We start from the raw sequence: 72089 nt of genomic DNA on the forward strand, positions 1-72089 counted from the left end.
CAGTTAATTTACTAATAACATAGTTGTAGTACAGGGATAGCATTTAAAAGAGAGAAGCATGTATAGTGAGAAAGAGATGAATGATGAACTGCTGTAAGAGAAAATGAAGGAAATGTAGGTAGTTCCCAGAGTAAACAACAGCAAGTTGCCAGAAAAATTAAAACTGTTCATTGGGAAGGAAACAAAAGGGAAAATGTCAAATGTGCTACATGTTGTAGAGAACAAAATGCAGTACCTGTGTGATGGTGAAGCTATTTTCCCTGTATAGTCAAAATAGACTTGAGATCATGGAAATCCTTCCTCTTTAGTCCAGTTAGAGCACATAAATATATGAGGCCAAATTCACCCTGGTGTAACTTCACCAAATTCAGTGGAGTTATATCAAGGATAAATTTGATTTGGTGAATGCACCATAAATATTACATTCAGTTCTGGGCACCAGATCACCTGAAACTTATTAACAAATTGGACAGTGTTCAGAGCAAAGCAACAAAAATTATCAGGAGACTGACTTGAAAGAATACTTAAATATATAAAGCTTGTCTGAGGGGAAGACATGGTAAAAGACTACAGATATTGAAAGTGTGTAAACACCAAGGCAGGAGACAAATTATTTTAGGTGGTGTTATTAGATAGTATAACTAGAAGTATGGGATGAAACTAAAAATGTGAACATATTTCCTGATAGTGGACTGTATTCTGTACTATCTCTGTACAAGTTCATATACAGAGCTCATCACTGTAGTATCTGAGTGCCTTCCAGTACTTCATTAACCAACATGACTTACATTTTGATTTTCCTCACATGTGTTTTTTTCTTTTTCAATCAGCCTTTCCCCCATTAGGCTGTGCAAATCACTGTCGGGGTAGAGTGGGAGGGTGGAGGGAAAGGGAGAAGAAGAGGGAGTGGTAAAAATCCCATCACATAGGACTTTTAAAAATAGACTGGCAAAAACCATTAGAAAATACATTATAGAAACACCCTCTTATTGACTCAGGGAAGGAGATCTAGTAGATAATTTTCATATCTAACTTCTGTGAACAAAAGGAAGTACTTTTTCATACAACACATGCTCAATCTGTGGAATTTGTTGCCAAAGGATATTGTGAAGGCCAAAAGTATAACTGAGTTAAAAAATAATTAGAGAAATTCATGGAGGATAAGTCCATCAGTGATTTTTAGCCAAGAAGATCAGGGATCATAGAATATCAGGGTTGGAAGGGATCTCAGGAGGTCATTGAGTCCAACCTCCTGCTCAAAGCAGGGCCAATCCCCAGACATGCTCTGGGTATCCCTAAGCCTCTAACTACTAGAAGCTGGGACTGGAAAATACGGGGTTGAAGCACTCACTAATTGTCTTGTTCTGTTCATTCCATCTGAAGCACCTGGCATTGGCCACTGCTGGAAAACAGAATACTGGGCTAGATGGACCATTGGTCAGATCCAATATGGCTGTTCTTATGAATATAATGTACATTACTTATATAAAATTGTTACTTATAAAAAATTATGTTAACTGACTGTATTATGCTCTGTTCATAATTCTGTTCATGCATGTCAAGTACCCTATAACACTTTGGAAAGCTGAAGTTAGCTTTATCATTAGAAAGCCTGTCAGAAGCCATGATATGTAAATGGTGTGTCCAGGCACAGGATGGGATGTATGTTGTGGCCAACTCTTTTGGACCATGATATCCTAAACAGAGATAAAAGAAGTACTGAACAAAACAAGTAGTTAAGGAACTGTTACAAATTGGTGGGTTTGATTTTAGTGACATTGAAAGAGTGTTGTCATTTGCAAACTCATACCATAAATACTACTAGCTGAAATGCATAGCGTTGAAGCACACCTTCTGTGTAAGATCAACATGCTGGGACTTAAGATTTGCTTCCTGGAAGGACAGTCTGCATTTATACTTTGTGTATTATACTGCTTTGTCTGTAGGCAATAAATTTGATTAAATTTGGTTATTTGGTCTTTTGAACATTTATAAAAATGAACCATAAGTGTCAAACAATTGGCTATACCTTTTAGTCAATAATGTAAATTCATAGATTCGAAGGCCGGAAGAGACCAATGTGATCATTTAGTCTGACCTACTGTATAACATAGGCCATTGAATTGACCCAAAATATTTTGTAGAAAGTATCTTTTAGAAAAAATAGCCAATCTTGATCTAAAAATTGTCAGTGATGAAGAATCCATAATGAACATTGGTAAATTGTTCCAGTAGTTAATAACCCTCATGGTTAAATATTCATGCTTTATTTCCAGTCTGAATTTGTCTATCTTCAATGTCCAGCCATTGGATCATATTATATCTTTCTCTGCTAGATTGAAGAGTCCACTATCAAATAGTTGTTCTCCAGGTAGGTACATAATGAGGACACCTCTTAACCTTTTTTTTGTTGAGCTAAATCAATAGACCTCCCTGAGTCTATGAATATAAGGCAGATTTTCTAATCCTTGAATCCTTCTTGTGGGTCTTATGTAAGCCCTCTCTAATTTATTAACATCCTTCTTGAATTGAGGACACCAGAACTGGACACAGTATTCTAACAGTGGTTAGACCAGTGCCAAATATAGAAGTAAAATAATCTCTCTACTCCTACTCAAGATTCCCCTGTTTATGCATTGTGACAAAGTTCCTCCTCTACCTTGGTGGGTCCTGCACTTATTGGCAGATTTGCTCACCTCAGTGATCTCCCCCACAGTCTGGATCAACTCCTCCTGTGTCTGATCAGGAGTTGGGAGGTTTGGGGGGAACCCAGGCCCACCCTCTACTCCAGGTTCCAGCCCAGGGCCCTATGGATTTGCAGCTGTCTATAGTGCCTCCTGTAACAGCTGCATGACAGCTACAACTCCCCGGGCTACTTCCCCAAGGCCTCCTCCAAACACCTTCTTTATCCTCACCACAGGGCCTTCCTCCTGGTGTCTGATAATGCTTGTACTCCTTAGTCTTCCAGCAGCACACCCTCTTACTCTCAGCTCCTTGTGTCTCTTGCTCCCAGCTCCTCACACACATTTCCTCTCCTCTGGCTCCTCCCTTATCTGACTGGAAAGAGCTCCTTTTAAAACCCAGGTGCCCTGATTAGCCTGCCTTGATTGGCTGCAGGTGATCTAATCAGCCTGTCTGCCTTAATTGGTTCTAGCAAGTTCCTGACTACTCTAGTGCAGACCTTACTCTGGTCACTCAGGGAACAGAAAACTACTCACCCAGTGACCAGTATATTTGCCCTCTACCAGACTCCTGCACCCCACTGGCCTGGGTCTGTCACAGCATCCAAAGATTGCACTAACCCTTTTAGGTACAGCTTCTGTTCATCTGATTATTCGCCAGGACCCAAATCATTTTCAGAGTCACTGCTTTCCAGGACAGAAACCACATCATGTAAGTATTGCCTACATTTTTGTCTGATTTACATTTAATCATATCAAAACACATATTATTATGCTTGTGTCTAGCTTACCAGATATTCTAGATTGCTCTGTATCAGTTACCTGTCCTCTTCATTATTTACCGTGCCCCAAATTTTTGTGTCATTTGCAGAGCTTATCAAGTGAGGATTTTATGTTTTTTTCCAGGTCATTGATAAAAATATTAAATAGCATAGGGCCAAAAACCTGTTCCTGTCAGACTCCACTAGAAACACACCAGTTCAATGATATTTACCTGTTTACATTTTGAGATCTATCAGTTAGCCATTTTTAATTCATTTAACATGTGCCGTGTTAATTTGATATTTTCTAATACGCGTATTGTAACTAACACTTCAACTGATTCAGCACCCTTTACATAACACTTGTAAATCTGACCCTATGAATTTAGAGACGGGCTTTGAAGCTCAGAAGCTAGTTGTATTTTGGAGTTAGATAAAAATTCAATAAAATGTGATGCAAAGTTGTTTCAGCATATGCACAACAGCCATTTAAAAATGTTAGCATCTCCTCTACAATCAAAAGAAACATTTTCTTGTTGTGGAAGTGCACTGTGAAGTTTTAATGTCTTAAGGAAGAAAAAAATGAATAATAAAACCCCACTTTTAGCCTCCAAAATCTTGGTTTTATTTGCCAACCTGGAAAAAAAGAGAAAGAGTCAGAAATAGTAAGTAAGTAAGTAAATAAATCCTTCTGGATTGTCAGCTTGAATAACAAATTCCAGGCCAGGGAGAATGTGTTTCATTTCATATATTATAGAATGGGGGATTGGATGTAAATGCTCGTATACAGCTTTAAGTACATGGAATTACAAATCTACAATTACATTTTTTACTCTCTCACTTTCATTTTTTTTAAATGAAAAGTGTCTGCAGAATATTCCATATATGTATTTTAAGATTAAAGCTTTATAGCATTCCATTAAGAAAAAAACACTCAGGCCACATTACCAGCATTCAGAGATGCAGCATTAAATAAATGATTCTGTACTCACTTAAGTGTTAATGCAAGACAGATTGTGATTATATTCCAACAAAGAAAGGCAAAGTAGGACAGTTTTACTATAGTTTTTAATGGGCTTTGAAACTGTTCGAATGAAAAATTCTAGTCACATGGTCATTTCTTTCAGCCACTTCTATTTCTTTGAAATATAGTCAAGACTGCACTTTTAAAAATTAGAGCACAAAATATATCTTACTATCCAAGAGTACTTATTTCTTGTTATTTTAAAACAAAGTATAATTTAGGATGAATAAACTCCAAATGTTATATATTATAATCACAATCCAACATAGAAAACCCAATGGATTATAGTTTATGACACTATTAAAATTAATATGACTCTACTCTATTTTGAAAATGTTCTTGGTAGTTGTTCCTAAACTCTAGTCATCAAAAGGGAACTACATTGAACTAATATTTTAAAATCACATTGAAAAATTCAGTGAATTTAGACCTATTTTGTGTTAAACTTTTTATTGCAGAAATAATTTTGGACCGTATAAACAAAATAAATTCTACAAATCCTAGCAAAGTAAAAGAGCTGGAGCTAAAGAGGTACATTGATGAGCAATTAATATATTATGACAGGAGATACAGTATTACAGTTAACATATGAGAAACACAGGAATAATGTACCAGCAAATGGGGGAACTAGACTTTAAATTTACATTTTATTAAAGTGATTCACAGTATGCAAAAGTATGCAATGGTGGAGACTACAGAAATATTGTTATCAACAGCCTGGTTAGACTTGTATATCACAGAGCTACTGTAATATCAGCAAATGAGTGTGGAATTCATGACACTTTATTCTCCTATACTTCATATTTATTAGGCTATAAGTTTTGAAACTGAGATCATAAATGTTTCCTTTTCCCACTGAAAGATATCCCTTTGTTTTTCATTCAATGGCTATACTGCCATAAAAACAATGAAACACCTAATATCTGCTATGTATGTCTAGGTCTGGGCCATAAAGATGTGCCATGCATTGTAATTTACTTAACTACTCAGCAAGCTACTTTAGGAATTCTTAGGAAAACATTTAATCAAAGTAGAGCAAAGGGAAGTGTGTGGCATATGGTAGAAATTCCTGTGCAAGACCAAATGCATGAACAAAGATGAGAGAGTAAGGGCATACTGTACATAGTTTTAATCCAAAAATCTATAAGTAGCCCTCATGATGTCAGTGGAATTCCACAGGGTACAAGTTTCAAGTGGAAGGGGTATTGTCAGTTACCATTTATTGATGATCAATGTGCAAACTGTTGTATTATCTCTTTCCTCCCTCTTTTCTGTTTTTCTCTCTTTTCTGTCCTAGGAGCATAGGGATCGCCATATTGGACTTACCAGAAGTCCATCTAGTCCAGCATCCTTGTTCTGACAGTAGCCAGTACCTAATGCTTGGTAGGAAGGTGTAAGTACTTTGCCAAAGACAGATACCTGCCTCCCATTAGGTCTCATCCAGATCTCCAATGGTTAGTAGCAGAGATTGGCTTAAGCACTGGAGCATGCAGTGTAATAATCCTTTCAAAATGTTTGCCATCATTAATGATAACTCTTATTCTTGGTATCTATATAAATATCCAATCCCTTTCTAAACTTGTTAATATCTTGGCCTCAGCAAGTTTCTGTGACAATGAGAAAAGCTAATTTCACAATGAGTGAAAAAGTATTTCCTTTTATTGATTTTTTTTTTTTAATTCCTCACTTTTTTTGTATTCAGAGATGGAGAAAGAAGTTCCCAATCTACCTTCTCAATTCCCTACATTATTGCATATACTTTTATCATGCCCTTCTTATTTCTCTCCTTCCAAAGGTAAACAATCCAATTCTTTCCCATCTCTTTGCACAAAAGTTTTCCCTCATCCTTAATCATTTTCATATCTCTTCTTTGACTCTCCCTCTGTAGTTCTACAATATCCTTTTTGAAATGTAGTCACAAGTGTTGTACATGATATTCCAGATGAAACTTCATCATTGGTTTATATCAAGTCATTGTAATATTTTTTTGTATTATTCGTTATCCTATTCCTTGTTCATCATTACAGACAACACAGAAAGGAATACTTTTATGCAGACAGTGGGATCTCAAAAACTAGAAATGAAGAGTAATTTAACAGTAAGTCTTTGTTCTTGGAATTTCTGGATGTTCAAGACAGTAAACAACCAGCACAAAGTGAAATAGACATTTGTCATATCAAAAAGACACCAGGACTGTTCATTAATAATATTCTGACATCATTTATATTGTTAGTTTAGATGTCTCAGCTGATATCTCAATATTTCAATAGATAAACTATTTAGAAAAAATATGAAAAACAAACACCTCCTCTCTCCACAAATTAGACTCTTCCAAAGGAAAGCAAAATATAAAAAAATAGGATGAGATCCACACCTGTGCAAACTTTTTACACCAGGTATAAGGGCTGGAGTCATGTAAAAGGACTGTAAAAGCCCTCCAGTTGGGTGGAGTATCCTTCAACTCAGACACTGGCCTCTGTGGGTATATCTACATTGCAGTTAAAAACCTGTGGCTGGTTTGTGCCAGCTTACTTGGACTCGTGAGGCTCAGACTAAGGGGCTGTTTAATCACAGTGTAGACATTTGGTCTTGGTCTGGAACCTGGGCTCTAGGGCCCTGAGAGGTGGGAGGCTCCCAGACCTCAGCTGCAGCCTTAGCCCAAACATCTACCTGAGTCCTTTAGCTTGAGTCAACTGGCATGGGCCAGCTGTGGGTTTTAATTGCAGTGTAGACATACTCTGTAAGGCTGCAAGACTATCCTCTAAGGACCCATCACAATCCCTTGTGTAGGGGACATGTTGGAGGCTGGGCTGGGGCAGGAAGGGCAAGCAGAGTGAGGCCGAAGCATTGTAAAGTTTCCAAGCAGTACTGTGGCCCACAGTACAGCCCAGGGAGACTGCCATAATGTAGTCAGGTTCCCATAGCTCCATCACAGAATCTCATCCTGAATAGGAAAAAATGTCAAAAGCACCCAAGTCCCATGTTTAAAAGACTTAGGCTCACTTAGGCCCTTCTGAAAATTTTACCCAGTGTCTCAAATATAAAGATTCTCCAAGATACCAGAATCTTCATCAGTTAACTTAACACAAAACAGAGATCCCCCCACCCCCCAAAAAGATAAAAAACAAATCCCTTCACCACACCCACTGAAAACAGTACAAAACCAGGTAATGCAATCACAGTCCAAAATACAATATTTAGTTCTACTTGATCATAGCATTAATGAGCGGGGAAAAAAAACGTCAAAGTTGAGCAGCTGTATTGAGAGCAGTTAGTTACTTAGAACTTTAAAGATCTTTCTTCTCTCCTCTCCAGCATTATAGGATGTAGGTGACTTTGGGAAATATTTCTTTTTGGATGTAACCATTCTATTTCAAAGAGCCTTTAAGAATTTTTATTTGCCATCTGTTTGTTTTTATACTTCTGGATGGAGAAGCTAAAGCGGATCATGATGAATGCTTATGCAAACCAGATAATAAACACAGTAAAAAGGGGAATTAATTTTTTTTCCACGAGGATTTACTTAGAACTAGGAGTTATATGTCATGAGGACAAGAGTCGGAGACAGTGCAGCAGATTTTTTAGCTGTTATGAATTGGCATAGCTGTACTGAGATCAAGGGAGTAATACCAAGTTACACCAGCTAAGTTGTGAATATAGAGGTTCCAGTTGTATGTCTTCTTACTTGAGGAGAAGACATGGCTAGGACAGATCTGAGCACTCAGAATGGGGGACTGTTCTGAGAACACAGTGTTGTTAGAGAATCCAGAAGACTGCCTGTCAAGTATATTTTGTTGCTGCTAGAATTTATTTCTTTTCAAACTTAGCAAAAAGTAATTGAACATTATGAATTTTCGTGGTACTAGAGACAACTGGAGATTTCTGCATAACATTAAGGTGAAGCTGGCCACTTTTTAGAAAACTGAGGCAGAGAGGAAGAAGATCAAAGCTCAGGTGAATGTTTTTCTCTTTCATTTCCCATGAGATGCAGAATCTATTCATAGTACAGTGTACCTAACAACAATATGACTAATGGCTAAAGCTGTCTGTAACCACTAAGTTCAATACAAGCATTTGAATTGCTCACATGCAATGTTTGTAATGTTACTGTAAGGTAGGCATGGGATGTGTAGCGAGTTGGTGCGGCTCCCCTCCTGCCCAGGGGAGGGAGCGCCCAGCCAGAAGCCTGAGTGAGCGGGGCTAACGAGCGGTGTGCCCGCCCCTCAAAGGGTCAGGCGGCGACCCGGAAGTACAAAAGTCTGCCGTCAGAGCTCAGTTGAAGCCCAGCTGCCACCGGGAGCAGACCTGCCACAGGGAGCTCGAGACTGGCAACCCTCTAGCGCCCAGGGCAGCCGCCCTGACTGGCCGGAGCTTCCCCGCGCCCGCTACTTGGAGGAGCTGCCGGAGCTTCCCCGCGCCCGCTACTTGGAGGGGCTGCCGGAGCTTCCCCGTGCCTACTACCCGGAGGAGCCGCTGGAGCCCCCCCGGCCCTGCTGTTACCCAGAGGAACCATCGGAGCAAGCCAGCCCGGACTTCCCTGAGGAACTACCAGACCTGCCACCCAGCCCTGGCCGCGAGGAGCCCATGCTGCTGGACTTCCTGGGGGGCGACCCCATGGACCAGGTAGGTCCTGAGGGGGAGGTCGGAAGTAGCCCGGGGGCAGCCGACTCCGGTCAGGCTGCAACCATATCCAAGCCTATGTCAGTGTGTTGCGGGCAGGATCCCCACTGATGCAGCAGTGGACCATCTGCCGCTGTTAGGGCTCCGGGCTGGGACGCAGTGGAGTGGGTGGGCCTGAGTCCCCCCTGCCACCCCACTTACGGGTGGCAGTCTCCCCCTCTCCCCGGTGCTCAGACCTATGGGCCTGGGCTTATAGACTATGCTTTGCTCAGCCCTGAGCCAAAAGGGTCTGAGCTCTGTGACTCTGCGTTTGGTGCCCCGCCCGAACTTAGGGCTGGGCTCCTTTAGACTGTATTGCTGCTCAGCCCCGAGACAGAGGGCTTGAGCTTCCTAAACCCTGTGCCTTGCTCAGCCCTGAGCCAAAAGGGCCTGAGCTTTGTGACTCTGCTTTTGGTGCCCTGCCTGAACTTAGGGCTGAGCCCCTTTTGACTCTGTATTGTTGCTCAGCCCTGAAGCAGAGGGCCTGAGCCCCTTTTGACTCTGGATTGTTGCTCCACCCTGAAGCAGTGGGCCTGAGCCCCTTTTGACTCTGGATTGTTGCTCCACCCTGAAGCAGAGGGCCTGAGCCCCTTTTGACTCTGTAGTGTTGCTCTGCCCTGAACCTGGGGACCCGAGCCTTGTGACTTTGTGTTTGTCGCCCCAGGACCGGAGCCAGGGGGCCTGCCCAGCCAGAGAACATGTAGCGAGCCGGAGTGGCTCCCCTCCGCCCCTCGGAGAGGGTCGAGCGCCGGTCACACACATTCACAGATGCCATATCCAAAAATGAAAGTGACAGCAACAACAGTCTTACTGCTGGTTAATGTCATTGTTGGCAAGACTCAAGCTCCCTGTTCAAGGGAGGAAGAATGGTCAGAGACAGAACAGAATGTACCTTTGGCTTTTCCCTCTTTGAGGTCTCCCAGGCTTCCAGCTCCTCCCAGAAGCTTTTTTATTTTTGTTTTTAAATCTTGAATGATAAGCAGAGAATTGGCTGGTTTGGGTGGAAACAGCTGCTAGGTCTGTGGGACTACTGGTTTGGCTTCTGTGTAGGTGAGTGTCCTTTCTCTCCTTACTCACCAGCCAGAATTACTGCAAGGTGGGAAGTAAGCACTTTAGCCTTGTATCATATTAGTTAAAAATCTGTCTATTATTAAATTGCTTACTTTATATTCCGTGTACTAGAATTCCTCCTGGAATAAAAGGGATTATGAACCATATTTTAAAGTGCTTTGGGATGAAGGATGCTAATAACCAGTTAGTATTATTATTTTTAATTGCATAATCACATACTGCTTTTTCCACAGACCCCCTGCCTCATTCAGTGAACAAGTTAGAGGTACAAGGAGGCTGAATTAAGGTTGGACAGGCAGCCACAAAGCTGACAATTCCTAACTCTTGAGTGCTTGACTCTGCAACATAAATAAATGTCTTTAAATATAGTTTTAATATGAAAGTATTAATAGACTTCATCATGACTGTGAGGGTACATTGAAGAAAGAGTTGATGATTTCATCATGGGAAACATCACAGGGAAGTGAAATAATACTTGTGACTTTATTTTTTTACTTTTCCAAGTTGTGCTTTGTTATGTGATACCTGTACCACTCATGTAAATGTTATGTTTTTGAAGTTTAGAATGATCAGGGAGAATATTAAAGCACAGCTGATAAAATTTTCAAAAAAGCCAAAGTGGAATGAAATCCCATTGACTTTCAGTGACATTTGGGCTCCTAAGTGTCTATATCACTTTTAAAAATGAAACTTAGAGTTCTAAGTCACTTGAGTTTTTTTGAAAATTTTACCATTATCTTTCTAAACATTCATTTACTTATAAATAGGACGACTAATGAAAAAGGTTATCTCAGACTTTTTTCCTTTGTGACTAGGTTGCTGTCCAATTCATCTTCCTTACAGACCTTTTGTTAAAATGTATAGCTGACTTGAAAAGACTGATTTATTATGGCCATTGTAGGCTTGGATGAGGACATAAGCCAATGAGGTTTTAAGTTTAGCAGTCACCAAATTAATAACTTTCCATAATGAGCAGTACTGATGTTTGGAATATGTAGTATATTATGTGAGCTTTGTTTTCCATTTGGTGATAATGCATGCAAAATGAACAAAACAAGCAAAATGTTTTCCTAACCTTCCCTGTTGAATTTTACATCAAGAATGAGAAAGGAGGAGAAAGTAGGCATGAGGGGAAACAGAATTATATTATCACTTCACTGGAAACAAGAGAAGTAGCCATTTGTGAATTCTGCTGACATAAGATGCACGAGAGAGCTTTATTTCATGGAAGAGCTGTTTTCTCTATTTACATTATCTGTGGCTTCACTAATCAGTACACAAGCAAGATCCTCATTTTGGAGTTTTTTAAATAAACCTATTAGTAAACAAGTGAACTTCTATGGTTCCCCGCCCCCCCAAAAAATTGACAAAAGAAATAATTTACTGGGCCATACTCTCCCCTCAGAGTATACATAAAACTTCCATTGGATTAAATTTCTTGTAGCCCCAATGACTTTAGTAAGGTTGTGTGGGGTCCAAATCATGGCAGATTTTGTGTCATTATTTCTAGCATTTCAAGTAGTCAAATTTGTCCTCAAGGAAGAGATCCTTTTTCTGAAGAAATTGCTAATCTAGAAAGGCTATCAAATTTATATCTTCCTCAGCTCAGACACCAGTTCCAACCATTCTTACTATAATTCTTTGCACAGTTCTAGTCATTGCTCCCTACTAAGAATATTAAAACCTAAAGAAAATTAAGAGAAATAGAAAGTAGACCACTACAAGGGCTGGGCCACATGACATATGCAAAGAGACTTGAAGGAGCTCAGTTTATGCAATCTGGAAAACAAGAGATTACGGAGAACATTACACTGTATAAATATCTTCAGGGAAATCATATCAAGGAAGGAATAGGAATATTCAAATTTTCTGAAGATGGTAAACCAAAAAATAATGGCATCCAGCTAAAAATTGAAGCATTCAGATTAGTCTTTAGGAAAATATCCTGAGGAGTGTGAATGATTAGGCATTGAAATAGGTTACCGCTGAGAACAATGTGCTATATTGGACATTAGGTATTTCTGAGTTCTAATCCTACTTCTTGTACGGATTTCCTAGTGTGAGCTTGGGCAAATCACTTAAACTCTCTCTCCATCAGTTTGCCTGTTAGTGAAATTGGATAAAACTACTTGCACCTTATGGGGCTGTTGTGAGAATTAATCAATGAATGTCTTCAGAGTACTTTCAAGATGGAAAGTGTATATAAATGTTCACTATTAATATTAAAGGCAATAGTTAAGGCAAAGATTTCTGAGATAAAACGCTATTGGGATTGACATAGGGAAAATGTCCTGTACTGTTCATATTGTTGGTCTGTACTTCTGTGGCAGAAGAGGCATGAACTTAAAGGCCACAAGGACTTCCTCAAGATAATTACAGGTCATTAGACCTAGTTAATGTTTGAATTTTCACTGAATCTTTTAAAACCCTACAATTCTGAGGCCCTTAGGGAAGTTTCTAAAAAGATGGTTACCCTGACATTGCATCTTAACTTGATCAGGAGATGGTTACCTGTAAGGGGTGTAAAGGTTAGTTCACCTTCCATGCAGACTCAGTCCTTAACCTCAATTCTGTGATTACCAGTAGCCATTTTATTGCCATCCATGGTGCTGGTTTTGTGATATAGACCCCATGCTAGTCATGATAAGACCACCATTTCATTACTAGAGCTAGACAGAGGAGGACAATTCTATTTTGGACAACTTTCAAGATTTTGAAATTTGTTCTTGTTCTACATTGGAAAGAACTCCAAACTTTTTGGATGTGTTAGGAGAATGAAATTGTGTATAAGCATATATCTACCTAGCAAAAGAAGACCCAAGGCAGAGTGTCTGAAAGGCTGGGTCAACTGACTCAGGTTCCTGGGGCTAAAAATAGCAGGGTAGACATTTGAGCTTGGGCTGCAGCCTGGTCTCTGAAACCTGGAAGGCTCTCAGAGCTATTTTTAGCCCCATAGCATGAGCCCTGTGAATCCAGGTTAGTTAACCAGGCTCTGCATTTTTTTTTTCTGCATAGGTGCACCCTAAGGGTATGTTTACACAGTAAAAAGAAACCTGAGGCAGTGAGTTTCGGAGCCTAGGTCTACAGACTTGAGCTTGTGGGACTTGGGCCAAAAGTAGAAATGTAGACACTCAGGCTCAGGCTTGTGTTCAGGCTCTGAAGCCCAGTGATGAGGGTTGGCTTCAGAGCCTAAGTTCCACCACGAGCCCTGACATTTGCATAGCTATTTTCATCTCCGTAGCTCAAGCCTGAGTCTGTAAACCTGGGCTCTGAGATTCACTGATGTGGGTTTCTGCTTTCCAAGTAGACATATCCTAGATGTCCACTTTCAGACCAATTCAGGTCTCTCATTCTCTCATCAGAAGTGACTACAGAGTTCATCTTGGACCTTAGAAATTTTCCTGTCCAAAACATCATCAACATTAATCTGTAAGGCCTCCTAGACTGGAACTAGCAATCAAGGGGTTGGAAAAATCCATAACATCTAAATCATCCAGTCTTCGGATGTGTAATAGGATATGATTCAAATTTATGAGGACATGATTCATTGTTACAGTAGTGTCAATTTACCAAATGTTTAGTTACACTATTCACTTATAAATGTTCCTTTTAAGAAGGCCTTTAGAGACGCAGCATCTTATTTTCATTTCAGTCCTAGGGGACAGCAAGAAATGTATGTATAATGACTATCAGTTACATCTACCTAATGAATTCACATTGCTTATAAATGAAAATTGTGTATCAAATGTGAAAACGTTCAGTAGATTAACAATTTGTAAAAGCATGGACAGGCCCTACACACAGTAATCTAATTCAGTTTTAAAAGCAGTAATTTCAGGATATGCTCTTTAATTCTACTCCTCTTGGACAAGGTAGGAAATAACAACCTGCCTGCCTGGGATAATTGGGTAATATAATATATTACTAGATTACAAAAAGATACTGGAGAAATAACCCATTTCTCTAGATTAATCTGAGTTGTTTAGTGTCCTCCATCTTCCTGCATGTAGATTAGGTGTTCATCACCAATCTAATTCTTTTTTATGTGCATTGGTTTTTTTTTTAAAAGCACAGTTTGCTCTAAACAGTTTAAATAATGGTAGTTTTGTAAAGTTTTGAATAGTTTTTCAAATGCCTTGAATTTTAACGTCGTGCCTCAGATTTTATTGCAGAATGTGCAGCTTGTATCAAGATGTAACCTCAGCTCCTTTTAACTTGATGAAATATTTTGGTATGGAAGTAAGGGATAAAAAAGGGTTTAATGCCACATTTCTGTTCCCCTGATCTTGATGCCATCCCCTAAATTATGCCAATTGGTAATAGTTACCAAAGGCCATTATGCTAGCCAGGAGTCATCTAGAGTGAATATTCCCCTTGCCTCATACCAGGCCCTTACTTTTCCTTTGTGCCAGTTTCTACAAAGGGAGATGATGTAGAGCAGTGTTTTTCAATTCATGGATGGTAACCCAGTACTGGGTTGCAGCATGTACGGTGTTGGGTCACCTTGTTCTGGTCAGCACCACCAACCGAGACATTAACAGCCTAGTGCCTACCTGCTCCAACACCGCTCTGTATCCTGTAAGTGACCAGCAGCAGTCCGGCTTCTAGGCCGTAGGACCATGGGGCTCCATGTGCTCCCCTGTGCCCTGAGCACCAGTTCCTGACTCCCGTTGGCCGGTTGCCAGCCAATGGGAACTGGAGGGGGCAGTGCCTACAGGTGAGAGTTGCGCAGAGCTGCTTGTGTGCCTCTGCCTAGGAGCCAGACTTGGTTCTGGCTACTTCTGCAGTGCAGCACAGTCCACAGTGCACCCCTGCTGTACCTCTGAGCTGCTGGGAGTAAGTCTGTGCCCATGCCCCAATCCCTTGGCCCAACCCTGATCCCCCCCAAACCTGGAGCTCTTCCTTCACCCCAAACCCCTCAGCCCAAGCCCTACCCCCTCCCACACCCCAACACCCTGCCCCAGCCCTGAGCTCCCCCAACCCAGAATCCCTTCCTGCCCCCAAACCCTTCATTCCTGCCCCCACTCCAGAGCCAGCACCCCCAGCCCAGAGCCTTGATCCCCTTCTGGACCCCAACCCTCTGCCCCAGTCCTGAGCCCCACCCACACCCCAGGCCCCTCATCCCTGGCTCCGTTGGGTTGCGTGCATCAACAATTTTCTTCAACTGGGTCCCCAGTTTGAAAATCACTATGTAGAGACAACTATACTGCATCTATACTGCCTGGGGATTCACTTTTGCCAGCTGCTCATTTAAGGCTGTTTTACATCCTCTTTGCACTATCAGAGTGGCACAATGGGCCATATCAGTCATCATGTTATTTCGAAATTCTGATAAAATAAACAATTAATATATCATCCAAATGTAGCACATTTTCTTCTGACACATATATAGTTACATTTCTGTTCTTAGAAATGCAATAGCTAGATCATTCTCTAAACCAATAAATATTTTACAGGAAAATCTTGCATATGTAACACTTTTGTCAGGTAGATAAAGGCATCAAAAATGGCCAGGTTCAATATATAGTGTCCTCCTTGACAGATCGCTAATCTGTCTTGACCCCCCACCAATCCTTCCAAAACCTGGGAAAACTAAACACATCTCCCTATGCACCCATTACAGGAAGAATTTCCCCATTCTTGAGCACTCTGAGACTGTGTACAAACAAGGAAATCTTTATTATGGGAAAAGGAACATAGTCATAACGTTTGAAAACCCAGCAACAAGACTGTATATGCAAATAGAGTAAGATACATTCTCTCTTCTGGTAACTTTGGCAATAGTCCATCTAACTACTTTCCCACTGACTGGTGAGATGTCCCACAGGTAACAGTCTCTTGACGACACGATCTTACCCATCCACCAAGTTCCACTGACCAATCTGGATCAGTGCAGTAGTCCAAGTATGTTTCTTTTTTGCAGGTCTGTCTTCAGTCCCAAGGTTGCTGTTTGTCTGATCCTGCTTGGTGGAGCCACCACCTAATCCAGTTTAGTAATTCAGCTTGATTAAGATGCTAGGTAGGAAAGGCATTACTAGACTCTACTCAGCTCTGCTGTTGTTGTCTGTAATGTTTTTCGCAGCAAGGTCCTTAGTTATCTCACCACGGAGTTATTGATCTATATTGTCTCTTACTGTGAAGTCCTCACAGGAAGGAAACCAAGAACACTTCAGATCTTTGAGCAGAGTCCTGGCTGTGTGGAAATGAGGTAAGAACTCTTTCCCCTCTCTGAGCTCACTATCTCCTGAAATCAAGCTCCTCTATAGTTATGGTGACTCATCAAGTGTCACTAGAGGAACTGTGGGTAGGTAACCTATGCAAATAAAACTCTCTCTAACAACAATTTTTCACCAACAGAGGGAAAACTTCTGGGAATAGGCTAGGCAGAATTCAATGTTTATTTTTCGATAATTTTGATGGATAGTACTGATGTTTCTTTCTAGTTTTTTAAATTTATATCTGTTTACTTTTCCAGAGTTGTGAGAATTATGGGGGTTGGGCGATGTAATTTATTTAATGACCATAAATGTTGAGATTAAAAAAAAATAAAGATTTTTAATTATTAAAATACAAGTTGTCAACTTCACATCAAAATATACAAAGCAAATATCCTTAAATGAAACTCTACAGTCTCAAGCAGTATTTTGCTTACTTGTTTATCTGAAAATTGTTTTCAATGGAAATATTTTTTGTCTATTTGTATGTGTAAGGTGAAATTAACATTTGTCAGCATTTACTGATAAAAATCTAATCCTTTCAAATGTATATATAAATGAAAAATATTGAATTCCTCTGCATATATCACATTTAGTAATGTTGACAAATTTTGTAAAAAGAGTAGAAGAATATAAAGAATTCAAGCTGAATTACTATTTTTGAAGGAAAGTCTTTACTAAAAAACATCCTGTGTGTAAAAAATTCTACCAGAACTGTTTTTACCTAGTATTGGTACACCCAAGATAACTAGAACTGAAGAAGTTATGGAGAAAATAGTAATCTATTATTTAGCTTGTTTACTTTGTCTCTTGACTGGATTTTCTTGTTGAGTCAGTTCCCCTTGTTGATTCTGTGGATCTTCATACAACAACAGGGAAAGGGTAATCATTTTTAAAAAATATATATTGTAAAACTAAGAAAATTGGAAGGTAGACTGATGGTCAAATCTAATACATGAAACTGCTTTCAAACTCCGCTTTTCAAATTGGCTGGATTTTAAATTGATGATGTCCCCTTAAAATAAATGTCTACAGGATGGATTATCCTCTACACTATAGTCCCAATAATTCAAAGGAACTACAATGTCAGTTCAGCTAATTGTGTGGAGATTTCCCTGAGTGTTGGGAGAATCCCTGATTGGTGTCAATCTAAGGTAATCTCTTTATAGCACTTTCTTTACAGCTTTTGGCATAAGATGTGTGGTGATATTACATCTCTCTCTCTCCCATTGTCTCCTTGGGGGAATAGCTATTCTTCAGTAGCTGTCTTTGTGGACACTCTTATTCTGCATTAAAAGTACTTTTGTGTGGTTTAGCTTAATCTACTTCAAAGTTAAAGCACAATAACTATTCTGCATTTCCAAAGTGTCCACATGGGTGGTTTAAATTCTCACCTTAGCGAAGATCGCATTACGTTTCCCATAGAGGTAAGCTCTTAGGTACTTATATGGCCACCTATGACAAACCCCACACGAGGCAAGAAGGGGCTAAAAAGGGGCTGGTTTCAGCCAGCCCTACCACATCTATGAAGCATGCTAATCTTGGAGGAAGACACTTAAAAAGGGAGAAACTCTGTTCAACAGGCTCCAGTCTGGGGAGATGGACAGACCTGTCATCCTCCTCTCCCAGAGAGGAGCACGACATAGACCCAGGCTTAGGTTGACTATGGACACAGAGCAGTAAGAGATAGATGGAAGATCTGGGTAGGAGAGAGAAGCTGGAGCCAGTCTTTATTTCTGTTAATTTAGTTTCTTTTCTTTTGTTACCTTGAGAAGTAAAATGAGGGGCTAGGCCCCAGAAAGGCTCCTATGGAGAATTAAGAGCCCCACCACCACCTCAAGGAGAAGGTGGATATAGGAAGTAGTCCTAGAAATAAGCAGGCAGTCTGACCAAACAGGCCTTAACCACTTGCCACAAGAGTTCTTGGGCTGGAACCCTGGGTAGAGGGCGGGACTTGGTTCCCCTATAGCCTCACTGGGAAGATTACTTGGAAGACCACAGACACAAGGGACCAGAAGGACTATTGGCCCTGAGACTCTTGGGTGAAAACCCTGATTTACCCTGAAAGGGGCAAGACCAAAACTGACCCAACCAGTGGGCCAAGTTACAAGGCAATGGGGAGCAGTTGTGGACCTTGTCGGTGGGACTACAGAGTACAAAACACTGCAATGCTGCTCCTACTCACAAGGCAGCGCCTGGCTGGTGAATCACTTTTCCACATTGTAGTAATTACTGAGTGGCTCACTATCTTTACAAGATTTATCCTCTCAGCTCCCCTGTGAAGTAGAGAAGTGGCTGCAGAATGACCCTTTGGGACCGTTGGTAGTTAGGCATAAGTTAGAACAGTCCTGAGGTTCCTCTAATTTATGCTAGGGGCTGAACCAGCCCCTAGCTGGCCCCAGAGTTGAGGAATTACAAAGATGTAAAGTCAACTTTCTCCCCACAAGTCCTATATTTAGTGCAGCTCAGCCAGGCTCAAGAATCAGGGCCTATGTTTTTGCTCAGCCTAACCCAGAAATATGAAAGTTCAAGTTCATTGAAATCACTGTGTATTTGAAAATGCAGGGTTTTAAAAACGAATTGGCACTTCTAAGCCAGCTTCTGTTGGCAACTTTTTTGCTAAAAGTGACACAGGCAGCAGGAGACTTCTGTTTAGGAGTGAGTAAATAAATTCCCCTACTTGCTACAGTGTTGGTTCAGCATTCAGAAAAATAGTTTTACATTTTAAAAATTAAACAATTCCTGTAGTACTGCATAATAATCCCTTTCTTCTGGCTGCTAAAGCAATAGCACAGCAGGCTGAAACTTTATTAGAGTCTATTAAAATGAGCTCCCATATTGCTGGTGCCACAAATGATACCATTTTTTAGCAAGATGGCTGCCACCAGCAGCTGTCTCAGAAATACCAATTACAATTTTTAAAACTTTCAGTTTATTCTTGGTGACAAGGGCCTCTGATCTTTTGAACTTTCAGGTGCTAGAACTGAGTCAAATCAGGAGAATGTGCTTTGACCCAATACTTATGCTGTGCATTCAACACACAGAAGTCAAAAAATATAATGTTCACGTATGTTCCATTCTTAAGCCACTGTTTGCGGAGTGGGGGGAGAATAGTCTGCAAGTTCTGTGTCAGCTTCTATTATGAATTTCCTGGCCTTTGTCAGTTTGTGTTATGCTAGTGATGATATTTACACCAAGCCCAGATTCAGCTTTCCTTGCACTCTGTGATGGAATGCAGAATTGAGCCTATAGACTGTACAGCTTCAGTAATAACTCCACTTTTAAATAGGATTTTAACCTGTTGCAGCCAAAGGAGGTAGCAAGAGTATTTCATGTTAATGATAGAGGAAGATCCTGTATTTTATTCCACAAATCAAATACATGGTATTCTATCAAAGTGACAAGTTATCAAGTGTTCTCTATTAAACAGAAACTTAGGATTTGATCAAATGACTGTTGAAATCAATTGGAGTTTTTCCATCAACTTCAAAAGGCTTTGGACAAAGTCCATAGGCAGTTTAAAAATATACGCAAAGAACTGGAATGAAATCTAAGTTTCAGTTTGGGAGAAGTGTTTGTGTGCCTCTTCCAGCTAGCTTGATCCCCATAAACTGAAAGTACTTCATCAGGAAGGGCCCAGCTTGGATTGGACTCTAGTTTCCCTCTTTCCTTGCAGCCCAATCCTGCAAGATGCTGAACATCACTTGTGATGTGCTGAAATCAATAGGGTGATGATGCTCCGCATCTTACAAGATTAGATCCCTGGCATCATTTAATTCTCTGTTATTTATTGTCATAAAAATACAAAAATCTTTAACTGAGATTAACAAGTACAAACATTCTGTATTTACTTAAATGCCAAATAATTGCAAGACTTTTGTTCTGTCGTCTGGTGTTGTCTTGCACATTTTGGGTCCTTATTCCAAAGAGTAAAGTCTGGTGTCACACATTTGCTGGAAAAAGCTACGAGGAAGGACACCCACATGATTAATCAGCAGGGTTTGAACCTTTAGATCCACCGCACAGACCTCTGTCTCTTGAACTATTGGAATAACTGATAGCAATAGTAGGATGTTATCCTCTCTGTGGAATGGCTCTAGCGGGCGGTGGCATACTTTGCCAGTGGGCTTCAACAAATATTTGCTGACTCAGCATTATTGGGTTCCATTCCAGGCTCTGGAGGGGAATGTGTTATAGGTGGCACAGATTCTTCTGCCCATTCCCCCCTAAGCATGACCTCTTCTGTCCCCATCCTGTCCCAGTGCTGTCTTTATCCCACCACTGACTCCTCATCCCAGTCCCATTCTGCTCACCTAGCTTGTGTCAGTCTCCCTCCCATGCTATGTCTCCTGGACCAGCCATTCCCAGTTCCCCCTCTTTATTCTCACTCTCCCTGCCCTGGCAGCCTCAGCTCTATCCCACCCAGCTCCTCAATCTATCATTCTCCCCACCTTGATCTCCACTCACCAACTTTCATCCAGACACTCCATCCCCAATGGCTCCCAGCCCCAGACTCCCCCCTGTGCTTCTCACCCTCTCTGTGTCTTTGCCCAGTCAGTCACAGTTTTTTTCCCTGTGCCCCAACTCCTTGTCAGAACTGTCACCCCTCCCCCAACATATATCTCCTACCTCACTGATTCCAAGATCCTTGCCCAGCCAAATTTCAGCTCCCCCCCTATTCCTCACTGTTTCCCCTACCTTGGCTTCTAATCCTAGCCTCCATGCTCAGTCCCAATCTCCACCCTCAGTGCCAAACTCTATCCTTGTTCCAATTTACTTTTCCCCAACCTTCCTTTCTTCACTCTAGTTCTTGTCCCCTCTGCATTTGAACAAGATGACTTTCTTCTGCACACTGTCTGGGTGCCAGCTGGGGGACATTGATAGCACAGGAGAGACAGGCTTCCTGCTTTCCATTCCAGTGCCCAGCCCTAAATCAACCACTGAACAGGGAGCAGCCATTACAGTTAAAGTCTGGCTTTGCTTCTATAGACCTAGGGTGAAGTGATCATAGTTGCTCTGTGGGGACAGTGCATGTGCACTCCTGTCACATGCAGGAACTATGAGCAGATGGACCAAGCTCAGTTGCTCTCTAGAGATGGGGCACATGCAGCACTAGGAGATATAAGAGTATTGAACTTGCTCAATCTTTGGACAGTTTAGCACTTAAAATCTAGCAAGTCTCTATTGAGCATGTGTAAAATATTATTTTTTTTTCAAAAGCTTATAATTTGTCCAAATGTGAATAGGTTTTCACAGGGATGCCAAAGACATATCCCTCACACCAAGGCCACTCCCATGCCAAATTTCAAGCCCCTGCTCCAAAGAATTGGGGCTCTACAGCTTTCCAGATCAAAGGTTGCCAGAATTTTTTAAACACTGAAATACAACTTATTTGCACAGCTTCATTCTGAGAAAAGGCTGAAATATTTTGTGTAAAATTTAAAAAAAAGGTCAATCTGAAGCAGACACCTGGCATGGGAAATTTCAGCCTGAACGATTAATGTTTGGTAAAGCTATCATAGAACCATAGCAATGTAGGATTGTAAGAGACCTGAGGCAGGGCCAACTTAACCTAGACCATTCCTGATAGGTGTTTTGTCTTGGTCTTAAAAACTTCCAAAGATGGATATTCCACAACCTCCCTTGGAAGCCTATTGCAGAGATGAACTACCCTTATAGTTAAAAAGATTTTCCTAATATCTAACCTAAACCTTCCTTTCTGCAGATTAAGCTCATTACCCCTTGTCCTACCTTCAGTGGACCTGGAGTACAAGTGAACATCCACTCTTTAGAAAAGCCCTTAACAGGTCCACCCTCAGTTGTCTTTTTTCAAGACTAAACCTGTCCAGTTTTTTTAAACCTTTCCACATAGGTCAGATATTCTAAACTTTCAATCATTATTTTTAGCTAACCTCTGGACTCTCTCCAGTTTAGCCACATCTTTTCTAAAGACTTGTGCCCAGAATTGGGCACAGTACTCAGGCTGAAGTCTCACCATTACATAATTGAGTAGGGGCAATAACCTCTCATTTCTTATCTAAAACTCTCCTGTTAATATAGCTCCAAAATATTAGCCTTTTTTGCAATTGCATCACATTGTTAACTCATATTCAATTAGTGTTCCACTATACCCCACAGATCTTTTTCAGAACTACTGCCACCCAACCTATTATTCCAATTTTGTATTTGTGCATTTGATGTTTTTCTTCTTAAGTGTAGAACTTGTACTTGTTTTTATTGAATTTAATCTTGCTGGTTTCAGACCAATTCACCAATTTGTCAAGGTAATTTTTAACTCTAATCCTATCATCCATACTACGTACGACCACTCCTGGCTTCGAGCCATTCACAAATTTTATAAGCATACTCTCCATTCCATTATGCAAGTAATTAGTGAAAATGTTGAATTGTCTAAGACACAGAAAAGACCCCTATGGGATCCCACTAGATATTTTCTCCTAGTTTGACAGCAAACCATCAATAACTATTCTTTGAGTAAAGTCTTTCAACCAGTTGTGCACTCACCTTATAGTATTTTCATCTAGACCACATTTCCCCAGTTTGCTTATAAGAGTGCCAGGTGGGACTGTGTCATGTGGGACTGTTCCACTGTCCACTAGGTCAGTAACCCTGTCAAAGATGGAAATTAGGTTGGTCTGGCATGATTTGTACTTGACAAATTCATAATTGTAACCTATGATCCTCTAGGAGGTCACAAATTAATTGTTTAATAATTGTTTAAAGTATCTTCCAGGTATTGAAGTTAGGCTGACTGGTCTATAATTCCCTGGGTCCTTCTCTGCCCCCCACTTTAAAAATAGGTACTATGTTTTCCCTTCTGCAAGCCTCTGGGACCTCACACATAATACCTGTGTTCTCAAAGATAATTGGTAATGGTTATGAGATTGCTTCTGCTGGTTCCTTAAATACCCTAGGATGAATTTTATCAGGCCCAATGTTGTACCAATTATATTAGACCAGTAAAAACCAGCAGGATCTTATTAAAGGGGACAAGGCAAAGATGCCACATTTATTATGATAACAATTTGTGACTAATAACTAATATCTTAATTCTTATACACACACATTATACCTAATACCTGTACACACACACACACACACACACACACACACATTCACATTATACCTAATACCTACACACACACACACACACACACACATTCATCAGGTGTCCTGCAGCTGCTGCATAGTTACCAGTCCTGAAGATAGCTGAAGTTCATGGCTTGATTTTGTAGCTTGGGTTCGTAGCTTGTGGCAGCTAACTGGCCAGGAAAGCTGGGCACAAGGACAAGCTGGATCTCTGTTGGGCAGGCACTGATGTCCTTCCATGTTGGCAGCAGAATGTTACCCAGAGTCTCTCATCTCACCCTTCTTTTTTATAGGCTTTTAGTTTGGATTCAAAGTCTATAGGTCTTGCTGTGTCACGCTGCCTCTGGGTTTCGATTGATCACCCATCAATTGCAGGCGTGACTTTCAGCCTTGGACCTGGCTTTGATCTTCCTTCTGTTGTTCTGTTGTCCGTTTCTTTTTAGGGTAGATGCTTCTTACTTTGTTTAGGGCTGTTGTCTAGGTCTTCAGCCGTTGGTATTTGAACTTTATCTCATCAGGACAGGCTGGGGCTGGAGGTTGATTCCATCATTCATACATACCTCATTCACACATCTAAACTAAATTAATAAGATTACAGCAGGGTTTGCAAAAATGAAGGTTGGAGGAAGCTTTTACAAAATGGAGTGAGTGTTTTAAAATGGGGTTTGAATTACAATATGGAACAGAAGTTACAGTGTAGGCAAGTGTAGTGAATGGTGAACAGAAGTTACATTAATAAAGTGAACAATTAAAAACAATTTCATTTATCAGTTCTACATTGTCCCCCTTTTGACCCTTCAATCCAGGGGCATTGAATGGGTCACATTTTATGTAATTGTTTTAAGGCAGAACCTACATAACAGTTAGGATTACTAATAGGACAATGAGGGGATGAAAAATTATATTTAGAACTGCTGACCAGGTGGGCTTCTTCTACAACACTTTGCCCCTTGAGTTATGACCATTACAGTAGTTGTTGACATTGTAGGGCAAGGTGATCTGTTGCAAACAAATCAAATAATTATAACTAGGTGAATATAACTAAACCTATTACAATTGACTAAACACCAGATATAACCTACACATAAATGAAAACAATTATAGTTATAATAATTGGGAATACAATAAAACCATTACAATCATTGGGTACATTGACAAATAAAATGAGGACCAAGTTTGATGCTGCAATAGCCATCAAACAATAAAAGTTACTGAAGTCAGGACCTTTTTAAGCACACACAGCAAATAAGATTTTGTAAGAGGACCACAGTTGTTATGCAAGGTTAAGCTGATTTGGACTTAAACTAACATTTTGTTGCTAAAATGTTGCAGAATCCCCTATTTTTAACAGTTGTTTTCAAGAGGTTTCTGGGGACCTGAAAGATGGGGCCTTACAAATTATGGGCCAAGGTCTTACAGGTTATGGGGGCCCAAGAACTACCCTTTAGGGCTTGGAGGAGTAGAACCAGAGTGCATAGAGGAAAGTGTGGAATTAACAATATAAGCAAATGTAACTAACAGTACAAATACCTAACAAAAAATAAACCTGATGCACTGGGGACCAAAGTTTTTTGGACACAAGTGGTGATTGCTAAGTTGGATGGACTGGGGGGAAGTAGAGAGAGGAAAATACATTTGTCCTGTCTAGTGTAGTATTTCTTTTCTTTTTTTTTTTTTTGGACCCAATGCTAGCACAGGACACCACCAGAGACAGACACAGAACATGCAACACAGAACACTGAACACAGACTTTGTCGCGACACTATAACCATGGTATTTTATAACTCTTCAGCTGGTACCAGCTCTCCTGATGTTCTGGTTCAGAGCCTGAAAAATAGAAGCTTAGAAACAAGTTAGCACAGTGCTCCCACATGGCAGGCCCTGCTCAGTCTTTGCCACAGTGTGTTTGGTACTTGGGGCTGCACAAATGCTAATTAGGTGGTTCATTTCTTTGTGACTTTAGATTTTTTTTTTCCATTTTAAAAAATTCCCAGCCACTTTGCCAAGGCCTGGAGGTCTGAGGCAGAAGCAGGCACTGTTGTTACTGTTGCAATGGCATTTTGGCCCTGGGAGGAGGAAACTACCCAAATATCCCCCTTCCCACTCTCCTGAGGGGTCCCAAAAGTCTACCCCTTCTGGGGTCTCAAATGTTCCTTTTTTTTTCTTTTTTCTTTTAGTTGGAATAGTTTCTCTTTTAGAGATTTTTTTTTCTTTTTACAGGCTGTTAGGTGGAGGTAGCTGTCATTACAAGCCTACCACAGCAGCCAGATCCCTGCAGCGTCTCTTTTTATTGCATTTGGGGGTTTACATATGAGGATATATTGGGCCAACCTATCCTCTAGGTCCGAAATGGTGCAGATATCTGCAAGGGCTTGTTCAGTCTAAGGACTGTGCCCATATCTCTGCAGGATTTGTTTAGAAGGCATTATCTCTTTAATAAAAGGTGAGGTAGAAGCTACTTTTGACTCCATTCCTTCCTCTGAGACTGTTTTCCCTTGCCTTTTCTTAAACATTTTTAATTTTGTTCAGCAAGCAGCACTGCTGGCCCCTGGGACCCTCTTGCTGCCCCTGATTTTTCTCTTTCTTTCTACTACCTCTTCGGAGGCCAGCAGGTTTTGTTAACAATTTTATGTTTTCTGCTACCCACACGGGGGCCAGCAGGTTTTGGTTAACCAAGAATAGAACCGTGCTCTGTAGAGCCGGTTGTGTGCACACAGATTGGTTTACAATAAGTGAGGCAAAAATACCAATAATCCCCCTTTCGCTATTCTACAGCAAAATGTTGTACCAATTATATTAGACCAGTAAAAACCAGCAGGATCTTATTAAAGGGGACAAGGCAAAGATGCCACATTTATTATGATAACAATTTATGACTAATAACTAATATCTTAATTCTTATACACACACATTATACCTAATACCTACACACACACACACACACACATTTTCTCTCTCTACTTCCCCCCAGTCCATCCAACTTAGCAATCACCACTTGTGTCCAAAAAACTTTGGTCCCCAGTGCATCAGGTTTATTTTTTGTTAGGTATTTGTACTGTTAGTTACATTTGCTTATATTGTTAATTCCACACTTTCCTCTATGCACTCTGGTTCTACTCCTCCAAGCCCTAAAGGGTAGTTCTTGGGCCCCCATAACCTGTAAGACCTTGGCCCATAATTTGTAAGGCCCCATCTTTCAGGTCCCCAGAAACCTCTTGAAAACAACTGTTAAAAATAGGGGATTCTGCAACATTTTAGCAACAAAATGTTAGTTTAAGTCCAAATCAGCTTAACCTTGCATAACAACTGTGGTCCTCTTACAAAATCTTATTTGCTGTGTGTGCTTAAAAAGGTCCTGACTTCAGTAACTTTTATTGTTTGATGGCTATTGCAGCATCAAACTTGGTCCTCATTTTATTTGTCAATGTACCCAATGATTGTAATGGTTTTATTGTATTCCCAATTATTATAACTATAATTGTTTTCATTTATGTGTAGGTTATATCTGGTGTTTAGTCAATTGTAATAGGTTTAGTTATATTCACCTAGTTATAATTATTTGATTTGTTTGCAACAGATCACCTTGCCCTACAATGTCAACAACTACTGTAATGGTCATAACTCAAGGGGCAAAGTGTTGTAGAAGAAGCCCACCTGGTCAGCAGTTCTAAATATAATTTTTCATCCCCTCATTGTCCTATTAGTAATCCTAACTGTTATGTAGGTTCTGCCTTAAAACAATTACATAAAATGTGACCCATTCAATGCCCCTGGATTGAAGGGTCAAAAGGGGGACAATGTAGAACTGATAAGTGAAATTGTTTTTAATTGTTCACTTTATTAATGTAACTTCTGTTCACCATTCACTACACTTGCCTACACTGTAACTTCTGTTCCATATTGTAATTCAAACCCCATTTTAAAACACTCACTCCATTTTGTAAAAGCTTCCTCCAACCTTCATTTTTGCAAACCCTGCTGTAATCTTATTAATTTAGTTTAGATGTGTGAATGAGGTATGTATGAATGATGGAATCAACCTCCAGCCCCAGCCTGTCCTGATGAGATAAAGTTCAAATACCAACGGCTGAAGACCTAGACAACAGCCCTAAACAAAGTAAGAAGCATCTACCCTAAAAAGAAACGGACAACAGAACAACAGAAGGAAGATCAAAGCCAGGTCCAAGGCTGAAAGTCACGCCTGCAATTGATGGGTGATCAGTCTAAACCCAGAGGCAGCGTGACACAGCAAGACCTATAGACTTTGAATCCAAACTAAAAGCCTATAAAAAAGAAGGGTGAGATGAGAGACTCTGGGTAACATTCTGCTGCCAACATGGAAGGACATCAGTGCCTGCCCAACAGAGATCCAGCTTGTCCTTGTGCCCAGCTTTCCTGGCCAATTAGCTGCCACAAGCTACGAACACAAGCTGCAAAATCAAGCCATGAACTTAAGCTATCTTCAGGACTGGTATCTATGCAGCAGCTGCAGAACACCTGATGAATGTGGATGTGCGTGCGTGTGTGTGTGTGTGTGTGTGTGTGTGTGTGTGTGTGTGTGTGTGTATAGGTATTAGGTATAATGTGAATGTGTGTGTGTGTGTGTGTATAGGTAATAGGTATAATGTGTGTGTATAAGAATTAAAATATTAGTTATTAGTCATAAATTGTTACCATAATAAATGTGGCATCTTTGTCTTATCCCCTTTAAAAAGATCCTGCTGGTTTTTACTGGTCTAATATAATTGGTATAACACCAGCTGACTTGAACACATCTTACTAATCTAAAGTTCTTTAATCTTTTATTTCCCTGTTTTGGCTTGCGTTTCTTCTTCATTGCTAATATTAATTGTCTGTATCTTGTCATCACTGGCCTTTTTAGTAAATACTGAAGCAAAATAGGCATTAAACACCTCAGCCTTCTTGATGTTACTTTCCCTGCTAAGTAGACTTACATTTCCCTTCCTCTTTTTCTTGCTTCTAATGTTTTTGAAGTTCTTTTTGATCTTACAAGCAACTGAAAATGAGATGTTAGAATCGGAGAAGTCAGGCAATCTTACTAAGACATGATGTTACCAGCCCTGCCTGTAATAAACTGCATATGGGATGTTTGCTGGCAAATACTTGACAAATCCTCAGGAACCAGGATGCCAAGTATGTCACAGATAGTTAGGCTAACTTATGCCTTGCTTCCAGTGGTCACTTACTTGAGATGAGACCCATGTTTAACAGACCTTTTGGAAGCTGTGTGCTTTAAGGAAGGATTTAAAAGAAAAGAGAAGGTATATGGAGCAGTCAGTATCCGGTAAAGAGAGTATATAACAAAAGCCAAAAGTCAGGAGCTCTGCAACCAAGGATGTTTGTTCCTTTCCTTCTTGTAAATAACCTGAGCAGAATGGAGGAAGAAGCAGAAGAACTCAATTTTTATTATTGGGAAAGGTTATGTGTTTCATACTACTCACATGCATAAATGGACATAAATGCTAGAACTAGAGGTGCGGGGAGTACTGTGCCCCCTGGTTTGAAGTGGTTTCCATCATATTCAGCGTTTACAGTTTGATTCAAGGGCTCTCAGCACCCCCATTACACAAATTGTTCCAGCACTCCTGTAAATAGACCAAGGGCTGGTCTACACTACGGGGGAAAATCGATCTTAGATACGCAACTTCAGCTACGTGAATAACGTAGCTGAAGTCGAAGTATCTAAGATCGAATTACTCACCGTCCTCACAGTGCGGGATCGATGTCCGCGGCTCCCCCTGTCAATTCCGCAACTCCATTCGGGTTGGTGGAGTTACGGAATCGATATAAGCGCGTTCGGGGATTGATATATCACGACTAGATGAGACATGATATATCGATCCCCGAGCAATCGATTGCTACCCGCCGATACGGTGGGTAGTGAAGACGTACTCCAAGTCAATACTGGTCTGTTTATGCAAGATCACCCTGCTTCTTTACACAAGGAAAACTCATTTCTCTGAGGCAAGCATGAGGAAAAAAATTAAGCTCAGGCTTTTGAGATTAGGCATATTACATTTTTGGAGTATTATTATATTTTATATCTTTAAAAGCTAACAGATTTTTAAAATAATTTTTTTGTACAAAAAGGCTGGGTCCATTATACTCCAAAATGTCATGTTGTATATTTTTTAGTAAGAGGACCTAAAGGGATTCACTCAGAACAGGTTAATTTTAAAACATTTTTCTATAACTTAAATATATAAATATAAGTTCCGGAAATTTAAAATAAAAAGACTCCCAGGATGAGTATTTATATGTCAAGCCAAACACTGGAGTGAATTTTTATGGTCCAGTTATGAATCCATGAAAGTAGAGGTTTATAAGTACTGACAAAACCTTTAAGTAGTGTGAACAGTGCTACTAGATTTCTAGATTTCTGGTATTTCTTTTAAAGCATTTGAAAATAAATAATATAGATTATGTTGAGAAACTACAAAGGAAAGAAGGTAACTTTGACAATACATAATAGGTGTCAGTACTAAATATGATTAGCATTCCAGCAACATATTGCAAATTGACCTTGTGTATTTTAAATAAAAACTTAGAAGTGAATTGTAGTAAAAACAACAAAACCCTTTTTCTTATAAAACCTAGTCATTCAGTTACCTGAAATTATTCTGCTGACTACTGTTTTTTTGCCTTCACTTATAGTGTATCATCACAAATGTACAGCAAACTTATGATTTCATTTATAGTTTATAAATTATAGGGTTTTATAGTTATAGATCTGTAAAAATTAAGATTTACATGTAAAATAAAACTACATTGTTGTCATGAATCTGATTTGTTAGTTGCCTCTTAAAAAAATTGTCCTGGATGAATGCTCTGCTTGTTACAGAACCAATATTGTATATTTTATCTAGTGACACTATGAGATGGACTAACTCATAAGAATCAATAAGCAGGATGTATCTTTGTGGACAGTATACAGACAGGGCTATCCCTAGCCATTTTGGTGCCCTACGCAGCCCCACCCCCCGCCCCAGCCCAGTCTGCTTGCTCCCCTGGCTTCCAGCCTTGGGGGGAAAAGGGGGGAACTGCCTCCCAGCACTCACTGGCAGTGCAGCTGGGAGCCAGGGGACGAAGCAGGCTGGAGCCGGGTCGCTTCACTTAACATGCAGTGAATGCAGGTCCAACCCCTGCAGCAGTCCTCAGGGAAGTGGGAATGGGACTGGGGCAGAGCAGGGGTGGGAAGAGGTGGGGTGGGAGTGGAGGAGGGGCCGGGGCTTGGGGAAGGGGTGGAGTGGAGATGGGGCTGGGGCAGAGCGAAGGCCATGAGGAAGAGGTGGAGCAGGGGTTGGAAATGTGGTACCCCAAATTTCCTGGTGCCCTACACAGCTGCATACTTTGCGTATGGGTAGGAACAGCCTTGCATACAGATTATAGAATCATAAAAATATAGGTTTGGAAGGAACCTCGACAGGTTATCTAGTCCAGCCTTCTGCGTGAGGCAGGACCAAGTATACTTAGACCATCTCTAACAGGTGTTTGTTTAACTTCTTAAAAAGCTCCAATAATGGGGATTCCACAATCTCCCTTGGAATCCTGTTGCAGAACTTAAGTATCCTTATAAGTTTTCCTAATAACTAACCTAAATCTCCCTTGCTGCAGATTAAACCCATTTCTTCTTGTTCTACTTTCAGTGGACATGGAAAATAATTGATCACAATCCTTTTTAGAGCAGTTTAGTTTTCTTTTTACAAAACTAAACATACCCAGGTTTTTTAACATTTCCTCATAGGTTGGGTTTTATAAACCTTTTGTCATTTTTGTAGCTCTCTTCTGGACTCTGTCTAATTTATTCACATCTTTTTTAAAGTGTGGCACTCCATGTGTATATTCTGCCATTAATATTTTACAAATATTTCCACTTTAGTTTTCACGTATGCATGAACAACTGTGGCACTTTCTTTCCACAATTTTTTTCTGAATAAACTTTTGCTCATGTAAATGTTTCCAAAAGACAACAAAAACGGGTTTCCAATATTATTCAGGGTATTTCATGTTTTTAATCAAACAAATGTTTGCAAATGCTTTGTAAATATTAATTGTCCAGCTCTAATGATGAAAACTTTACTCTTTACATTACACCTATAGTTTCGATTTAGGCTTCCATCTCCAAATCAGATATGTGGCAATGAGTATAAAATGCACTGCATTGAAATATCATTGCAATAAAATCTGCCTGGTTGGAGAGTGTGATTTTTTTTTTTAACTGATGTGATTACCTCAAAGAGAATAAAGATTGTGGGTGGCTAATTAAATGAAGGGCAGGCACAAACAGTGGTTTTAGCTTCTTATATAATGCATTGAACATTTTCTGAGGTATGAAGAAATGGCTGTGTGTTGCAGTTTCAGAGTATCTGCTCCGCTATTCTGTGGTCCACTAATAGCACTCACAGTAGGCTCCTGGCTCCTAGCTGTAACCTCTCTTGGGTGAAGATCCATGTTTCCCACTCCCTCCTGATGATGGGATATTTAAAGCTGCACAGTTCCCTGCCTATACTGTAATAGTCTCAGCAAGCCAGACTGCCTAAAAGCCAGCATATGAGCTTTGCTTTCTTTCCAGAGGTTTTGACCAGCATATTGCCTGCAGTTTTAAATTACCACACAGCTCTTTCTAGGCAAGCACATTCATTCTTAATTTGAAAAGATTACAGAGAAAACATATTAAAAAAATTTAAAAAGGTGTTAGTCCTTCAGATCTTACTATTGGGTTTTCCCCATGGTTACAAGTTCGTAACTATCTCAGACTAGACTAGACTCATAACTAGATTCAGAGACTGGGTAGATCACCCTGTTTCTTTTTACAGCTGGGATCTTCGATCTCCAGGATCATGTAATCAGCAGACAATCACTCTCTCCACAGGTTGTAGCTTCAAAAAGCTGTTGGCTTTTTTTGCATGACCAGAGATGGAGTATTTACATTAATCTCTCCCTAGATAGTCCCCAGGAAATCCATTTAACATTTATTGTCCCAAAAGTCCATTCTTGTCTGGCATATTTTCAATATAATCCTTTGAACTTCCAGGCCTCACATCTGTCATATCTCCACCCTAGAGAGTTTACATGTAATCCCAGCCCTCAATCCTACATAAATCATTCATTTAATAAAATGGACCAAAGATGCTTTAATTTAATTCAGTAAGGTCTTCAAAGGATGTGGCAGGATGTTGCCATATATGTCATACTGTGAAATGAAAAAAACAACACCAGCATTTCCTACAGTTTAGTGATTAGCCCAAGATAAGTGACAGTTCATGAAAAGGTAGCCATAAAATAAGATGATCAGACATCTAAACAGACTTGGAACAAGAACAAATGCAATGTAGGCTGCCTCATGTACTCAAAATACACAGTATATCATTCATAAAATTCTTGGGCCCTGTTACCATGGTGCCTTTTTTACATTGTCTGGCTGTGTCAAAAGAACAACAGGAGACATTTGACATGGGTTTAATCAGGATGCAACTTTATTATTAGATGTCTGGGACTACCTGGCAGAAAACAGTGTACAGTGCAGGTAAACACCATGTTTATTCCATAATTACCCACGAGGCTTTTAGCAGCTCCCCCTCTTTTTCCATACCCAGGGTGAAGGGCTGCCACCAGCTCCACCTTTTTTTCCCTCCTGGTTCCTCCAGCAAATCCATTGCTGGGACTTTACCACCAACCCTTGCCTCCCAGGAGGGCTAAGGTGGGCTATAAGAATAGGGGGTTGGCTCCCTGCCATACCAATCATAGGAGTCCCCAACTTCCCCCCCATTCATTCCTTTAATGAACACCTCTTTTTAAATCCTTTTCCAAGTCATTTATCCGGTCACTGTATACCTTTCCTATGAAGTATCTGCACTGGACATCTGCTGTACACTTAAATGGTGAGTTGAGACACATGGCCTACCACCTATCATACTGTGCATGAACAGAGTCCTTCCACCAAAAAGAGACGGGTAGCATAATTCCCACAGCAGGTGTTAACCAAACTAGTATTTAACCACCTAAAAGAGATGGAGGGTGGGTCCTGCCTGCCTTGGTCTGTGTAAAAGGAAGGCTCCTGGCACCATTCTGCTCCTTTTCAGACCCTGCATTCCTAGGGGATAAGTCAGCTACCACTCTGCCCCTTTTGCAGCAGTTTTCATCTCTCCCCATTCCCCAGCCATAGAGCACTGTTCCATTCACTCGTCCAGACCTGCCAAAAAAACCCTTGCTTGAAGGTGCAGTGCAGTCATTCTTCACAAAAAGGGATTACTCTAAAATTTTATGACATTATATAGAGAAGATTAATATGTAGCACAAAGGAAATTGTGGAAGTTATATCTCCATCAAATAGTTATTTATATTCAAGTCAGATCACACTGGATAATATTTCTGCTTGCATGCCCTGCTCTGCCAAATACTCTTCCAAATGGTTATAAGGAACTAGGCAACACTTAACATTAAAGATTTTAGAAAGATCAAAGTACACTCAACTATGTAGAAAAAATGAAGTGTGAATTTGCCTTACTTCCCTGTGAATTCTTGGATTTGGTTGTTGTCGAAAATTGACCACATGGTTGATTTTAAATCAGACAGCCTGAGGCTCCTTTATTTCATACAAACATATATGCAGGGAGAGACAGTATGACCCCACGCAAGAGGCAAGCTGCTCTGCTCTCTACAATTCTTACCAAGCTTATAACGGGTAAAAGCGAAAACTGTAGCATGCTTGTTACACATTTTAATTGCCTTATTTGGGATACAATGCTAATCACAAGCAAGCTGACCAATTACTTTTCCATATATGGTTTTTCCTATTATTGTTATCCCTAGTCAAGTCTGCGATTTGACTGTTCTAACACCTTTTCTATAGTCCTGACAGCAAGCTCAGCTGTTGTAACTTAACAGATTTCCTGGTTCCCCTTTATCCAATTCCAGTTCCTCTTTTTGGGGCCCTGACCACATCTTTCTACCCCCGCATGCCCTTTGTACACACAAAGCCATTGTTCCATTTTGGGAACTTTCCACTGTGACTCCTTTCACCTCTTGACACACAGAAGGAACTTTCCTTCATTCTTTCACCACTTTGTCCCTCTCCTCTCTTCCCCTTATACACAGAGACAAGCTGAACCAAATTTCAACACAGCTTAAAAAGAAGCTTATCCAAAGTTTCGGCCTAAAAGCCTGGCCAAAGTTGTAAGCCCACTGTATTTTACCTCACATGATCCTTTAGGCAAAACTGTTTGTAGACTCAAGGTAAAGAATGATGGCTTTTACTCATGCCTTATATGTACATGTCACTCACTCCCTGGATAATAAGTATGCGTCTGTCACTGAAGCCTTTTTTTCAGGCATAACTGACATGGAGTCCTTGCAGCGTAACATCAGGCAAGTAGCAACCAAATAAGAGCCACCAAAAAATAATAATCTTCATCCAAAATTGTCAGATATTATGCAATCAAGTAGATTAACATTTGGAGATATGTACTAAAGTGAACAAGGGCTCATATGTTTAGGACATTAGAAGCTCAATATTTATATTTATTTATTTATATAAAGGTGTGGATGGAATTTGTTAGACAGTATGAATTGTAGCCACCATGTCAAAGTTTCCTTTGAGAACCAGATCATTAGGTTGTGTAAAGTAATCTAGCTTCACTGAAGTCTGATTCAGGGCTAGACCTATCACAATGTACACCAATTGAGGATCTGATCCTGAAACTGCACTGCCATCTGAAAGTTGCTGTACTCCAGCTCCCCAGGCTGATCTGTATTTTCACTGTAACAAAAACCTAGTGAAGAAGGGTGACTGTTGTAAGAAACATACTGTTTCTTCTTTGGGGTGAAATTATAAAGGAATACAGTATACTGCTCAGAAGTATCTTTTTCATGGTGAGTTTATTCTCCAAGGATTTTTCTCCATCACAAGAAGCTTAAATGTCAGTAATTATTCTGATCACATCAGTCCTCCATATCTCCCTCTCCATACTAGTGGAGGTAGCCAGGCTATTTTAAAGTTTGGTATAAATCTTGTAGCTGGCTGTGTAAGTAAGAAGCCAAGAGTGAAGATGTGACACAGAGACTGAGAAGCAGAAATATAATGAAAATGTGAAATTCATGCTACTTTTAGCTACTGCTTGCTTGCTTGCTTTTGGTTTGAGAAATATGAGCTAATACCCTAAGCCTATGTGATTAAATGGTTTTAGCAATTTTAGGAAGCTGAAGATACTTCACTAACCCTGCTATTAAAACCGGCAGCTACTCCAAAGACTTGTTCCATTTTGAAACATTTCTTGGATACCAATAGTGAAGTCATGAGGCAAATAATGGCCAAGTTGGCAATTAAAAGTAGCTCTTCATTTCATTATTGTTTCTTATATTTTTATTATATTGATTTTCTTTTTTAACAGTTGGAAATGATTCAGTTTTTGTATTTTTCTTTATCTTTTAACATTTAGTTATAATCATGTAATAAGAACAGCTTGATTCAGTTCTGAAGACTTTTCTTTCTTACTCAAATGAGTAAAATATCTTTTGGTATCTGACATGAGTGATGATCAGATATGTACAGTATCCTGTCTACTTTTAGAAGAATGAGGGCCAAATTTAGCCATCATCTAAGCAGGTGCAAATCTTGAAGTCAGATAATAGAGTTGCATTAATTACTTGTGGGCTGAATTTGATCCTCAATGTCCCTATTTTTCTTTATAGTAATTGAACTTAGGCGCCATGCTCAACTTAATGTCAAGCACAGTAGGCAATACACTTAAAATTGTTTTCTTTACTCATAATATTAGTGATTATATTTGAGGTATTTGTCAAACACTCATACTGCTGATAATTATGGTGCGCTGAATAATATATTGTATTTGGTACGCATCCAATATTCAGAGGAAAACTACATTTAATAGAGCCAGTATAGAAGAGAAAAAGATCAGAGGATTTTCCCCTTCAGTTTTAGATTCTATGGGACAACTTTTGCTCCCAAAAAGTCTGGGTTTGTACAGATAGAAATAAGTGACAAATTTGGCCATAAATCCTTTACTGACATCTTTGAATGAGAACTGTTGAGACACAGGGAGTTAATTGGGACAAAGAAGTGGGTCTCAGTCTGGCTTGAGGATCATTGAATAATTCCTCCATAGCATTCCTCCTGAAGTCATTTTAGATTCAGTGTCTTTAACTGAGTTCCAGTTTTTGAGCAAGGAAGCCTTGAAAACATTTAAAAGCTTTATATATGAAACCATATAAATGTGGGCCTTTTACATTTCTAATGGCTTGTTTTATCTCATCTTTTCCAATAGAAGACCCTAAAGCAGTAATTAACTCTACAGGCCAAATTCTGTCCTCGGTTGCATGCAGGAGTCACATACACATCAAGAGTCAGAATTTAGCCCTTTTTCTTTGTCTTAAAGAGAAAAAGTCAAGAATCAAGATGCTGTATTACTGTAATATTCTGATGCTTGGTGGGTTTTTTTTAATAGCATTGTGAAATTTGGGATTTCTGTAGGTCCAGTGCAACCCCAGAGTTAAATTGTTTAGTTGAGCAGTGGCAGCACCTGTGCCTCTGGAAAAACATGCTGCACACCCCTGACCAGAAGATATAGGGGCCTTCTCAGGCCTTGGAAGACACAAGATACTGAGTAGTCCAACTGTGAAGAACCAGTAAGGGTAAGGGCCAGCCGGTTTCCCTCTGAAGATGATGGAAGGTCGGAGGCTGAAGAACAATGAGACACCGGGAAGAGGAGTTGAGAGAAGGGAGGGAACGAGCAGCTGCACGGTGCAGAGTACTTGATTACGGGACAGTAAAGGATAGGCTTGTTGCTCCTAATTCTACTAATAATCTGCGAACCTCACTTTTTCAGAGACTATAAAAACAGATAGCTGAGGTTTGGATAGGTGGAGTTCTATATAAGCTGGAAGTATTATATGATTCCTTTATATCACTCATAATCACATTGGCCATGCTCTTTGGCAGTCTTGGTGCAGGAGAATTTTGTTTTGTTTGTTTGCTTGTTTGTTACACTAGGCTGATTAAATCATAATGCTGCCAATTGAGCTGATTGTCTGTACCTGCCACTGCTTCTGAGAGCATGGCATGTGGAATAGGAGAGCCATTGCTTTGGTCACTAACTACTGGCAATGGAAACAGTGGCATCTTTACGGGGGGTGCTGGCTTAGGTAGGTTGATTTGTAGCGTGGTGGCCAGGAATATATTATAGTCACATTTCACTTCCAGAAATATCAGTTAAGCTCTTACTCTTATCTTTCCTCAGGTCTTTTTTGGTAAAATGAAAGAAATTCTCCATTAACCAAAATACTGGTTGTCTATGATATTGGCATGAAGAGACCTGTGTTCCCTACTTCCACTGAAACTTCCCAGTGTTTTTATATATACAGAGAGAGAGAGAAAGAGAGATCATGTAATCCAGAATCATTCTTTTAAACATTCTGAAAACTTGGACAGGGACTCATTTTGTATGCTGAACAGATACTCCCATGAGTCTGGTTTTGTCATGAAGCAATCTGTTCTTCCCCGAATCAATTTCACAAGATGACAGGGTCCTGGGGTTCTACCCAAGACACAGAGTGGAATCCCTACCTATATCCCTTACCAATAATCAAACAGAGGTTAGTGATGTGTGCTTTCCAGGGCTTTTGAAGAATGCCAGGGACACTGCAGCCAGACATACAGGGCAAAGGAGGAGTGATGATAGGCATAAGGCTTTTTATTCAAAATGTTTCCATTTGGGGGTAACATACGTAGGAGCTGCCCACTGTCTCCTTCACATTCCTGTTTTGCAACAATTGAGTACAGAATTGAGACTTTGCAGCATTTATTTCTAGCACTCTTGCAAATCTCAGTAAATTACAGATTTATTTCAGATACTAAGAAATACTTCAATAAATAAATAGGGTCTATTCCTGTGCCCATTGAGGTTAATGGGAGTTTTGCCATTTCAAAATTTCAGAAGTAGTAGTACTTTAATATTTACTTCAAAATCATGGGAACAGAAAACAGATGAGGTGTTTTTTCTTGCTTTTTTTGAATAACCTTCTCTCCAGGTAGAACATAAAAATGAAAGAAAAGCCACGTGTTTTGATTGTATTTCTTTTTTTTTTCCATATAGGTAATAGCTGAACCGAAAAGAAAGCGTCCAGCAGAGATATTCTCTGCCATCTGTATTGTATCCTATCGTATCCTACTAAAAAAAACAAAAGCAAAAAAAATCTATAGCTAGAAAACAAAAGCAAAAATCAAACAGAGGGAAAGGAAACAAAATATCTCACTACCTACTGTGCCTCACCAGTTTATTTAACATGAAATGAAAAGGAAGGCAGTCCTCTGATGGCTTTTTGTCAACAGCTTCCTTTCTTTGGCTGTATTCATTTAATTCTTTAGAAAGAAAAAAATGTATATCAAGAATAATAAAATGCAGATAATCACTTATCTGTCCCTCTCCATTTATCTGCAATTCACAACTTGGGTTAGAAGGAGACAGCTATGAGTGTAAACTGTATCACAGAGTGAAAGTGGTAGGGCAAGAAGTGTTGGGTAGCAGTCTTACAACCCAAGTTGTGGATGACGGATAAATGGGAAGGGACAGATAAGTGATAATCTGCCATTTTATATCTGCCAAACATCCTTTCCCACCCCATGTAATTCAAAAGCAAGAAATGCTCTGAAGCATTTTGTAATAATTGAAATATAGATGTTTTTATTAGTTTGCATTAATGGTAGTACAATATTCAGATGTTCATTTAAACTTTGATTAATAATAAAAAATTGCATTGCATACATTTAATTTTAAATATTCATTTATCGTTTATTATTTTATTATTTGTAAGGCTAAGATTTTGTCATGGTTATTTTTAGTAAAAGTCATGGACAGATCACGGGCAATAAATAAAGATTCACAGAAGCTATGACCTGTCTGTGACTTTTGCTTCCGCGGCTCCATAGTTTCCCCCACCACTATTGTGGCTTGGAGCTGTGGGGTGACCATATTTCCCAAAGGGAAAACAGGGTACCCCCAGCCACTGGCCCGAGGTGTCCCCCTCTCCCAGCACGAGTCTGTCACCTGTCACTGCAACCTTGCAGGGGCCCCCTGTTGCCTGTCACTGCTGCTGTCAGAACCCTTCTAGTGCCCTGCTGGCTGCCAGCTCCAGAGTTTGAGTCCCACAACCCCTGTCATGGAGGCCTCTGGAAGTCACGGTTAATGTAACCTAAGCGAAGTTATTGTAGCCTTAGTTATTTGTAATACAGTAGCACTCAAAGGCTCCAATCAGGGCCCTTTCTTGCTGGGTGCTGAACAAATGCAAAGGCTGCTGTAGACTCTAGGGCTCTGTAAGGTTCTGATCCAAAGCCTCTTGAAGGCAATGGGAGTCTTTCCACTGGCTGAAAGGGCTTCGGATCAGGCCCTATGTTATGTTTTTTGTTATTTATTTTTAATTTTGTGCTGGGAGTGTATTCTCAGAAGTACCAGCAATGTTCACAGACAGCTATGATGCAGGTATTTTACAGGTGCACACAGTTGCTGTAGCTGCAGATATTGGATACCATCTCAACTGCTTTACAAAATTCTCCAACAAAAATCTACAAATACATTGTTCATATCAGCTTTCCACGAGGTACTTTACAAACAGTATGAATGAACTGATACTTTCATGAGTCAAAAAGTTAAATAAGAACACAAACATTTCATTTCAAACTGCAGCAATCCCAGCTGGGAAAGAGCGCTGCAACCATGAGACATCAGATTTAAAAACCTTGAAGATATAAAGTACAGTATGTTTGAAAATGGAAGGTAAGAACCACAAAAACACCAGTATCAGCAAATCCCATGAAACAAGGAGTTAGAATGCCTTTCAAGAATAGTTCTTTATGAAGTGCCTACCAGTTATATCATACATATAAAAAGTGTAATCTTCTATCCAATGTTTTGATTACCAGGCAGCAAATTCAGGAATAAAATCATATGCTCTGAAAATTCTTCGTGATAAGTGTATTACTGTGTATAAATCCTAAAATGGTAAAAAGATTTAACTGTTGAGTTCATAGAAGGCTGCAGCAGTGTTTTGTCTCCTGTATGACAAATTATGTCAGAAATTATATAGAAGTGGTAAAAGGGATGAGTCTGAAATAGGCTGGACATAAACATTAGAATCCATTTTGGGATTCTGCTCTTCAGATAGCTCCAAAGCTCTCATCTCATAGTTCATCTTCATTTGTCTCTGACAGAAGTTATGAGGGGAAAACTAATTCTCTGTTCAGCAGCCTCTTTAGTGGCTTGGGACCCCAGACTTGCATGGAGATGTGCAAAGTATAAACTCACTCTTTATTATAGAGGCAACTGCTTCTTGCTAGTGAAGGCTCATAACCAGCACAACTCTACCTTATTCCAGAAGCATACTAGGCTGGGGGCCTCTTTTATTGTCAACTCTATTTTTGAAAGGAAAATACATTAAGGCTGAAAGCCTGGTCTTAATGTGGAACAAATATTATCTTTAAAGTAAAACATATTTTTTAGTTGTTTGAGTTATTATCCAGTCTGGAAAACATTGCCACATATAATGCTTACTAATGTCATAGTCAGAGTGAGTTATCCCATTGACTATGACAATAAGCCCTATGGTCCAAAGACTTAGGCATGGTCTTAATGTTACACACTGTAAATAGTATCATGTAGCTGAAGTCACCTTGCACTACTGAAGGCTGAGTTGAAATCAGTTGGACTACTCACAGATGAGGTAGATGTTCGGCTGCATGTGTGTGTTCTCCCTGTGTGCTGCCCCAGCTCTGCGCAGACAGCTGCCAAAGCTGACTTTGGGCAATTATCGACAAAGCACAGAAATAGCACTTGGCAGACTCTACGAGGATACTAAGACACATATGCCAATGCAATGGATGCAGCTCAATGAATGGTGGGACTTCCCATTCCCCGCTCAGCTGGACAAAGACACTTCCTCTGTTTGTCAGAGGGTGGAGATGGATGGCAGGAGAGAGATCACTTGATCATTCCCTGTTAGGTTCACTCCCTCTGGGGCACCTGGCATTGGCCACTGTTGGCAGACAGGATGCTGGGTTGAATGGACCCTTGGTCTGACCCAGTATGGCCTTTCTTATGTTCTTATACATCTTTATACCCAACCATCAATCCCTACCTTGCCTCAGTGGTTACTGCGAGTCATCAGCTAGCCCCTGCTCACTGGGGCAAACTGAAGTCTGTAAAAGGCCACTCATCATTGGCAAGGGGGTCAGACCAGCTGCCTAACCCCGGGCTGCAGCCTCTGCAACCTGTTTTGGCCTTTAACCAAGCCCACAACCTGGGGAATTACTAGGCCGAGCTCCCCAGCTCCTCTTCCCTTTCCCCGAGTGCTGCTCCATTCCCTGAGCTCCCAGGCAACTGAGTCCTTCTCCCTCCAAGGCTGCAGAGAGAAGACTTAGCTCCTGGCTCACAACCCTTTTATAGGGCCCGCTGTGGCCTGATTGGGGGCATGGCCCCAGCTGTGGATTCTTCCCCAGTCAGCCTAGCTTTTTCTCTCAGGAGCGGGGTAACTGCCACGTTACAGAAGCATGTTACCAGAAAAAGAACTGGTCCATTATGGATGGAGCTGCCTTGCCTATATGAGAAAATATTTTAATTACAGAATCAAGGGCACAGTGAATTTCTTGTCTAATTCTAAAACAAACTGGGGAGACTGTACCGCAGAGGTGAAACCTTTACAGCATCATTTTGGCAAGGGATGATTAAGCATGGTATTGAGGGACAGGTGTCTTTGACAGTATTATAGTGCATATTGTAGTTATATATCATTCACAGAGCCTGTAATGTTTACTCATGTTGAGCACAACTCAACATCCTTAGTCAGCATAGATAATACTCTTTAGCTTTTTAATCATTTCTACTGCACAGTCATTTATAAAATGTTAACAGTTAAAATAACTAATAGTGAATACATAAGTGCATCCTCAAATGAAATGTGAATCATAGTGAATTGAAATAACAGTGGAACCAGGGAGTGTTTTAGTTCAGACCAGAGCAAGAGGTTATACTGGTCTTGCCCTTACACACTGTATATTTTAAAGATGATGTCACTCACATTGAAAATCTGCAGAACTGTCTATAATATGTCATCTTGCTTCTGTTATGGTACATGATCCTTTAACAATTAAAGATAGTGAACTAACTTCTGCCAGCATGTAAGTGAGTGAAATTCTTATTGAAACTATCATTTAGTTGCACATGCTTACACCTGAACTGAGTTGGATCCTACATCAAAAGAAATACATGTGTGAGGGAAGTGATAAGTTTCCTCTAGGAGCCTTAATTTATGAATTTCTCCTCATTTTTGTGTTTAAATTTTATACCAAACTTAGCATTTACATAATTTTATTATACTTGAATTGCATTTATTTTAAAAACATTGTGAGCCATCCAGTATGTTAACTTCACTAAGACAGGATAAAGAAAAAGTATTTTCTGAGAATTAAATAAATAATTCCTAGTATTACCTGCTTAGAAATAATAATCTACATTATAAGAGCAAGGAGCCTTATAAAAAAGCTCCTGGGAACTCTGTAATTGACAGGAACAGTATCAGAAGAACACTTATCTAAGGTGACAAACTGTTACTGCTGAGATAAAGGAAAGAATTACATTGTGGCAAAGCAATTTGAGAGCTCCAGCGTGAGAGCTACAGTAACCACACTAGCAACAAACCACTGAAATATTAAGAATCATTCAAATTGTAGATGTGGCAAAATCAGTTGATAATTGAAAACTTTCATCAAAGCTGCATGTTCTTTAGTTTGTTCTAATACTTGATTGAATTGTTAATGACATATTATCTGAACAATAATATTGCTGAAGAATATTTTGTAACACCCAAAGAAATAATAAGAAATGAAGTGGTAGATAATGCTTCAGAGATGTGGACAAATTAGGGAGAGTGTAAAGAAGAACTGCAAAAGATTTTAAAAACCTGACCTATGAAGAAAGGTTACAAAAAATGGTGTATGTTTAGCATTGAGAAAAGATAACTGAGGGGGACCTGATAGTCTTCCAATATATTAAGGGCTGCTCTAAAGAGGATGGTGAGCAATTACTTACAATGTACACTGAAGGTAGGACAAGAAGTAATGGCCTTAGTTTGCAGCAAGAGAGATTTAGATTAGATATCAGGGAAAACTTTCTAACTATTAGGACAGTTAACTACTGAAACAGGTTACCAAGGGAGATTGTGGAATCTCCATCATTGGAAGCTTTTAAGAAAAGTTTGGACATACACCCGTTAGAGATGGTCTAGGAATACTTGGCCCTGCCTCATCATGGGGGAGCTGGACTAGATGACCTCTCAAGTCCTAGTTTTCTATGATCATTTCCTTAATTGTATAAAATTTCATTTTTTTTTTGATGTGGAGAATTATGCTTTCTTTTTGAAATGTCAGTTTTCCAGCATTTTACTTATTAAAACACAAAAATACATACAAAAACAGCCTTTCATTTATGGCAGAAACTTCCAAAGATGCATTTGTGAAAACCATCCATTTTTACAATACAAGTGGAAAGCCAAAATGAGTTAATTTGTAATACTAATGAAAGATTTCACACAGTTTTCATATAAGCATAAATATGGTACCAAATGCTGATTTCAGTTTCAATATCTATCTTTATGCTATAGTATGTATTATAATTATAGCCCTGGTTCAGCAGTTATTATTTCTTCCCTGAGTGTAGTCAGCCATGCAACATATGTAGGGCTAAATTTTCAATGTATTTATAGCATTAACCAAGGCAATAATAATAATTAATAAACAAGAAATAAAATAAATAATAAAGGCTCTGGTTTAGCAGTTTATCACTGTTAAGCAAAGTGCATAAGCATGTGCTTAATTGCTTGGGTGAATAAGGACAGATTTAAGTGGGTGCTTAGAAGCTTTACTGAATTGGGTCTAGAATTTGCAAATTTTATTCATATTCAGTCAATAGACTTAATATGGTTTAACATCAGTGCAGCTGAGATCAGAATTTGTCCCATGATGCTAAACTACCTGTAGAGAACAGAGAATTATGAACCCTTGAATTATTGCATTAATAATATTCTGGTTGTATTGGTTAAAGAAATACAAAATATACAGTAGCCTCTGACATGGGAGTAAATTTTTATATGAAGTGTGTCTTTCTGGGCCAAGTGCTTCCATAAAATGTAGTCATATTACATTAAGGAATTCATTCTCAAGTATTCGAGTCACTGATCTGAATGGTCCAGAATTAGATCAAAACAATGGAGTCTAATAAAAGTTATTTGTAACCATAACCATATCATCTCTGTAATATTTATAACAAACTGTGCTTTCGTTTTTTGTCTGTATTATTCAAGCTCTGTTGAGGGAAAATTCATTAAAGTTAAAAGTGGACAAAAGCTTTAATGAGCTCCCTCTAGCTATTGTTTTCTAAGCTCTGCAAGTCAGTCAGCCATGAAATATGTATGTAGGGCTAATTTTTCAATGTATTTAGCCCTAAGTTGGACAGTTACACCCATAGTAACAGACACAAACTGTGGGCCAGTTCTGCAGCTAGTGTAACATGGCATAGCTCCATTGCTGAGGACATAGTCTGGTGCTTTTGCTTGCAGTGGAACACAAGTGGAATATAAGCACTAATAATTACATGAGATAGGGTATTTTTGGGGCATGATTTTAAAAAATATGTATCTTCAATGTAAGTTTGAAAGGAAAGCATGTGGGTGCAAGTAGTTATTTAGCGGCAAACATTTTGTGCCTTCAAATGCAATGGCAAGTCCTATGCCAAGGTGAGCAACCCATATATCAGTTGATCTACATTAGTTCATTAAAGCAGCCTTGGATTTGTGGCCAGTCTCAAGAAAGAAGGAAACGTAGAAGACACAGATAAAGATTTCTAGGCAATGCATTCATTTCCTTGATTTGTTGGAGGAACAATGTTTCAAAAGTGTAATGTTGATACACAATCCTGAATTTCTGTGAGAAGTTATAAAGGGCTCGCTGAGTCAAACACAAAGTGCTCACGGTGAAACCTCTAGTGATCAGAGTGACCACTGCCTCCAATGCCTATCTACAAGTGCTTTTCAGAGAACTATTGGAGACATCACAGGTAAAGCAATCCACTCTGCTGCTTCTGTCTACTCTAAATACCACTATCTGGATGTTTTAATCATTACATTAATGTCTCTAAAGTCTAGCACCAGCAGCAGTAAGTAATATGAGAGACTGATGACATAACTAACTTGTCATCAGTCCTGGGTGCTGTTTGATGAAATGAACACTCATTCCTATTCCCATAGCTTTATTCATTATACAAGAGTGTCCTGTTGGGAATCAATCTATAGATCATTTGTGATGCAAAACACATTGTCACATATGCAGGAGTTGAAAACCCAGATCTTAATTCTCAGGTCTGGTCTTGCAGGAAAATTTGCCCCTGGGGAGCTACATGGGGGCTGACTAATGGCTAAGCAGTGGTTGTCAATTACAACCTTATTAATTATTGTTTATTATTATAATCTGTGATGCTGTTGAAGGCACAGTTTCATAATAAATATACTTTGTTGTTGAAGACCCTGCTGAACCTTTTAACACCTATTTAATGATGATCCTTTTCCAAATCATCCATCTCTGTCAGACTAATATGATGGGGCTAAGCATCTTGCCATCAAATCCATCATAGGATGAATTTTGTGGCACATTACTACACCCCACAGAAAGATCTGTGAGATAGTTCCAACATAGTACAACTAAGGTAGCCACAACAGATAGACTGTAATGTTCCTGAGCAATTGAATATTGAACTATCAGACCAAAAGGAGCACAATGATCATGAGCTAAGGGAAATGATTGTAGGTTGCCCCTGCAGCTCAAGCTAAAATGCTGTAGATAATCAGTAGATACTGATGGAACAACTGCTGAGCTAAATATACTACCATCATTTTGTTAGTTCCTAAGCGTAAGATACTGAATGTATGTTTACAGAAAAAATAGCAAACCGAACTTTTAATCAGCATGATGAAATTGCACTTCCTCTTGACCTGATTACCATTTTCCCCGTCTGAAGCTATGGCTGGCAGAAATCTTTGTAAAATATCTGAGGTTTCTAAACATAACTTTTTTGACCATTTTGAGGTTCATTGTAAGCAACTTTCCTTTGCTAACCCCTAACCCTTCCTGATGATGCTCTGCCTGTCAGGTGTTGGTGACCATAGCTAGCACCATTCTTAATTCTGTTGACAATATTTTTGTACTAGCTCTTCAGAGATTGTTTGTTCCAGATAGGGAAAAAGGGGATAAAAACACATATGCCATGCTTAGATTAGGTGTTTAGCTATTTGTTTGCAGATACGATGCTTGAACCAGAAGTAGTACACAGCATTTTATACCAGATGTTTATGTCAATGTAGCAGAATTTTTGTACTAACTGTTATTTTCTTGCATTTAGCATGTATCCTTCAGCCCAGATAGTGAACATAATGTACCCAGAGGAAAATACTAATAGCTGTTTTGAAAATATTTTAATACTGTGAAATTCAAAAAATTCACATTATTAATTTGAAGGCTAAAATTAAGCATAGTAAATACCAGACATTCTGTAGCATTTAATCTACTAGTTCAGCTAAATTCCAAATTAATTTATATTTAGAAAGGCCTCTCCATCTGTAGTGAAAGCATGTTCTCAATTATATACTGAATTAAATAAGAGAGAAGATTTTTTTAGAGCTTAAAATTTACGGTTTCATTAGGCTGAAAAATTAAACCTAAAAATGTGTAAAAACTCGCATTAATCATTTAATTTCAGAACATAAATGCAAATGGATCGGAATTCACCTTCATTTCCAACTGTAAGTAATAATTGCCTAGCAACACTTCATGAACTTCATTAGATGCCATGTTTAATAAAAAGTGGGGGGCACCAGGGACCTGCACAACAAGAGGATTATGGTATTTAATCAGCACAAAATGATAGCCATAAAGCTTCATTAGGTAACATTTTCAAAAACTGAAATCAGGGAGGATGATCTGAAATAAGAGTGAGTGAACTATTCACAAATTGCAAGTTAAGCAATTAATCCTGCCCTTTTTTCTATTCATGAATTATTTGTGAACAGCCTTTGATATATATGAATCAGTTTGTTGTTTGACATTATTCACCGGGGTATATAGGAATCTCTTTCAGCTAATCAATAGCTCGCACACTACTTGCTGTAACAGTTGTCTCACACATTTGCTAATCACAATTTGGGATTTGTGGTGTGTTATGGTTACCTATATCAAAAGGTTGTTTCTGCTTCCTGGTTAGAGGACCCATAACCAGCTTTCAAGATGGCCTTGGAAATACGTTCAGCATGAATATGCATGCAAATATTTGTATAAGTATTCACAACATTTTTTCTTTCTTCAAATATTATCACTAACAATATTCCACATTCATTAATATTTGTGAAAAATAAATAAAAGAGATAGCAAATATTAACCAGATTCTGTGGACTTTTTAAAAAATGTATCCTTGCAAATATTGTTTTATGTATTATTTTCTCAGCCCTGATCTTGAAAATGAAATCAGTTTCCAAGTGAATGTTAACTCAGGAAAATTTAACTAATTTCAGAGAGATGTATTTTAATTCTTTTATAATAAAAAGTGATGGGGGAAAGATTCAGATTTACCTGAGTGAGATTTGTGGATCTATTTTCTTTGTTTAGAATATTTTTGTAATGTATATACAAAATGTTATAGTCTAAGAAAGATATTGAGGCAAATACTTCTAGTGCATGAGGAATAAGATGCACTGCTCCTGTGATTGTAATTAAGAAAAGTTGTGCTGAAAAGTGCATGCTGATATATTTAATACCAAACTGAAATTGCAGCTTTCTTAGTACTGGTCCATCACTGTACGTTGATATCAAATTGAGCTGGGGTGCTTATGTACAGTAATGCAGTGAACTGAGAAGGGTGTTTTCTAGGTGAGCTAGTGCCATATACAAGGAATTTAGATGAGGTGTATGTCATTCCCTTCTCACAATTCTTTGTTTAGGATGATGAAAAAAACTGAATTTGGGAGGCAACTCTCTGATTAGTTTCAAATTGTTTTTGTCCTTGACAAATTATGCATAGTTTAGTACATGAGAAACATGTATTAATTGTTCTCATGCCATAAAACAGGAAATATAATTGTACATTGGTAGAAGATAGAAAAAAGGTCTTGAAATATACCCTGATGTAGACTTTTTATTGTATCTTCTAATAATGTTTTCAAAGTTTAAGGAAATAAAAGTAGTGCATTCATCTACCCTTACATTAAACACAAAACAAAAGGAATATAAATGTAAATATTTTATTTTATACTGTATTAATAATTAATAATTATCTGAAAAAAATAGAAATGCAAATAAGTATACAAACCACAACTAAGAGGTACAAGTCTACTTTTCATTTCACAGAACAGATATCTATTGAAAGGGTATGATATCTCCACTCTGTTCAGGCCTTTCTTCATTCCAGTAAATAAAAAGCTCTACAACCATTAATTTGTCCTTCCCTTATTTCAGAGTGGTGCACTCAATTTCTAAGCTTTGTGTTTGTTTTATTTTTAAGAACCTCTAATTACATATCCAGATACTCAAAACTCTTTAAAGCATAATCATTTTGACATTGTTTCTGTGGATTTGTGACTAATAAATACTCAAGTCTTTAAGAATTGAGCGGTAGCTGACACAGAGTTTTGGCCATTAGGACTTATTTTATTGAGCATGATAGAATTTAGGTAGAAACCCAGAGTTACTTTCTAGTCTTCTGAACAAAGCTGTGAGATCTTCAGCTTCCTATGTGATCAATAATCAGAGAAGGGTAGAAGGGACTTCTGTTTAATATCTTTGTTAAGGGGGCATGCCAATTCTGGTTAAAGCTTAATTCTTACAGATGACAACTCTACCAGTTCTGCACTACAAAAGTCCTATACTGCATGTACTCAAGACCTTGCATAGGGCTTCAATTCATGATGTTCTGAACTAAAGGTAAGCATATTGCAGTGGATCTTACTGACATATACAATGGCCTTATCCCTCTCTGTCTTTCCTATTATAAATATATTGGTCTCATCCTACCAGTTTAATATTTACCCTGAATATTTGTTTTCACTGTTGGCTATGTCGCATCCTACAATATCTTCACCTCAGCACTTTTATCATCTGTGCTGTTTAAAAATAGGCCAAGTGCTACATCTCAAGACGTCTCTGCCAGCTGTTTATTTACAGGGCAAATATCAGAATCTTTCTTAAGGCATGCAAAACTAATGCTTGTAGAAGTTTGCATGTTCATCCAGGTATTTCAGAACATCAGATGTTAACCTCTTCAATCACAGAGGAATTTTGGATTCATATCTCTGTCCAAATGATCTCTACAATATGGATCTGAACTGCAAATCAGATCTGAAGTTCAAGGTTTTAGGAAGTTGCTCTCTTATTAGAATGAGTATTGCTTAGGTAGCTGAAATGCCCTATGATATCCTATCTTTTCTCACAAAAATCTCTCCATTTTGAATCATTTTCTCATCTCCTACAATTTATAATGTTGTCTAGATGTTAGCAATAATCCTCTAATCATGATTTTGATGATTGATTCTTCTAGGCTGTTTTGAATTGTTTTCTCCTCCCCACCATAGCTATTTTTACGACTATCATTTTATCCTCAAATTTTCTCCTTCCCCTCTCCAGCTTCTACTCCCTGCCTACACCTTCTCCTCTGCCTCTGCCATGTTTTGCTACACATTCCCCAAGAATGTTCCTCACCTCTTTGCATTTGAGTCAAGTTTCTCTATGCTTTCATTTCTAGTGTCTGGCACCATGTTAGCAGCTGGAAACAGCAATTGCAGGGAAAGCCCTGATCAGTCCGCACAGTCCTAGAATGGAGCATGCTCAGTTACTCTGTAGGGTTGACACATATGCTATCTTGTTTGTACATAGGAGGGGATGTAGCACGCTCAGAGCAGATGGAATCTTAGTTGCCGAACTCTAACATGTCTCTACTGAGTACATGAAAATTGAGATTTGTCAGAGGTTTATAGCTTGGGCAGATTGTACAAGGATGTCAAAATGTCCATCCCTGACACTAGGGCAACCTCTTGCCAAATGTCAAGTCTCTGATCCAAAGCACAGAAACATTAGTTTCTTAGCATAACAGTTGTAAGATATTTTTAATTTATCATCATACAGCCTCTTACATGAATACAGATGCTTCCTTTCAAAGTAGCTACTAGGGTTGTATAGTGGACGTGTTGCTGCCTTATTTTGCTGCTATAACCACCATTATTTAGTGTATTTGGATAACTCCTGTTTCAGAAGAAATCATTCCTCTCTTCCTCCCAGCATTGAAATGATCTGGAGCTGGGGGAGAGGGGAAGAATCTAAAAATATTAACAGAAGGTTAATAGAGCAAACAGCCATTACGCAGATTGAAAACTGAAGTACACTAATATGAGAATCTCTTAGAACGATCTTGCTGTAATACACAATGCAATGCTTTCATACCTGGAGATGGAGAGGAAAATAAGTACTAAGGGAAGATATAACATAATTCCACACTGTCTTGCTGGAAAATGAGCACAAACAATAAGAAATTTTAAGATAGCTTAACTGCTACATGGTGTTAAGACATTCTGGAAGAGCACATGTTGTAAAAGTCAGCACATAGCTTCGGAAAGAGAAGGAATCACAGTTCACTGAAACCTCCCTCTTCAAGTTTAAACTTCACCCCAAAACTCCAATCTCAGTTACTGATCATTTCTGATCACTTTGAAACATTCTCTAATTTAGCTATTGTTCATAGCCATTATGCATACAAAGAGAAAAGTTAATGGGGCTGATCCTGCATTCCTGTACTTCCATAAACACTGTCATTGAGTTCAATGGGACTATGTGTGAAAGCAAACTTGTGTATGGTGATAAATGTATATGTGACTAAGCCCCAAAAGAATCTGACCACCCTAAGAATTTTTTCTACCGCTCTCAACATGCCAGAAACAAATCCAGCTATTAACTTTTTTAACTGTAACTCCAAGCAGAAACACACACACAATAAACATCTTACAATAATATTGTATGTAACATTTAATACAAATGTTGTTAGCAGAGCAGGTCAAATACCCAAACACAGTGCACATGGACTTTCACTGTATTTCTGAATGGTTATTCAGTTTGAATCAAGACCTTTACTGTTAGTATTGATGAACACTCTCTGGAAGTAGTTTATATTCACATAAATGTTTCAGAAAGAGCTGTTCCCCTCATAGGTTAAACTTGTCCACATAACTATTCTGAAAATATGTTAGGAGTAAACAAGGTTGGCTCATGAGCACTCTGTAAACAAAATGCTGAATTCATGGAATAATTTATTCCCAATTAGCTCTAGGTAACTCGCTATATATGCAGTGACTGAAATGTATGTTCTTTACAATGAAAACTTCTGATTTTTTTATACACACTTTCTGGATATGGCCACCAGCTGTCCTCAACCTCACCCAACACACGTCCAAATTTGATAGCTAGATTGAAGGGCCAATTATAGATTATTTTAGACATGAGATTAAATTGAAAAGAACTTTCACACATCCTGCAATAACAAATCTTCTGCAACAGTATTCTAGAAGGCACTTTATGGGAGGGGAGATGGAATGTCTGAGACCACTATTAAAACACAAGTCACATCAGTGCTAACAGTATTTGGAATGGACGAGGAATGTAAAAAGACTCCAAATTAAACCTCCTGGGACAATTCTGGGCTGAGTTACACACATGTATCAGGTTTTTTAACTTATTTACCACAATGATGCCACTGATTTCACTGGAGTAACTCCTGATATGCACTAGTATATGTGAATTCAAAATCCTATGTATTCTGAATGAAATTAATAGGATTATGTGAGGTGTAATCTAGTGCAGAATTATGCCATTTTCTTTTGGAGGTACTAAATTTGGTCTGAAGGTATTTTACCAGTGCCTAGGAATCATTTTGAGAAGCATTTATATATGTCTACAAACATTCAGTTAAATTTATACCCGCTGTAACTCTGTCTTCACTAGAATTACATCAGGAATGAGTTTTGCTCATTTTTTAAAAAATGAATTACTTGTGGATGTGAAATACCATTTAATTTAGCAATTGAATTCCAACAGCTGTGGCAAAATTTTAAGTAGTACCATAGGTGAAAGTGTTCATGATTGTTTCTAGAAACTCCTTGAACATATGCAAATATAAATAACAATTAGTTTTTCATTTTGCCCGCTTTTATTTATTATTTCAATGAGTTACTAAAATATAATGCTGAAGTAAATAATATCATTTTAAACATATATTAATAGAAAACAAGCTTGGTGTAATATTTTAATTTGTAGAAGGCAGTGAAATTAAAAACATCTGTTGTGCAAAACAGAAGCAAAACCTGTAGGTTTAATAGAGAAGCAGTATAGCATAATTTATAGTGACAGAATGAGATTTCCTGAAATTAATTAGTCCTGAATTAAACCAGCACTGAAAGTACATTAGTCATAATTTCAAACTAGCTTTGTATGTATTTCAAAAATATCTTTGAAATGGTAACCATAGATATGATTTGTAACTTCCTCTGAAAAAATGGATGTAAAACTAAAGAGAGTGTAAAATCTGAATATCTACTACCATCAATGTTTCCCCCACAGTAATTTGCCAAAGCCCCTCACAGTCCCAGTTTCTACAACAGGCCTGTTGTGATACCAGTATCTGACATCCTATGTTGTCACTGAAAGGCAGTATTTCCAGGAAAAACTTTGTGGTACCAGTCAATAAGATAGTCTCATGAAGCAATGTTATTCTAGGGATGATCACTTTGAGGGTATATATGTGGGGAAAGGTATTTGCTCCTCAGTAACATAAAAAAGGCAGGAATTCACTTCTGTTCATAGGAAACAGAGGTAGCAAACCAAATATTATCATATAGCGTAACCAACAGTTACAAGCAAACTAATGGTCCACTCTACCACTCCTGAAAGACAAAAAGGTACCTTGAAAAGAATTTGTGATCTAGTCTGTAGTAACAGGTAGCCTGTTGCACTGTCCCAGGAGAAGGCCAGAATAATCTTGAGAGTCACCATCTCCCTCCTAGTCTCTCCATTGCTCTGCAGAAGGGATAAACAATAGCAAGTCAATACCTGACACTGTGTAGGCTCCATGAAATGCTGGCCACATTATGTCATTATTACTCCAACATGTCCCCAGCCCTCTGTGCTTGTCTGTACGAGGAGGATACATAGTCACTCTTTGGAGACTGCTTCTTTCCTATATATGCAGGAAGTGGTGGTATGGGCCATTAGCACAAGAGATTGTGCCAGTAGACAGGAAAAGCCATATTCTACTCCACAATGAAAAATCTCATCTGGCCTATGTAAACAATAAATCAAAAACAAACTTCTAAAAGAAATATTGCTGAACTAAAGCAGTCAGCATCTACTGTGCTAAGTGCCCATATTAAACTACATCCGAACACAGTTGCTGTTGGGTATAGTTCTATGTTAATAACCCAGTTTTAGAGCTGGAACATGCATCTAGTGAGTACAGTACAGATGGGTGCAGTCATCCTCTGAGTGTTATTACTGTCTTGGGAACTAATAGAGAATTTTTTTAAAGTGTTTTGTTCCAATATATGTAAAGGACTCTCATCCTGAGCATTATTTAAAAAATCAGGAGCCAAATCCTGAAGTCATTGTCAAGTCTTTACCTTGTTATTTTAGTCCTTTAAGACATTCAAGTCAATGGGACTTTTCCTGAGTGAGGGCTGATTATGAACAAATGGCCTGATCTTGCAAGGTGCTGAGCATCTCCTGATATCTGCTCAGTACCTTCAGATCCCAAGAATTCAATGAGCTGAGGGCGCTGAGCACTTTGCTGAGGACATTCAGCAGCTTATAGGTTCATGGCTGACCTAGAGAGGAGGGCCCCAATCCTCAAAGGCTTTTAGATGCCAAATATCCTTTGATGAAGAAAGGAAGAAAGAAGAGCAGCAGAATACAGATCCTAGACTTCAGAAAAACAGACTTTGACACCCTCAGGGAACTGATGGGCAGGATTCCCTGAGAGAATAACATGAGGGTGAAAGAATCCTTATTGAGGTTGCAGGAACAAACCATCCTGGTGTGTAGAAAGAATAGGAAATATGGTAGGCGACCAGCTTGGCTTGACATTGAAATCTTTGCTGATCTTAAATGCAAAAAAGAAGCTTACAAGAAGTGGAAGATTGGACAAATGACCAGGGAGGAGTACAACAATATTGCTCAGGCATGCAGGAGTGAAATCAGGAAGCCCAAATCACACTTGGAATTGCAACAAGCAAGAGATGTTAAGAGTAACAAGAAGGGTTTCTATACGTATGTTAGCAACAAGAATAAGGACATGAAAAGTGTGAGCCCTTTACTGAATGGGGGAGGCAACCTAGTGACAGAGGATGTTGAAAAAGCTAATGTACTCAATGCCTTTTTTGCTTGTGTCTTCACGAACAAGGTCAGCTACTAGACTACTGCACTGGACAGCACAGTATGGGGAGGAGGTGATCAGCCCTCTGTGGAGAAGAAGTGGTTCAGGACTATTTAGAAAAGCTGGATGAGCACAAGTCCATGGGGCCAGATGCACTGCATCTGAGGGTGCTAAAGGAGTTGGCAGATGTGACTGCAGAGCCATTGGCCATTATCTTTGAAAACTCATGGTGATTGGGGGAGGTCCTGGATGACTGTAAAAAGGCTAAAGTAGTGTCCATCTTTAAAAAAGGGAAGAAGGAGGAGCCAGAGAACTACATGACAGTCAGCCTCACCTCAGTCCCTGGAAAAGTCATGGAACAGGTCCTCAAGGAATCAATTTTGAAGCACTTAGAGGAGAGGACAGTGATCAGGAACAGTCAGCATGGATTCACCAAGGGCAAATCATACCTGACTAACCTAATTGCCTTCTATAAGGAGATAACTGGCTCTGTAGATAAAGGGAAAGCAGTGGATTCCTTGACTTTAGCAAAGCTTTTCTTATGGTCATCCACAGTATTCTTGCCAGCAAGTTAAAGAAGTATAGGCTGGATGAATAGACTATAAGGTGGATAGAAGCTGGCTAGATCATTGGGCTCAACAGATAGTGATCAATGGTTCCATGTCTAGGTGGCAGCTGGTATCAAGCAGAGTGCCCCAAGGGTTGGACCTGGGACCAGTTTTGTTCAATCTCTTCATTGATGATCTGGAGGATGGCATGGATTTCACTCTCAGCAAATTTGCAGATGACAGTAAGCTGGGAGGAATGGTAGATATGCTGGAGAGTAGAGATAGGATAGAGGGGGACCTAGACAAATTAGAGGATTGGGCCAACAGAAATCTGATGAGGTTCAACAAGGACAAGAGCAGAGTCCTGCACTTAGGATGGAAGAATCCCATGCACTGCTACAGACTAGGGACCAAGCGGCTAGGCAGCAGTGCTGCAGAAAAGGACCTAGGAGTTACAGTAGACAAGAAGTGGATATGAGTCAACAGTGTGTCCTTGTTGCCAAGAAGGATAACAGCAGTTTGGACTGTATAAGTAGGAGCATTGCCAGCAGATCAAGGGCTGTGATCATTCCCCTCTATTCGGCATTGGTGAGGCCTCATCTGGAGTACTGTGTCCAGTTTTGGGCTCCACACTATGAGAAAGATGTGGAAAAACTGGGAAGAGTCCAGTGGAGAGCAACACAAATGATTAAGGGGCTGGAGCACATGACTTATGAGGAGAAGCTGAGGGAACTGGAATTGTTTAGTCTGCAAAAGACAAGAATGAGGGGGGATTTGATAGCTGCTTTCAACTACCTGAAAGGGGATTCCAAAGAGGATGGATCTAGACTGTTCAGAACAAGGAGTAATGGTCTCAAATTGTAGTGCGGGAGGTTTAGGCTGAATATTAGGAAAAACTTTTTCACTAAGAGAGTGGTGAAGCACCTAGGGAGGTGGTGGAATCTCCTTCCTTAGAGGTTTTTAAGGTCAGGCTTGACAAAGCCCTGGCTGGGATGATTTTTTTGAGGATTGGTCCTGCTTTGAGCAGAGGGTTGGACTAGATGACCTCCTGAGGTCCCTTCCAACCATGATATTCTATGATTCTATGATCTTGGCTGAGGTGCCTTAGAACAGTGTGTTTTACTGCAGTCTGGTCTCAACCATGTAATCCTGTCTAATCTGATTATAAACAGATGTAGTGAGAACTACATTAATATACAAACTCCAAACCTGGAATGGGTTCTGTGTGGATAGACCCCCTCCACCAGCATAATGCTCTTCCAAGACAAAGGCCAGAATCCATAAGCACAACCATGAGGCTAGTATAGATGAGCTCTTACTGAATGATGGTTACTCATTGCAGAGATGCACAAGGGCTTTCCAAGCCTTGAAATTCAGATGACATTTATGCTCATTAAGCTCCCTGTTGTGGACATTCAATTAGATATCCTGAAAACACATGCAGAACATAAAGGAAGCCATGGAGACAATGGAAGCAAAGACAAAACTATAGAAAAAGCATGGCATGTATGATGATATTTGCACAGAATAACTGGTAAACTAAATAAGTGTCAAACCTCCAGAGTTCTTGGGTCCCATATGTAAAAATAATTATTTGCTACAAGACCCACTAGTTGAGGCAGAGGATCTTGTCCTGAAATTTTTATTTTAAATAATAAAAATCAAAATTAACAAATATACATGGAACAAACAATTCTCTTTCTGTGCGTTCAAAAATATCCAATTTTCATCCTGTCACATTTTTTGCTGCTGCTGAGTGTCTATGTAGTCATGAACAAAATCTCTCTTCTTTCCATTTAAGACACCTATTTGCTCCTTTGTTCCCACTGGGCTGTATTGTAACTGAGCCTGGGCACAAACCAGATTATGATTCTGTCTGTCGTCATTCGGTCTTCACCAGCCCTTCTGTTGGCACATTAAATCCCCATGTCCCCTCCCCATGTCTGGTGCACAGACCTGCACATTGGAAGGGGGTGCTTTGCTAACTTCTTTCACGCACTCTGTGCCCACCTGGATGGGAAAGAGGATACTAGCTTAGCAGACACCAGTGATGTGGGTAGGCTACACTAGGGCAAAGGGGGCTCCTTATTCCTATTTATTGCCCTGCATGGGAATGCAGCAGGGTTTACAACTGATATAACTGTGTTTAGTAATCTATCCCAATTAAAGTTGTGCTTTGTCTAATTTGAGAGGATGACACCCCTCAGCACTCTCAGATGTTGGTTACTAATTAAATGACGCAATCTAAAATCCTGCCTAGTGCATTAACCTTTAATCAACCTTTGTCTTTGCCTATAACACAAAGTAGTTTTCTTCCTCTGAATTCCTTAGCAATGGTAATGCATAATGGCACAGAAGAAGTGTCATTACAAACATTAGCTGCAGATGATGGAAATAATCAGGAAACTCTTTCAATCACCTGGTTGAAATCTTGCTTTTTGTTTTTTGTATGCTGTTATTTCTTCCATAAAGGAGGTCCCGATCCAACATTGATTAAAAAGAGAATGCATTTTGCAGCAGAAAATGCAATTTTTCAAAATGATCACTTTCAAGAGCTGAGTTGCAATTAAATAATTACTTGGATTGTTGAAGTTCGACATTCTAGCAGCCTTTCAAAATAGTATTACAAATATAAATTATTTATGACCCTACAATTGTAGTATACAATACTAATTCTGGTCTGGCAGACATTTAATCTTCACTTACTGTAAGATACAGTACCTTTCTCTGCTTGAAAATTCTTCAGTTACATTCCATATTTCCTACCATTAGCAGTGTAGCCGGAGGCCTAATCACATTCACTTTAACACAGAAGTCTGCTCTCCTATTTCACTTTTGCTGTGTTTTTTTTTTTTTAAAATCATTTGGAGGTTAGTCAGCACACACAGTATAATGTAAGGATTAGTAAACACTCAGCAGTGGCATGTCAGCGATAGCAACAAAAGGACTCTGTGCTTGACCTTTATTCACCAGAAAGACAATTGTGTTGCAGCAACATAATTCAAAAGACTCACTTGTATATACGTAGTTTTAGAGGAGATAGCTAAGAAGCTGTTCCGCTGCAATGCAGAATGTTGGTGAGGGGGAAGAATAAACTTTAGGAAAAGAGACAGATGTGGCAGGTATCAGCAAAGAGCTATCTAGCTTCTATCTAGGGACAAAAACATGATTTGGACAAAGGTCATAAAACAAACAAAGGTGCAGCAAAAAGCAATCACAGAGGAAAGCCAAAGTAGGAGTGAAATGTGAACAGAGAGCTTTGTGTACTGTATGGACTGGACAAAACAAATTAAACACCACTACTAGGCTAGCTCATTCTTTTAAGAAAATATAAAAAACTGTCAATAACAAGAGAAAATGTCACCAAATGCCAGCAGCAGAAACACAAAATAAAGCCAAACATTTTCTACTGATAAAAGTTGTACAAACTTCACAAAAGTCTCCAAATCAAATTCCAGACAGAGAATAAAACAATAGGAGAGACTGTCAATGCTAATAATGAGTGAAACGGAAACCTATCTATTGAGGTCACAGCCATGAGAACCTCCACAAAAATATCAAGTACAGATGGACCTGAATCAATAACCTGGTTGATGCCATCCCTAAACCTAGGGCAGGGCAGAGGTTTTAAAATCTGAATTCAATCCAAATCTGAATTTTGCAAATGCCTCCTATATATTATAAGTAGAAGAAAAAGAATTGGAGCCAAATCCCCCTGAAATCTGTTGTGCTCTAAAGTTATGTCCGACTTTTGCAGCTTGAGAACATATATTTTAATAGCTAATGATAAATGGATACATTTGCTGAAAAAGTATAGTAACAAAATACATGTAACCATTATTTATATTTCCTTTTCATATTTATAGGAATGGTGGGTCCAATACATGATGGTGCACAATTCATAAATCATTTGGGACTGTGGTCTAGCACTCCTAATAAGATGTTTACATTTGTGTTCAAGGTGTAAAAATGTCTGGTTTGTTCATGTTGCTTGTTTGCATCTCTGTTCTGATTTCACATTTGTTTTGCTGTAAAATGAGGAACTGAAAAGCAACAAAACCCAACAAATTCTTTCTCTCCAAAAATACCTACTGCACCTACACACCATTTGTACTTAATCTACAGCTTCCGAAATAAATTCATTTAAATCATTTTGAACAGCTAAACTCATATCTAGAGATCATGGACCCAATTCTTAGACTTATTTCAGGTTAGAGAGAGAGGAGGAATTTTGGCTGAAGAGGTGTACCCACTAAAACTCCACACTGCAGATTTCCTATCTATCAAAAAGGCATGAAATAGCTCAGCCAGAAAAGATTAAATGTAATGTTATTGCCATTGAAATAATGGCAGTAACACCAAACCCGCAGGCTTTAAGTCTACTGTGACTTTAGTGGCATGTTTGCAGCAGCATCCAAACAATCCATTATATGCCTCTATTGGCTTCTGATACAAAACTAGGTTTTGAGGGTATGAGAATAAAAGGAGAGAAAAGAAGAGCAAAGAAGCCTCAAATCAATGCAATAAAAGAAATGATTGTAGGAGAAAACATCTGCAGTGCAAAGCATAGCTGACTTTGCAATTAGCATTCCATGGTTGATGAGTCCCAGGATTTGGGTTATGGTTACCTTTGTACATGGATTAGTTTTCTAATATTTCCAGTTGTTAGTATCCCCTTTTCCAGCTTATCAAACAATGAGGCTTCACAGCCTTTAACATAAATCCCTGCAATAATTTGGCTACAACAGCTTTTGGCAAGTAGAAATACTTCTAATATTTATTTTTTTTTACTGATATTTATAAACTTACTTACATTTGGTGTGCTGTTCCTATTGATTTCAATGCAACAGAACTGACTTCCTGCCCTTGGTTGTCACTTTCTCCCTGTTAGCAAGCAATATCAATAGTTACAGAAAAAACTCAGAAATATTCATACCCATAAATTTCTAGTTTATTTCGTAAACAATAGTTTTTCTTGGAGGGTAGAGAACAAGTTAGTTATTTATCTAACTATAAAATAGGAAAACACTGAAATTTTTCCTTAATACCTGTTCTTATTTCCCTATTCAGACTCATGTATGTATCTTGCCTTATAGCACACACAGACAAAGGAGATCTGTATCTATATATACTGCCCTTTCTGTATATACGGTATTAGTAAGGCTATTTAACAGTGTACAGGAAATGAACATTTTGAAGCAATATTTTATCACTCATTTCACCTACTTTTGATTGCTTAAGGATCCAATCCCACAAAGACTTATGCACATGGTTAACTTTATGTATCTTAATAGTCCCACTGATTTCAACAGAACTACTGCTATGTGTCAAAAGGCATGTCCTTAAATCTTTACAGAGTTGGACACTGAAAGTGCAGCTACATGAATGCTATTTAAATATTGTCTTTCCTCTCGCAGGCTTTCTGAATTTCTGTTGGTCAGGCTTCCCAAACATGAGCATACACAGCAAAATAAAACCATACCAAACTTATTCTGCATGTTAGATTTCAATAGCCTCCATTCATGCCAGCATTCCAAAAAGCTCATTTTTTTTTCTGGCCTTATAGTGTAATTTCAAAGACCTTTTATAGGCTTGTTCTTCAGTTACGGATTAATGGGAGCTGTAGTGGGGCAGATTGGATGCCCACAGACCCGGAGGAGGAGGAGCCACTCATTGAAACCTGGTGGGCAGAGCCATGCCTCCCTCAACCCTCCTGCCAGAAGTTAGTGGGCGGGACTGGAAGTACAAAATGCAGGCTGGAGAACTTAGTTGGGAGGCAGCCGCCGGAGGAGCCAGATGTCCCCTGCGAGCTGGGAAGCCACTGCAGCCCCCAAGGGAGCCAAGGACTGGCCCAGGAGAACCAAGGCCATTTACAGACCCGAGCATGGAAGCGCTGCAAGCCTTTTTCCCCAGTGACCCTCTATAGTGCCAGGTACACCCTAAGGGGGAGTTGGGAAGTGGCCCAGGGTAGATCACCCCAGCCTGGATGCAATGCTGACACCGAGGGAGTCAGCAACAGTTACTCTGACAGCTGGGGGCCCAGCACTGACAGCAACAGCAACAATGTCTCCAGCAACTCACAACACTGCTGCCCCGACCTAGTTTGGTCCCCGGTGGGGCCACAGGGAATCCCCCCATTCCCTCAGTGCCCATAAGGCTGTCCAAGGTGGGACCAAGGATGACCCAGAAGCCTTCCCTGTCACCTTTGAGTGGGTTGCCATAGTCGCAGGGTGGCCCCAGGAGCAGTGGGCCATTCTCGCAGCCCCTACTTGACTGGAACTGCGCAGACCACCTACCAGGGGCTTCCTCTGGAGGAGGTGTGAGACTATGGAAGAGTGTAGTTGGCCATCTTAGATGCCCTCAACATCACGTCAGAAACCTTGTGTCAGTAGTTCTGGACGATGACCTACCTCCTGGGTGCCTGGCCCCGCATCATAGCCCTGGCAATTAAAGACCTCTGCTGGTGCTGGCTTCTTCCAGAGAGATGCTCAATGAGCGAACTCGCCAAACAGGTCACCCTACAGCAGTTCATCCAGGTGCTCCCACCCTGTGGTTGGGCTTGGGTATTCCACTACTGTCTGATGACCTTGAGTACGGCGGTCACCTTGATGGAAGGCTCTCTGGCCATAGATACCCCCTTGGGCCAAGAACAGCCCACTCAGAGACCCGAACCCAAGACTGAACACTGACTGGGGCTCTGCAACCCAGACAACCAGCTCTGGAAAATCCTTCGGCAATCTGGAACCATGTTTTGTGGACACTCAGAGCAACACGGGCTGGGACTCTTACTGAAGCCCTCCTGCAAAGATGCCACCTTGGCAAGGATGTCCAGAAGTGGCATCCTGTTTCTCCGGCAGCCATTTTGGGCATTTACAATGGAAATGTCCTGAGATGAACTGCAGCTTCGGCCAGAGAGTCCTGTGCCTGCAAGCAGTCCACCCTGAAGCTGACGACATCCGTGGGGGTGGGACCTAGACAAGGCATGGACCTTCTGGACTCAGAGTGTTGGCAGACCCTCATTCATCAGGGGGTTGTCCCCAATCCTAGAGTGACAGAGGGGAGATCAGATTCCAGTATATACATGGGGATGTGAGAGTGTACCCCCACGTCAGAGTACTCCTGATGATAAATGGTGTGACAGAGGAAATGGGGTTGGCCCCCACTCTCACCTATCCCATTATCCTCAGCTGAAACTGACTGGGCTTTAATGACTTGCTGCAGGAGGCAGCCTCAGGGTACCTCCTACCCAGCTGGCTCTAGAGGGAGACCCTGTTGGATATCGAGACACTGAGGCCGAAGAAAATGCAGAGAGGAGGCTGGAAGAAGGGGATCTTGATGAGTCCAGAATCCCAACCCCCCAGGGGAAGGCCCCTCGACAACCCCCCTAGCCGACTTCCCTCAAGACCATCGGGATGATCCTACACTCAGTTATGCCTATGACCAGGTGAGTACAGGCCTGAGCCAGAGACTCTTTGCTGCCTCGCCTCAGCCAGAAGGCCTGAGCTTACGTCTCCCATCACCCTGCTGATTCCCCACATCAGGCGACCCCCGCAGGAGGAGGAGCCACTCCACCCAGTGGACTACAATGGCATTCAGACTTGCACTCAAGAGAGTGCCCACTGAGTGAATGAAAGTAAGCTTGTGAGTTTAGAGGGTCTTGTTCACTAGAGGAGGAGAAAAGTTAGCTGCTGCTCTAGTAATTAATGGTTAAATTACCCTTGGGTAGCAGGTAGCAGGTAGCATAACTTTACAATCTGGTAGCTCTAAATTTCACATCTAATTGCAGCTGTGGGAGTTTGAACACAGGTTGAAGACATAATGAAATTACCACCGGGAGGAACAGGCTAATGAGATGAAGTCCAGCAAAAGTTATAGCTAGGTTGCTGTCATCCTGAGAGTCTGTAAATAACAACTTTGAAAACCACGGAGGGCACTAGACAATAGATTTTATGTACACGTAAGCATGAATTGTGGATTGGGAAGGATAATAGAGTTTGCTATATTGTCAGGTATGTACTTGGAAAAAATCACTGGGTCATCACTTTAATTTCCATCACACACTATTTTCATTGTATTTTCACTTTTAATGCAGAAGACTGCAGAACCACTCTTAAGTCATACAGCATTGGGTTGTGTTAAATGGTGAGTATACAACTTTTATAAGTCTATTAATTCCTCAGTAAAATGCTTAGGGAAAAATATAGTAAGAAGGCAAAACATTATCACTCCACTCCAGGCTTTAGGTACCTCAATGTTCAATGTCATAATTTGGCCTGTTAGAAACACTCAGAATCTTCAGTCTACCCACAGCAGCTGTATGGAATGTTAATTTTAAAATAGCCTTTAAGTGACTCCAGCCTGCATTTAATAAAATAATCTGCCATTAATAAACTACAAATGGGTGAATTCGGTGCTGTAGCCAGTATTAGCTAAAAATTGGATTTCTGTAGTTGTCTCCTCCTCAAGAAAAACTATATTGTCTATATCAAAGCACTTGTATTTACACTTTTATAAACTTCTGTGCTGTAGAGGCATCATATGTAGATGTCAAATCTGACCATTTCCCTTCTAAATATGGTTGGTGAAACCTGAGTTGATAGTATTTGCCATGTCTCTCTCTCTCTTTTATTTATATATATCTAATATATTCATTGTCAGCATACAATGAAACCCCATGAATCTGAGAGTCACTTCTTTATACAGGCTGAGCCTCTGATCTTGTCCTCTGGTAACAGGTGACCAGTGGTCAGTGGGCCCTTTCTCAAGATGAAGCTTCAAGAGGCTGAGTTCTTACATAACTGGAGCAGGTATATTTGCATACATCTTCCCCTAGATATTTCCTGGAAACCCAACTAAACTGTGTTTGTCCTACAAGCTCATTGTTGTTTGGACCATTGTTTAAGTAGTCCTTTGAAGCTCATAACACTTCCCAGGGTTTACATTATTCACGATTTCCCCTTGAAGACATTACATACAGTCCCACAATCATACATAAATATTTTCATTTTTAGTAAAATGAACTCCTAAAATACTTAAACTGAATTCAATATGGTTTGTCCAGGATATTGAAGGAAATTCCTATATCTGTCACAATAACGTCCAATCTTTCATCCAAAGTGACTGTGTAGGCAGCATTAGTATGTATTTTAACTTTGACAATGGGTAGGCTGCTGATGCGCTAAGACCACAGCCTGCCATATTGACCATATTGTCTCATTGTTTCCTTGTACTCCTTGTACTCCCTGTCAATCTATCTGTATCCATTTGTAGTCTCCAGAGACTACTTATATTGTAGTCTCTGGAGGGCAGGACAGAAACTGTCTTTTTGTTCTATGTTTACACAGCACCTGGTCCGTGATGGGGGGCTCATAGGTAGTATGATGATACAAATAAATAATAAGAAGGGCTATGCAGGGAAGATCTGATTGTGTGGGTAATAATTCAAGGGTTTGGTTTAGAGCTCCTGTTGCCTTACAGATCCATAGTAGGAGGATAAGGGGAATGACTGAGATAAAGGAGATGTAAGTAGGGACTGAAAAGGAGGCTAGAAAGTGTACCTCTGCCTTTCTTCTGGGCATCTACCTGGTGTGGTTCCAGCTACTTGGCCAAACAGTGGAATAGGGGATTTTAGCTTAAATGTGAGGTAACTGTTAAAAGAATCTTGGTTTTAGGTTTAATCATAGGTTTAAAGCACCACATTACTTGAGCTAGAGACTTTTGTGTGTGTATGGGAGTTGGGTTAGATGCAGTGCTCAAGTTATACCTTGTACTAAGACTGCAGTAAACATAAACCTGTAGAAAATCCAAGAGCAGTCACTCAGACACTTCTGTCATTTGTATTCCCTCAGCCCCTCAATTTTTATTTTATATTACTCCTCTATCAAGCTTCCTCATACAATAAAACACACAATCAAAGCAAGGAGGCAAGATGAAAATGGAAAAAAAGCACTAGAATCTTCACTTTGTGGGGTTTGTTTTCTAACAAGCTTAGTCTTTGATCATTTCTCATTTGATCAAAAAGTACTTTGATGCTCTTTGAAGAAGTACTGAATTATTGGAATAAAGTGATAAAATTTGATTCACAATTTCATCATGAGAAACTAAGCAAGAGATGGACAGATAGCTTACAGGAGGTATGCCTATGACATATGTTTTTCTTTCCACTTGTTTACAAGTATAAAATAGAGAATAATCTAATTCTAGTTATAAAAGAAAGTGGAAATGGGGAAAATAAAGCCACAGGTATAGTATAGTATAGTATGCTTCTATGGCAGTGGTTCTTAACCTGGGATGCATGCACCCATTGGGGTTGCGAGATGCCCTTTTTGTGGCTGTGAGACGTGTCACAAATGAAGCACAGACATGTAAGTACAACTACTTTGTTTCATCAAGCCTATGTATTTATTAACATTATACATTTTTTTAACAATTACTGTAATATACAAAAAATATTTCTAGGTTTAAAGAACTGACCTACTTCAACGATTTTTTATAAGAGGTGTGAGAACATATTTCGAGAACCAAAGGGGTGCAGGCTGCAGTAAAGTTTAGCAACCACTGTTCTATGAGACCTATGTCACTAATAGTCAAACAAATGATGATAAATGCCTTCAATTTGGAAACCAATGCATGCTTTTGAATATTATATGGCACATGTTTAGTACAGAACAATGCCTAAACCACTATGCACCATGTCTGGAATGATTTCAGTTTTCTCTGTTGTTGTAAGAAAAACAGGGAGGACAAGTTTTGAAAAATAGATGTATTTTTAGTGTTCTGTGATTTTGGTTTGTGTTCAGAAAATATTTTGGATGTAAACAAAAAAATATTGTAAGTAGGAAGTTGTTTGGCGTTCCTGAAAACCCTGTGTTATGCAGTTTCAGAAAGTGTATATGTGAAAGGATGTTTCATTGTTAGCTGGATTGTTTATCATGTATATGGGGTAATAGTCATTGCAAATGTAAAATGCAAATTTTGATCCACTTCCTCATGCTACTGATGTGAAGAGAAAAATACATCTTTTACAAAGTCTTTCATGTGAGGATATCAAATATTTACAAACATAATTAAACCTCAGAACAACAAGGCGAGGTAGGTAGACACTGACTATTCCCATTTTGGAGTTGGGAAGGCTAAGGCAAAGTGACTTTATCTACAATAGAGAAATTTGGCATGGTAATCACCATTTGGTCCCCCATGACTCTCTTGAGGTGGTGTCAGTAGGAGTCTTTATCTCCTAACCACAGTCCTCCCCCTTCCAGAATGGATCTCAGCTTGCCTGAAGACAGGGATCAGTAGTCTAAGGTGATAGGTTCCAGCATATGTGGGGTGATGGTGACTGTGAGAGGAAAGGTGTAACATTTTAGGGTGCAACCTAGCCAGTGAGGGATTGTCACCACCTGCCCTGTAATTTTGGGTACCTTACATATTCTTCTGCTGTGACTCACCTCCTGGACATCAAACGCATGAGGCTTCCTGAGTTCTGTGTACGACAGAGCCTTGGTTCAACACTCTGACCCCATCAGCCCACAGACAAGAAGCAGTCCCACCCTCATCTCCACCAGCTTGATTACTTTTTGCAGGGTGACTTCAACACATTCCTAGACTCAAATTTGCCCTGAAGTGTCATGCCTCTCCTGGAACACTCAGATAAATAATAAGGTCCATTGCACCTTTAAAGAGACAAAAGCTCTGTTTATTACTTTAACTGGAGTTAACAATCCCTTTAATTCAAACACAGCACTGGGTTGGTTTAGGTTAAAAGTGAAACAAGTTTATTTGAATAAAAAAGATAGAGGTTGTAAGTGACTTTAAGTACAAGGGATAAAGACAAGAATGATTACAGGCAATTAAAAATAAAATATATTTTCTATTGGCTAAGACTTAACTCAACCAGCCACAATGTAGATTTCTTACCTATCTTTTCCTTTCCAACCATGAATGAATTTCTGTCAGTCACGATCTTCCACCGAAGTGCAAGGTGTTGCTTTCCCTTGTTTTCCTAGGTGAAAGATTGTTGCAGATTTCTCACCTATATTCAGTTGCAAGAGACTTTAAAACCTTTGGTTTAAGGACCTATCTTTCTCAGCTTGCAAGAGGTCTGGGCCCTTGTGTCTCTCCAGTGATGGATGCCAAGACAGCTTCTTCTCTCTCCTTATATCTTGCCAAACTCACTGTTTTGTTCCCAGACTCAGAATGACCTCCTGCTGTTTTTCCCTTCATGTGGACTTCCCATCCCCCTTCTGTTTTGTATGTAAATGGGGCTTCCATTGTTTTTGGTCACACCTTGATTAATTTCACTGGAGATAGGTAGATAGTGGCCTTCCCTCCTTTCTGGGAGAAAACCTGTTTCTTCCTGTAATTGGTCACAGACTTCAAAGCATAATATTATTGAGTGTCAATAATTCCTCATACAGTGTTAATACATACATTTCACAGTGATAATAATCACCAGTGTATCATTAGCATTCATAAAAGACTTGATATACTTCTATAATACAATAATATTGAATACAACAGTTGATTCAATTGCTTAACATTTGAGGTTCAAACATCTGAAAGAAACTATCTCATTTATTGCTAGGTTGATGGCTTTGTTTACCTTTTATGTTAATGTACCTTCATCGTATCTGATGACCAGTCTGGTCAGACAAATAAATATATGTTCCTTTGTATAAGGCAGACCATGCTTAGGCATTGCTTGCCAAACCCATTTTAAGGAAATAATTCTAGCACATATTTGTAACTCTTTGTGCACAGCCTGTATATACATCACACAAGAATATTAATAATCAATGACTGATTAGTTTTCCAATAATATCTTTTATGACACCTTTTAGATAAAGATTATGACATCAGTGTGTTAAAAGCGCAGTGAATATGTCAGGCCTGAGTAGAGCTACTGACACAGTCCTAAACCACTAATAGGACTCTGTGGCCTGGTCTACACTATGATTTTAGGTCAAATTTATCAGTGTTATCTCGATTTAACCTTGGACCCATCCACAAAACAATCCTCTTTTTTTTTTTACTTAAAGGGCTCTTTAAATCAATTTCTTTACTCCACCTCCGATGAGGGGATTAGAGCTGAAATCGGCCTTGCCGGGTCAAATTCGGGGTAATGTGAAAGCAATTCAATGGTATTGGCCTCCGGGAGCTATCTCAGTGTGCTCCATTGTGACCGCTCTGGACAGTGTTCTCAACTCAGATGCACTTCCAGGTAGACAGGAAAAGGTCAGTGAACTTTTGACTTTCATTTCCTGTTTGGCCAGCGTGTTTGCAGAGCTCATGCAGAGCATCATCAGCATGATGTGCACATTGCCCGTACTTTGTGAGAAGTCTATGACCATGTCCATCACCGTGCTGCTGTTGCTTCCTTGTCTAGTTTTGTGCGAAACAACTGTCTGTCGTTGCTCTGATGGAGGAAGGGGCGACTGACGACATGGCTTACAGGGAATTAAAATCAACAAAAGGAGTGGCTTTGCTTCAAGGAGAAACACAAACAACTGTCACACAGAATGGCCCCCTCAAGGTTTGAACTCAAAACCCTGAGTTTAGCAGGCCATTGATTTCACATCTTTTATATCTTAGGCTGGCAGCAGGTTGTGCAGTATGACTGCTAGCCATTGTCATCTCCTGGGTGCTTGGTAGAAGATGCTGCATTATGATTGCTAGGCATTATCATCTCCTGGCTGCGCACCAGAAAATGGTCCAGTATGACTGCTAGCCATTGTCATCTCCTGGTGCTTGGCAGAAGATGAGAATGACCTGGCTGAGTCACTCCCATGTCTGCCCAGGCACCCCAACTGACCTCACTGAGGTCGGCTGAAAGAGCACTCAGGAATACGATGATGATGGCTACCAATCGTAATGCACCATCTGCTGCCAAATGACAATGAGCTGATGCTGCGTAGCAATGCAGTCCCATGTCTGCCAGCACCCAGGAGACGTACGGTGACGGTGAGCTGAGCGGGCTCCATGCTTGCTGTGGTATGGCGTCTGCTCAGGTAACCTAGGAAAAAAGGTGTGAAACAATTGTCTGCTGTTGCTTTCATGGAAAGAGGGAGGGAGAGGGGGGCCTGATGAAATGTACCCAGAACCAGCCATGACACTGTTTTTGCCCCATCAGGCATTGGGATTTCAACCCAGAATTCCAATGGGCAGCGGAGACTGCAGGAACTGTGGGCTAGCTACCCACAGTGCAATGCTCCAGAAGTCGACACTAGCCTCGGTACTGTGGAGGCAGTCCTCCGACTTAATGCACTTAGACCGTTTTTGAAAGGGAGGACTTGTTCAGGCAGAAGGAGGAGGAACAGATGTTGACTTCAAAGGGAAGAGGAAATGAGATTTGAGGACTCATTTGACTTGTATTGTCACAATATAGTCTTTTATTGAGCACATAAGGGCTCAAAATATAAATGACAGCACAGCTGACCCTGGCAACTTAAAGACTGACAATATTACTGGTTGGACTGTCCTGCAGTTACCAACTCCCTCACACCCATTCCCCAGGCATTCTACCCTTTTGCAGACTCATGACAAGGAAAAATGAAGATACACTTTATGTTCCTGCAAAATAAATACTCTCTTTACTGCCCTACTTTGGTTCGATATTGCAGCTGGCCTACATGCTCATTTGTCTACAGTAAAGTAGACTCTGTAAAAGAGTGTTGAGTACTTTAATATAGTACAATAATTTCCTCCATGAACTAAAACAAATCTTGAACAAACTATAATACAAATAAATGCACAAAACCACTTAATATATGATCTCACCATGACAAGTGCATGTAAAGGCACTTTAGAGCAGTAATTACTAATAATCACCTTCCCTCAATACTGCAGCACTGCACAACATTACTCATCTTAGAAATCAAGAGAATGGGATACATATTAAGGGTCACATTTGATACATAAGTAGAAATTCCACACCAATATAATAAAAAAGGCTCCAATATGTAAGAAAAAGTAATAGGCAAGTCCACATCCACATTTTTGGAACTGTGTTTACAGAACACTTTTAATTTGGCCAACACAGGCTGAGTTTATATATGTAACAACCCCAAGCACAACAGCTGGTTTGTCCAGCTGTGCACAGACTTCTGCAAATCTCCTCATTCCATTCTGCATTAAAGAATTCACCTTTGCTTTCACATATATTACCCAAAGTGTGGTAAATTGATATTATAATGTTATTTACATTAGTCACTAGACTGTCAGTGTAGGCCAACAAATACCAGTTCTTTGCTTTTGGTCACATAAATGCATACCCTACCACCAACCTGTAAGTGCTGAGCATATACTTAGACCGTCATCTTTCTGGGTTTATATAATCTGGACATGGTTTTGGAATCATGACAAAAGTGGGTGTGTTGGGGTCAGCAGAAACATGACAGGGATGTCCAAAACATGTTAATCCAAAACTATGGATTTTTTAACTGAATTCTAGTTTTTAAACTTCTTCTCCATTCGCTGTCATTAGATTTGTAAAACATTTGATCTTTCCCCTTCTTCCATGCATAAGTATTTTTAAAAACCTTTTGGTTTTGAGTGTATTTTCTTCTTACCTATCTTTTACTTTGCAGGTTTGTGGGGTTTTTTTATAGGATTTATCTAAAAATGCTCTTACTAATTCCTTGTGCTGGATTTGCTACTAAGAGAGTCAGTTTTTAAAATAAAGTAAATTCAGTCACTATTGTAGAAAAAAAGGCACTGAGCCAGACCAGGGAATAAGTATTCAGCACACTAATTAGGAAAAGGATTTAGGGTTTATTATTAAAAAAAAATGTTTGAAATCATCATCTCAATAATAGCAGCAGTAAAAGGCAAAAATATTAGACTGTAGTAGCTAAGAGATAGAACACAAACACAGCAAAGAATCCTGTGGCACCTTATAGACTAACAGACGTTTTGGAGCATGAGCTTTCGTGGCTGAATACCCACTTCCTCAGATGCATGTAATGGAAATATCCAGGGGCAGGTATATATATGTGTGCTAGCAAGCAAGCTAGAGATAACGAGGTCAGTTCAATCAGGGAGGATGAGGCCCTGTTCTAGCAGTTGAGGTGTGAAAACCAAGAGAGGAGAAACTGGTTCTGTAATTGGCAAGCCATTCACAGTCTTTGTTCAATCCTGAGCTGATGGTGTCAAATTTGCAGATGAACTGAAGCTCAGCAGTTTCTCTTTGAAGTCTGGTCCTGAAGTTTTTTTGCTGCAGGATGGCCACCTTAAGGTCTGCTATAGTGTGGCCAGGGAGGTTGAAGTGCTCTCCTACAGGTTTTTGTATATTGCCATTCCTAATGTCTGATTTGTGTCCATTTATCCTTTTCCGTAGAGACTGTCCAGTTTGGCCGATGTACATAGCAGAGGGGCATTGCTGGCATATGATGGCGTATATTACATTGGTGGATGTGCAGGTGAATGAACCAGTGATGGTGTGGCTGACCTGGTTAGGTCCTGTGATGGTGTCGCTGGTGTAGATATGTGGGCAGA

The sequence above is a fragment of the Gopherus flavomarginatus genome, chromosome 3 (genome assembly GCF_025201925.1).
Source record: "Gopherus flavomarginatus isolate rGopFla2 chromosome 3, rGopFla2.mat.asm, whole genome shotgun sequence".
In the NCBI taxonomy this organism is placed as follows: Eukaryota; Metazoa; Chordata; order Testudines; family Testudinidae; genus Gopherus; species Gopherus flavomarginatus.